Source organism: Lolium perenne, chromosome 1 (assembly GCF_019359855.2).
Source record: "Lolium perenne isolate Kyuss_39 chromosome 1, Kyuss_2.0, whole genome shotgun sequence".
NCBI classification, from domain to species: domain Eukaryota; kingdom Viridiplantae; phylum Streptophyta; class Magnoliopsida; order Poales; family Poaceae; genus Lolium; species Lolium perenne.
This window is the reverse complement of record NC_067244.2, coordinates 5707164-5778367: the sequence shown is the minus strand read 5'-3', so window position 1 is coordinate 5778367 and position 71204 is coordinate 5707164. Positions and strand designations below refer to the sequence as shown.

Below are 71204 nucleotides of genomic sequence, written 5' to 3'. Positions count from 1 at the left end.
CCACCGTAGTGTGTCGAGGACTATTTTGCCTTGGAGCACTTTCGGGTTGTGGTGTGCTTGAACCTGCTATCGCTGCCCCCATAACGCTGACTCCTGCCATAGCCATGTTATACAATGCTTCCCTGGGGTCTCCCGCAGGTGGTTTGGATGCCATGATGAAAGCATGTGTCGCCATATATCCTGCTTCCAAAGTTTTTGGGATGATGTGCCCTCTCGTGTCTATCGACATGAAAGACATGTCGAGGTTTTGGATCAGATTCTCTCTTTCGTCCTCCGGCACGTTGGCTAATCGAGATCTTGCTCTTGCGCGGGCGTCCCTGTGACTATCTCCCGAAGTTCCTGATTGTCGACTCAGGTTGGCCCTGCACGCACTTGACGCAGAAGCTGCAGCACTTCTCCCGTCGAGTATCTTTTGTTGTTTTTGTAGTTCTCGCGCAGCACGAGCGAGTTTATATTGATATGCTTGCAACGCTTCTGGTGAAGCCGTGGTGGTCATCGGCTCTGCACCGCTCATGGCTCTCTGAGCCCTATCCCAGGCTTCTTGCGGCAGTCACACTTTTTCTCGTGGCGTGGTCCCAGCGTACTTGTTTCCTAATCCGCGCGTGAGATCTGCGGGATCGATGTATGGATTGCCCACATCATCGAAAGCCTCTGACGCTTCGTCTTCTGCACGGCTTGACTCGCCGATTGCACAGACTTGATGATATATTGTAGCTCTGTTTTCTTCATCCTCAGGATCGGTGATACCGTCATATAGATCGGCGAAGACCTCCCTGATAGAAGTAGATTTGTCGATGAAGTCGAAGTTGTCGATGCTGTCGGAGTCGCTGCCCAGATCGGAGTCCGTGAATGACCCGAAAGTCATGTCACCGAGTAGATCGGCGAGTTCCACGCCGATGGTGGGCTTGATGAAGCTTGGCGGCGAAATCTCCTCGTCGCCTGAGTCGATTGATGTTGATGATCCCGAGAAATTAGAACCAGCCGCTAACGGTCCCGAAAAAATCGGTGCCGCGAGACGGTGCGATCCTTCTCTCCCCACGAGGAAGTGGAAGCTCCCGAATGTCATCCTCGTCGACTCCTCCAGATCGGCATATGCATGCAAATGGGCGGGAGGGTGAGGAACAAAAGCGTCGAGATCGGAGCGGATCCGTTTACCTCCGTCCATCGCGTTGCTCGCTGTCGATGATGTTGACGATGATGTTGACGATGCCATCGAGATCACCTCCTTGCAGCCTCTAATTCCCACAGACGGCGCCAATTGACAAGGGATTAACTTGTCAATGCCTACAAATTGTAGACTTAGGGTTTCGTAGAAAGTAGAGGGCAAGTAGATCTCGAAGGTTCAGCCGAAAAGGTGCTCGACTATGAAAAACTTGGGTTTGTGTTGACAATGATCCGATCCTTTCTTTCTCCCTCGACTCCCCCTTATATAGGAGTTGGAGCCGAGGCTTTCGTATCGTACAAGTTACAAAGTCCGGGAGACTGTTTAAGTCCGTCCCGTATTATTACAAGACTATTCCTAATCTATCTCTATCTTCCATACCGACATTTATTGGGCTTCTGGATTTCATACACTTCGGGTTGTGGGCCTTCAATTATTCCCGGGTACCTTATTCGGCAGGCCCAACTACTGGCCGACTGCAGGTGGCAGCGCAGGCCGAGCAGCCGACAGCCCCCTGTCGGCCACCACCAGCATGGCATGACCTGCCGACCCGCAGACGCTCCCCCGGCCGCTGGCCTTTCTTCTTCCTCCTTCCTTCATCTCTTCCCTGTTCGACGGAGCAGCAAGAACAACTCGCAAAAACTTCACCATTTTCTCAGATTCCCACTGATTTATCCAGCAGAACTTCACCATTTTGCTGCTATTAGTTGAGGGAAGTCTGATCTACAGATGGGTTAGGATTTGGAGGCGATTGGTGGTGCTGTTTAGCAGCAATGGTGATGAAGTGGTGGAGGTTGGTGGTGGTGTAAGGGGCTGAGCTGCAGCTGCGGGTTGGTGCTGGTGCTGAGCTGCTGCGTGCTGTTGGCGCTGCTGCTGTTGGAGAGGGTGCTCACGCTACAAGGGTAAACCCTAATCTTTGCATATTAGTGTTAACTGTGTAGGTTTATGCTAGTTGTTGTACGTGTTAGTGTATTTCTGTGCTGTGTTGTAGTTACATTTGTTGACGCGAACGAAAAAAAATTTAGGTCAGCAAAGATGACGGATATAGTGAAGATAGTATTTTACTATGGTTTGGGTAGTATCCGATCAAATGAGACGGGAGTTGATCTGAGTGAGTTCAAATCGGTAGAGATGGATTTGACTGCCCCTAGAACATAGACAATTGAGCAGGTGAAGGACTGGTTGACAGAATGTTTCAGGCTTAATCCTGAAGTGCACACAGTGGGTGTGCATGCATTGTGGACTAAGTCATTATCAAATATTTTCTGGTATCTGAGGCATGTAGATGATACCTCAAAGTGGGTGAGCTGGTTAAAAGGGTCTGAGAGGAGAGGAACTAACCCTGTCGCCTTAGTTCTTCCGGTGGCGAAGGAGGTAGCGCCTCCTGAAGGAGGTTACAGTGCAGGAGGTGGTTACGAATCAGGCTAGAGCAGTCAATTACATGGCGGTGGCGGTGGTTACGAGCCTAGACAGAGTAGCCATGAGGAAGATAATTATAGTGGTCAGGCTGATGGCTACATAGGAGAAGGCGGTGATGTTGATGGTGACGAAGAAAATGGATACATGCAGAACCAGATGGAAGAGAAAGATACAGAAGGTGAAAGTGATGCTGATGATTCCGATGAGTCTGATGGTGAGGAGGAGGTGCCTAATCCTGGCAGATGGAATCAAGACTTTACGTCTGCAATGACAGTCAACGATGGCCATGATTCTAACTAGGAATATCACCAGAACAATATTGCCGTTGGGGCCATGTTTCCGTCGAAGCGACATATGCAGGATGCAATAATTAAGTGGGCAATGGCGACTCAAAGGTAGCTCAAAACAAGTGTATCATCTGGAAAATACCTGACGATGGAATGCCTGGACATCAGGGGCGAACCTTATCCCAAGGGATTCAAGGCTCCATGAGACGTCCAGAAGTACGACCCCTCCCTCGATTCGGGGGTGTGCAACAGAGCATCACCTGGAGTCGACGATGGCTCCCTTCGCGGGACTCTCAAGCAGTGCCCGACGCCCGAATCCTATGACGACTCCATGACGCACTCAAGGACTACTGATGGAGATATAGCCCACATGGTCTATGACCAGAAGGACTCGCTTGGGCGACAGGGCCAGGGCCAGGGGCCTGACTTAACTCGCCTGGGCCGGCTGGATCTGGAGGTAGCCTAGGAGAATAGCTAGATGGCCCATTAGGCTTGTGAGTCGCTAACAGGCTCGTACACTTTAAACCCTAACCGAGGGTGCTCATATAAACACGCGGCATGGAACCCTAGACCGACGATTCCACCTTCATACTACCTTGCGAGTCACCATAGCCGACTTGCAGGACCCCATTGTAACTCTCCAATCAATACAGATAGCAGGAAGTAGGCCTTCTGTTCTCTTGAAGGGCTGAACATGGGTAAACCCTGGTCTTCGTGCAATCTCGATCCGTAAATGGCTGCATTTCCCTAGCTCCGCAACTCTCAAATGCTACCCTTGTAGCACACGCCGTGGACATATCCATCACAGTGTATACCAGGAAAACCCAGTGTGTACACTGGATCCCAATGGATTGTAAACTATGGGACAAAAAACCTGATAATATCGAGCACTCGAGCTTTATTTATTTATTATAACATGAGAAACGTTGTTGTAATAAAATAAAACGTACAGAAACGACTCTACAGAGACAACAACATAGCAGTAAAACAAACATGCATGACAAGAGCATGCAACTCACAGGAGAGTGATTACTCGTATCTCACAATAACCTTAAACTGATTGGCCTTGGGGCGTCTGTTACTCTCGGACCTGAGCTTCTCCTGTGCAAGGATCAGTGAATCGTTGTTTCTCTTACCAGTAAGCTGCACCTGTTTAAGGTTTTTCAAGTGCTCGATGCCAACAATTCTCCTCCCTCTACCCTCATGAAATGTCACCGAAAGCTCCTCGAGTCTATCCATGCATCCTCTCTCGAACTGGATCACTTCAGGGTAGAAGCAATAGGTTGAACACAAAGAAAGGGCCCTCAACACTGGCAACCGGTGGGTACTACGTAGAACAAGTGTACTATCACGGATGCAAGCCCGCCACAGCTTGATGTTCTGTAGACTGGGCAGCTTACAGAGGATGCCGAATATGTGGTCACCGCTTAAGTTTATCCAAACACCTCCAAAGAAGGTAAGATGTGATAGTGTGCTCACCCAGTGTGGCAATTTTGTGATTTCTCCATCGATGAAAAGGTACCGAAGGAGCCGTGGCGGCGAGGGCAGTCTATCGAGAAAATCCAGTTTGCCTTCGCAGGTCCCTAAGCGTCCAATGCCAAGAAACCGAAGGGAGTATAACTTGCTCAGGGAGAGGGCAACCTCTCGGAGAATCTTCGGATCGCCTTTTTTGTCAACATGCATGTGGTCGTTAACAAACAAGAATATGTGACGCAGTTGTCCTAGTTCACCAAACTCTCGAGCAACATCAACATTATCTATCTCTGCACGCGCCACCTCGCGCAACGCCTTCATTTTAGAGAGCCCCTTGGGAAGCGTCCACCAAATCATCCATTTTTTCCTGTGGGACAAATCCATGCGCTCAACTTTCTCTAGCGTTCTCACTGTTTCTGGCAGCTCGTGAAGGTTTGTGTCACGCACATCAAGAACTTGCAAGTGCTCTAGCTCACCGACTTTATTAGGCATCACACTGATATCGGTACCCTTTAAGCTTAGGAACTTTAGGAGGTACATCTGGCAAATAACCAACACATGCTTGTTTTCAAGGCCTTGGCAGCCTTCAAGATCAAGTACCCTCAGCAGGGTGAACTCCCTCAAGCGATCAAATAAATTCTTCCCATTGAGCTCAAACATGCTCAGCGATCGGACATGTTGCATGTCCATCCGCTCCATGCTATGCCTCCTCTCATGTTCTATCCCTTGGATGGAAAGGCGACGAACCCTGTCATAAAACATCCCGTCATAGTGCCCACCTACTAGGCTAACGAAGTTAGCCTCCAGGGATTTCGACACCATGACCTCAAGCATCATGTCATGCACCCGACACACCTCAATCCTTCCAGCGTACCCCCAAGAGGATGCTGGAATAATCATGCTCCTACTCACCAGCTCATCAAAGTAGGATTTTGCAACCTCCAACAAAGTCAATCCCCGCTTATCCTCAACCAATCCTTCAGCGACCCATCTGTACAAGAGCCTATTTTTGTTGATTTCATAGTCCTCTGGGAAAAGGCTAAGATACATCATGCAAGCCTTGAGGTGATAAGGCAGGTGGTTGTAACTGAGTGTGAGTATTTGCCCCATCCCCTCGAGGGTAGGGTTGCTCTCCATCTGCGAACCAATTGATTTGCAAATGGTTTCCCACATATCTTTCCTCTCTGGATATTTATAGCTAGCCAAGAGGCTGGCTATGCTAACAATGGCCAAAGGTAGCCCAGCACACTTCTTCAGAATGTTGTCCATTGTAACTTCAAGTTGTTCATGAGGAGGAGCAGCCATGGTGCCAAATGCTCTACAGAGGAACAACTTCCGAGAGTATTCTGGATTGAGTGGCTGCATGCGGTAGATGTAATACTCGTCAGCACTTGGATCACTGCATTCTTTGGCCACAGTCTCTATCCGAGTAGTTACAATGATTCTGCTGCCGCATTTGTTGTTTGGAAACTTGGAATGGATTGCATCCCACGCTGCTACTGTCCATACATCATCAATCATAATGAGGAACCTATTTGCATCATTCATATTCGAGCATTAGCGAGATCAAATTTCATGTCCAACAACCGTATACTAAAAATAAGTATGTCGACTTGAAAAATAGTAAGCCGCGTGTTTCCCAGACTTCGATGTTATGTTGTACAATACTGTTTTGATCAGTAATGTGAAATAGCACAAAAAGATTTGTCACCGTTTTCTATATATTGTAAATTTAACGCAACAACATCTACTGGTCGCTACGGGAAAACAGGGCTTTGTCGTGTTGGAAATATACACGGCAAAGTTGTTTCAGAACACGGTGATGCCTTTGCCGTGTGGCGGAGCACGGCAAAGGCCACACGGAGAAAAACGGCACGACAAAGCACCTTTGCCGTGTGCCTTTCTTCCCGGAACACGGCGTTGCCTTTGCCGTGTGCCTTCCACCCCGGAACACGGCAAAATAATTTGACGGAATCCCGCACTAACGGACGGTGCCACGTCAGAAACATTCCATGTGATTTAAGTCACCCATTTGGGTTCGGGGATAAGAACAATCCAAAACAATCATAAGGCATAAAGATAGGAATTATCTAATAATCTAAATTTAATTTGGGAGGAAAACACAAGGATCTCACGACGATCATCAAATTATGGTGCTAACTTATAATAGTGTAAAATTATAAAATGATGCCATCTTTGCCCGAGAGTGAACAAATGGAGGTTGAGCTACATGTAGCTTTTTATTTTCAAACAAATAAAATTCGAATCTCAAAGTTTCAAAAATCAGAAACAAAAATCTAGGGGTATCCAATGATGTATACTGATCCCGTAAATCTCAATACAAAATACTTTATATTCTACACACAAAAATGAAAATAACTGACAAATTAGATAGTGTTTGAAATATGCACTAATCACTGTTTGTCAAATTTTGTCTTTGTCCAATTTTGTCATTTTGTGTAGCCTAGAATATAAAATAGCTCGTACGAAGATTTTACATGTTTGTAATATACATCATTATCTATACCCCTAGAATTTTGTTTAAGATTTTTTTGATATTCTGAAATACAAATTTTGTGTATTTAAAAATAAATGTCTAGATGTAGCTCGGCCTCTGTTTTTAGTTTTCCTGCCATCTTATAGTATTCTCTATTTGTATACATAAAAACGGTGGTCAATATTTATAGAAAACTACAACATAGTAAATGAAGGGAAACATATAGAAGTATTACACTTTTTCTTTTGACAAGGATGAATTTACTTTGAGTAAAATCAAATCAATCATAAAATAAAAAGAGAAAGAGAAAATATAATAAGTCAAGCCAAACTACAATGATCAGTCGTTCCTATTTCCATGGTTTAAAAAAATTGTACACTTTTTTATTTTGATGAATTTGGACTTAACGGTGTAGGTTCCATCATATATAAATAATATGATTTATTCATGTTATTTAAAATTAGAAGGAACATATATCTATCCATCCGGTTGAGGCGATAATTCAATATGCCATTATAAGGCCAAAGTTACATGTTTTGGATCTTGGCTTTTATAATGGATAATACAATAATAGAGTAAATTACAACTGAGGCTCATAGAAATCTTAGCTATCAATATATTGTACTAACATTCATTAATGATAGTCTATCTAATAATGCCACCTATCCACATCTATCCTATTGTCAACGTCAACCCACTAATATTCATTAATATTTGTTTATCTTTACATACAAGCTATCCACATCATCTATTCTTTTAGCCATCCAAATGTCCACATCGTTATTTTTTAGCCGTCTGATTAATGAGATCACACCATCCTAGACTACACAAGTAAATTGTGTGCAACTAGAACATCAGAATTAGTTTCTTCCTTAATTGTCTCAGCCAACCAAGCAAATTGTCTGGCAATTATGTTCAATGATGAAAATCATGTAGCTAATATTTGAAGCATCCATAAGTTTTCGGTGGATCGGCACATCATAAATGTGAGCGATGGATCCATCTCTTGCAGCGTTTAATTTTAATTAATCTTACCAAGGATCAAGAGAGTTTCAGTGGGGTTTAACAAGTTCAAGCTCCTGGTGAAGTTCATGTATCTTGATCTCCTAAATGGACATACACCTTTTTTATTTAAACAAATTAGGAAGATGAAGATACCACTTAAAATTAAGATTTTCATCTTGTTTTTACTTAGGAAAGTTCTTTTTACAAAGGATAATTTGGCTAAAAGAATTTGGAATGGGAATAAGAAGTGTTTTTCCTATGACCAAGATGAATCAATTCAACATGTTTTTATTTGTTGTCCTCTTCCAAAGATTATTTGGCGCATCGTGTATATTTCTTTTAATATTTCATCACCTACGAGCACCACTAATATTTTCGGGAATTAGTTGACGGGTGTCTCTAAAAATGATAAAGCTAACATCCTAGTTGGAAGGTGCACTTTACTATGGGCTATATGAAAAATGCGCAATAACGTCATATCTAACAATGCAAGGCCTACCTCTTTTATGCAGGTTACCGTGCTGGGTACTCAGTTGATCCGTATGTGGTCTTACCTACAACTCTTTTTTGTGGTCTTACCTGCAACTAATAGAGAAGTGGTACGATATGGATATTGGGTGCAACAGGTTGAAAAGGGTTGTGCGGGGTTTAGACAACTAGTAGTTCAACTCGCGTTTTGATCACATGTTGATATGTTGATGCATAGGAGCCACATGTTTTCTTTTCTGTTTAGATGGTTGATAAATGTCTCAACCTTATGTGACATGTGAGTTGTAATGAAATTTTGTGCTTTAATAAGGTTAATAAAAGGCCATATGCATCAGTGAGGCTAGGGGTTTCCCCTATTTCCAAAAAAAAAACATATTAAAAAATGTAATCTGGATGGAGTTCAAGAAGCATGAAATTTTGTCAAACCCAAAGGTTGTCATCAGCTCACGTCATTAGACAAGTATAATTGGTTAAATAAAAATATTAATTAATAATAACATGTACTTTATTTTTATATGTACCTCTTGTTGTTGAGAAGGGCTTTGAGCTTGGAGCCGAGTTGGTCCGCATCCATCATGTCGATGCCGGCCAATGGATCATTTTCCTTGTTACCTTCCTCATTACCTGCTTCCCTCTTGAACATCTGCTGCAGGACACGCTTCAACAGTTCCTTTAGATCCTCCCCCATGTTGAACATCTGAGACACCGACACTTGCGCTTGTCGGTAGAACACTACCTCCAACTGTCGGCACACTTCCATGGCCAGTGTTGTTTTTCCAAGCCCCCCAAACCCCACAATGGAGAACACCTTGAGCTTCATGTCACGCTCTGCTCCATTTTCATACACCCCTGCCTTCACCTTCTCTGCAAGGGCATTTGCCTGGTCCTCCATGCCCACAATCTGACCAGTGTGGTCGGTAGAGCGTATGCCTCGCGCGGCCGACGATGCTGCCATTGTCAGGGCTGTCGACGGAGACCTTCGCAGCGCCTCCCGGCCGACACCATAGCGAGCATGGCGGTCGCTAATGGAGACAGCACGCTCATGGAGAGCCTTGATGTTACCAGCAAGGCGATGTCGAGGGAAAAGTGTCGCAACCAGGCGTTTGGACCATAGGAGAAAGCGGTCGCGGGGACGTGACCTAATGCGGAATATGTAGAGGTCGACGCAGTCCTCGGCGTCGTAGGTGAGCTCGCGCACCTGCCGCATCCACTCCCGAATGAAGTGGTCCACGGCACCGTCTTCCGCTTCAGTCTGCATGCGCAGTAGGGCGTGCATGGTGGAGAGTTCATCCCTGAGCTCCTCAATCTCGCCGCCGATGGCCCGAAGCTTTTGAAACTCTTTGCCCACCAGCTGACCTACATTGCTCAGGATGGTCTGCGCTGTGCTATCCATTGAGCCTCTGAAAAAGTGGAATATAAGGGTGGGTGAAGAGATCTGTCACAATTCTATTCAAAATAAAGGATGAGACCTCCCGTCTCTACATTGAAAAGATGCATACATTAATTATGTGATATTTACTGATTATGATCAAGTGTTCGTACACTCTTCGACCACCATAGCTGAAAGTTTCCTACCTGCGCTAGCTAAAATATGCGCACCTTACTGCTCAGCTAGATTGATCTTGCTTAACTGGACGATGATCATGAATTCATGATCACAGGATGATCTCGGCATGGTCACAAATGATAACTCCCAACGACACCACCTTTGGCCAGTAGAACATGGGCACGCATGAAATGATGCCCAAAACCATCGAAAACTCTCTATTTTGGCACGGAGTTCTAATATGGGTGTAAAGAGAAAAGACCAATACACAACTTTGGAGTGGTATATTCTTCAGAAGAATGACTATCTCGCAATAAGTTTCCGAGCTTATAGAGCAAAACACTGACATTGAAGCAACCGAACCCACTATTTTTAAGAACTTGGCTTCTTGTCTAGTCGATGTTGTTCGAGTGACTTAGTGTAACGCCAACAAAGAGAAATGTCACATTAAATCACCAGTTTTGATGAAAATCTAGCGTGTTCACGTTCTGCAGGGCGTAGAACAGGGGAGGGGGACATATGAAATCACGCAAGAAACGGTCGAAACCCTTTAGTTTGGCATGGCATCCTAATATGGGTATATAAAGGAGATGTAAAAAAGCAACATCCAATACACAACTTTGAAGTGGCACCTCCTTCACAAACTGGGATTCTAGACCAAAGTGGAAAACTTCCATTAGAAGCACATGAGCAAACTTTTGTACGGTCTTGGCTTCTATTTTAGTCTATCTTGTTCCTATAACTTAGTTTAACACATAAAAAATAGCAATGTCAGATGAAATCATCAATTTTTATGAAAAGCTAACATGTTCCCGCTCCGGTCCCGTAAAATAGGGGGACGCACAAAGTCACGCTAGAAACCGTTGGAAACCCTTTGGCATTAAGTCCTAATATGACTATATATGTTTTTTTTGTAAAGAGTAAAAGCCAATACAGAACTTTTCAGTGGTAGATGCTTCGCAAATAGGACTATCTCACATGCTTTTTACTTACTTATATTGGAAAACTCCCACTTCAAAGCATCTAAACCAACTTTAGTAATTGACTTAATTTTTAGTTGGTTTTGTTCCTATGACTTAGTTTGACACTAATAAATACAAAAGTCACATGAAATGATAACTTTTGATGAAACGATGGCATGTTCGCGTTCCGAGGGACGCAGAACAGGGGATGCATGAAACCACGCCAATAATCATTGGAACCCCTTTCTATTTTGCACGAGTCCGGATACTGGTATAGAAGGGTGAAGCTAAAGATTAAAATCTAATACCAAGTTTGAAGTGACACCTTCTTCACAAACTGAACTATCTCGCAAGAAGAGTTTGGACAATATTCATGATTAAAAAAAGGATAAAAGCAAACCTATTAAAAAGGTAATAATTAATAATACGCCCTCCAGTCCATAATAAATGTTGGGGGTTCAGTTCAAATTTGGATAAATTTGAACTAAAGTCCAACACTTAATATGGGATGGGAGGGAGTACCTAAAACTAGATGTTTCAGAAAAAATTAAAAAAACCTCCAAAAATGGAAAATATGTTTGCCGAGTGTATTTAGGAAAGCACTCAGCAAACCATCTCTTTTGCAAGTGCCCTCCTTTTGGCGCTCAAGAAACTTCCTTTAGGTGGGAGGAAAACCCTACTCGGACGCATTTTTTCCTTGCCTTAACCATTCTCGCGCCTCCTTCTGTCGGGCCTCTCTCTTCCACCACGCATTCACCACCCTACCCTAGCACCATTAAAAAAGCTATCAATCCACCTCTTTCTCCACTCATGGCTCACCCCACAGCCCTCCACTTCATGCCGCCACTTCTTCTCTCGCATATGCTTCCTCCTATACGCTTGATGCATGCGCTAGCTCTCATCCACTTCTGGCCACCGCCCCACACAACCCTCCTCCTCCACCATCGCAGCCACCTTCTGTACCTCTTTGGCTTCCACCCCACTCGACGCTCTCTCCTGAACCACAAGGTCAACTCACTGGTGGTGGCCCTTGTTGGCCACCCTTGCCTCGCTACTGCCACATCCACTTCGCTCGATCACAAGGCCTCCGGTATCGGGAACGGTAACGAGACACGCTCGCACCATGACGGGGGCTCTAGTTCCGGTTACCACACGACCTGTTGGTCACCACCTGACCTACTGTTGGTGGTCACCATGCCAGGCCTCTGTCGACCTGTTGTTGTTCTGCACCGACCAAGAAAACGACGCGCTAGTAGTACACCCACATACCCAAGATCGAATGTATCAGTATGTAGATGTAGATGCTTGTAGTACACACACATGTGGTGGTCCAGAATGAAAATATGATATCTGGGAAGTTTTCGTGCTAAGGACAGCTAGTTTTGTTTTGGTATTTTGACAACTGAGCGTTGATGTGTTAATACATATGCAGTGTCATGTTCACCAAATTAGTAATATATAAAATGTCAACACATTTTCTCTGATATGCCTATAAATGGTGCACCATGGTGCTAGGGCACCATACTCAATACTCGCAAAATACGTGTTGAATCTTACATACCCGAGATATGTATGGCTTGTATGTACCTAATAGCCAGGAATGAGGTACATATACGCAGGTATGATATTTTTCTAGCACGTATACCTAGGTATGTAGAAAATATATACATACATATATATGTATATTAGGTACGTGTAACTTTGCTATGTATAACTTTGTAAGTAACATAAGTATGTATTCTCCTTGGGTGTGCATAATTCATAGCAAAACATACGTATTTTGTGTCTCATTGGAGATTATATATATGTATACATTAGTTTTTCTAATGTGCAATTTGATGATCTTTTATGCATGTAATGAATATTTTTGCCCATTTTATTTTTATTTTTTTGGTCCAGTAGCTCCCCACCACCTCAGATACCACAGATGGTCCCGATACGCGAACATTTGACTAATTCTTTTTTGGTCTACGGCGGTGAGCTCAAATTTTATCTCCTCCTATATCTCCCTTGTTCTTTTCTTGCCATCGAGCCGATAACACTAGATTTTAATGTTATGGCACTAGATATTTTTCATACCTAGTCGTGTAACCTAGGCGTCTCCCATTCGAAATGGTTATGTTTAGAAATGTGGAAGTATTTTCATATTTATAATCGTAAATCTTTCAAATTGTCCATATTGTTTGTATAGCTCGATGATGTGTAGATTGGGTTCGTTTCAATGCTCTATTCCGATCTGAGACAACACCTCGGCAACAACTCCTCGTTGTTTTCCGGATCACATTCTCTTGTCCTTTTGCTGAGACGTTTATTTCGAGAACAATGGGTGGGTTCTGCCAAAATTCTGTGTTGGGTAGTAGAGCATAGAAATGAACCAATCTAAACATCCTCTTCATCTTGTCCAGTGAATAAATTCAATGCTAACTGATGGATTCTATTTCCCTTTTAAGCACTGGATCTGATCTTTTCCTTTGCCTATCCTGTGGACCTATGATGTGGGTCATGGGTTTATGCCCAACTATACCCGGTGAACCTACCATGTGAGTCCGAACGCAGAGAGAAGGTCGTGATCGCTAGCATAAGCATGGAAATGGAATTTCTATATAACGTGAGTTAAATGGATAGTACTATAGCAAAAAAAAAATCACACGTGTTAAACAAATAATGTTATATTGTGATTCAAATTCATAAGAAGGCTAACTTCTGATGAGCGGAGCGAGGCCCGTCACCGGTAGTCTCACAACATGGGGAGCCGCTTGTCGGTACTGATCGTTATCACCGCCTATTTATACGTCTTGTAAGCCGCCGGCTAGGGTTAATCGCTTCATAAGATAACACACGACGCTTGTAAACACTCTCTTTGGAGAGGGTTTTCCACATTAAAATCATGTTGTTAATTATTTCCTTTTCGTTCTTCGTTATTGCCTATCGCGTTTGTAACAAATAAACTTGTGAAGATATGAAAATATAGTTCGCGTCTAAGACATACTACGCTAAGCAAAGGTTGAAACGAAAATACTACTGAAAACCGCACACTAATTCTTGAGCGATGAGTTACTGCACACTAGTTCCATGGTGGTCGCTGCAATTTTGGGAGGCTAAAGGAGAACAAGGAGGACCTCTTGATATTTCTGGGCGAGTGCTTCCTTTGCTTGGGAGCGAGCGGTGGAGAGGAGGATGGGAAACCAGTTCAGTTTGGAGCACGAGTGTCCGTCGCTGCTGCAAATTTTGTTGGTAATTAAATGTTTTTATGGACATATATCCTATTTTGTTATCTATATTTCTTTAGATAAAAAAATTAGGGTATTTCTTCGGATACATTTGCCCTATATAATAGTGTCAGCTGGTGGCATCATCGGCATATTCACTTTTGGCTACACCACATGCTAGATCTGGGACAAACAGTTGAGATAAGGGCAGGTATGAGCCATTTCCTCTCACACAATGATAGCCAATTTAAACTAAATGTTATTGTATTTCTGTTGAGCAACACGCAGATCTTTTCTAGTATTAGGATTTTTTATACTTTTAGATAAACAAAGACCTAATTTTTTTTAAGCCATGTTGAAGACATCGAGACTGTTGCTCGATCAATCAAGTGGAAATTATATAAACCACACACTGTTGTGCATCAACGTATATGATATACGGTACATCATTACCTCTCAGATGATCAGCTCTGCCCTTCTGAGATGCTTTGACCAAAAGGAACACGGAGTAACTTGGCACGTGCAGGATCTTAGAAGATCACAAGAACAATATTCAGCAACCCTTAAACTGAAGGCTGCCAAATAAATATTAATTCACTTTCATTTCCCTTGATAGAAGTAGTTGATGTTACTTGTTATATGGCCAAGAAGTAAATAAATGAGAAATAACGGAAAAAGTACCTGGTGGAAGAATATTGCACTGTATGTGGGTAATATGAATGTCAACAGATGATCGATCTGAACAACTAGATTTACTAATCTCAATAGTCGGAGCAGTGAATGACCTTTTTTTGTGTATTTGGTGGAACTGACAACTAGAAAAACAAGAAAATTAAAAACTTGAGGAAACAACAAACGGGAGAAGCAAATATGTTTTGTTATTTTTGAGTATTTATCAGTGGAAAAGGAAATTAGGTCTATATGTAGCTACAATACAACTGAAGGCATAATGAAAAACAAAAGTGGTCGCAGGAGAAATAAATGGCTGGGAAGAAGATTGGTGGAGGGCGAGGGGTTTCAACGGTTGCCCTTTGCGACTTGTATATAACTATATATATATAAGAAAAAGGAAACTTCAATCAGACCAAAGATGGGATGCTTGTTTACAGAAGCAAGTAAAGAATGAACTTTGCTCTTTCATAAAGGTTAAAGGAAGGAAACGAGTCATGAATGAATAAAGAAGAAAGGGATAACTTGCCATGTGGTTCCATGCCAAATAGACATTGTCTGAACTGTAATTTTGCCTACTTTTTTTCCTACGGTATAAATTCAGCTCTGTGATTCCATGGTTGTGGGATTACTTTTTCAACTCTGCACTCTTGTACCGCTAGGTAATCGCTGTGATTGATGATACAAATCAGTCTATGGCTACCTAGTGGTCCTATAATTGGATGTTTGTGCATTTCTAAACATGCACACGAGGCTAACATAATTTGGTGCGACATTAGCCTTTGTGGAAGTTTTGAAGTAAATGGGGGAAGGGAAGAGGATTGCAAGATAAGAAATGATGTCTCAAGTCTTGTGTGCTGAATATATAGTCCATCTTTTACATAGCACAATTTATTGTCACAGACAAGGAAACGCAAAAGCAATATTTTCGCAAAACGGAAAAGAAAAAGAATCAAGTAATTTCTCCTTCAGATCACTAGAGCACATGCACTTGGAGTACTGCCCAAGATTGGAGGCTATGATGCCAGATAGAGTAACACTGCCAAGTCTCAAGACACTTGACATTCTGTTCTGCTACAACCTCAAGAAAATTTCCTATCAGGGTATGTCTCCAGGAGCTTCCACTGCTCCAGCAATTCAACGACAAGGACACCAACATAACAGCACCCGTGTGGAAGGAGCTCCACATCCAGGGAGTGCTGGAGCCTCTGATGCCTCCCGCACCTACACGATCAGCTGAAGACGGTGAAGGTGAATGTGGAGAGGAGCTGGTGGAGCAAGCTCCGGTGGGGCTCGCTCTCGCACCGCGATAGCTCCGACCCCAAGCTTCCCCCGGAGTTTGCCTCCTTCGACAAGCGCGCTGGGGTGACCAGCTATCTCAGATGAATCAACCCAGGCTCATCCACACATATATTCATCCATCAATTGGTATGCTAATTCTACTCGGTGTATACCGTTCAGCACGAGTTCGTTTCATGTCCAACCCCCCGTGGACAACAGGGCGTGTGTTTCTGTGTTGAAATTCGCCCACGGATCAAAATTTATCGCCAAGAGTGCGTGTCACACCCTCTAAATTTTCTTCTCTTTATTCACAACTCACGATACAATCTAGTAGAACCTCACGTGTATATATACACGGACGTACAACCGACTCAAGACGTGACCTAAACCTATACGTACTGATAAACCTATTCTCTACCTCCACCGACTCAAGACTCCTCCGAAGACGACCTTGACGAAACTCCCGGACGATGATCTTGACGAGACTCCCGGTACCGCACCTCGGCACCACCTCTCCCATCAATGATCTTCCACCTCCACCGCTTCGTCGACGACATCAGCGCACCGTCTCCTCCGTGTCGCTCCGCTGAGCGACGATCGCCTGCCGCCTCGCTAACAACGGCGCGACGCCTGCTCCACCCGGTCGCTCCGCCGAGCGACCGTCGCCCGCCCCGAGGCGCTAGTAGGGCCGCCTCCCCGGGGCAAGCACAACTTCAGATCTTTGACCTCGCTCTGATACCAATTGTTGGAATTCGCCCACGGATCAATCACATGAAACTAAACGAACACACGCAGAGACAAAATTTATCGCCAAGAGTGCGTGTCACACCCTCTAAATTTTCTTCTCTTTATTGATTTTCTATTTTTCCCACAACTCACGATACAATCTAGTAGAACCTCACGTGTATATATACACGGACGTACAGCCGACTCAAGACCGAACCTAAACCTATACGTACTGATAAACCTATCCTCTAAACCGACATGGACAAAAGTCCTACACGAACTAGTACTGCCTACTCAAACTAGGACTCCTATTTCCAATCCTATACTATACTCACGTACAAACTCTACTACCACGTCTAAACTTTTCTTGCTTAGCTAAGCTCCACACTTACCTAATCAAGATTAAGCTAACATTCTGGCATTCCGTATGTACAATTCCCAAATAAAAGGGCTAGTATCCCTGGTTTCTGTCGACCGACTGACCGACCACTTTGTTTCCTGTGAAAACGGGTTGATTTTTTCTTGTTTCCAAACATACATCTTAATGAAGTGTGTGTTATTCTGTTTGCTGATGTGTGTGTCAGCGTGTCACTTGAGTCCTTTATTATTTGGATATGTTTAATTATCAATTGTGGTTTTGACACGCTAGGTGACCTGAGTATTTGATTCAGACTATTTGTTTGACCTGTAGTGTTGTACTATTCAGACTATTTTTTTTCATCTACAATAAACTAGATTCTTCAAAAGGAAGTTCATAACAAAAAATCAGCTGGACCATATCTTGCATATTGGCTTGTTATATTTAGGAGTGCTCAAGCGCCTATATATCCAAATAATAAAGGATTTTGGCTTCCAGCGTGGGAAACCTCACATACATGCAAAAGTAATCTTGAACATATAACACCGATGTAAGGTAAGGCACCAAATAATCTTGAACATATCACATTTCAGAATGAGAGTTTATAAGTTACAAGATGAGAGGTGATCACGCCAGACCAGCGCATGGACCTTTTGGCTAGGTAGTTCAAACCTATTGGACCATAGAGTTAGGTCAGCCATGGTCAAGGCCATGTTTAAAGTAAACACAGCCCTTAGCTCATTACATCACAACTAAGCTTATTAAGTTAGTGGACTACGGCCGTTTATGTCCATCATGGACCAGACTACCTTCACTAGAAGCTTACTAGCACCACAACTTACTTTCGTCTCCTCTTTACCACGGCGTTGTGGTGCGAATTCAACTCTTTGTTCGCTAGTAGAATTAGAATCACCAACACCACCACCACAATGACGACAACCCTTACTAACAAACTCAAACATAAGCATTCTCCCTAGGCAGATAGTAAGGACACGGCGCTGCAGAGTGATAACTGTCGAGTCACCAGAAAAAGTCTCCACACCGTACCATCTTCCTTGCTATTATGAATCACAATCTTTTCTTCAACGCCCTCCATGCCAACTCTGATCTCTCCACAGAAATGCCTTCGAGCATCTCGATTTCAAAGGTACCCTCGACTGCATTTAGAATAGTTGCGTAGCTCACCTTCACCGTACTAAACCAGCTCTCAAGAGTTCGACTTCCAAAATTAACCTTCTCGTCTCTAGGCTAAACTTGTCCATCGATGCTAAGTAAGCCCTTGCTGATTTGCTGGCCTAAAGGCTCTCCGTCAACACTGATTTTGAGATTTATCTCTAGGTATATGAAATCAAGTAACACCAGACCTCGACCTGGGCCAGTTAAAATCAAACTTTTATCCTGTGAAAAGATTTAGAAAAGATTAGAGTGTGTCCATGTAAATACCACTGAAGTATGCAACAAAATATGCAATTGAGTTATACAGTAAACAAGTCAAGATAGACATCTCATGACAACAACCAACTAGTATTTAAGTAATGGTCGTGAAACAAAGACATACAACTGAGTTGATAGTCTGGTAATCCTCTCTATGGCGGTTAAAAATGTATATGCACTTTTGGTCAACGCTGTCTCTCGCGATGATGGTGCCATACACGTTGATTGGAAAGCCTCTGTCCGAGGAGGCAATCTTGACTGAAAGTATGTTTGCAGAGTCTTCTAGGTTCAAGCCGCGTGTGTACCCGCTGTTGGGAAACCGCATTGGAGCGATATGCGCTGCGTGGAAAAACCAAAAGTAACAATCATTGTGATAGACTAAAAAAAATCCGTGTGTATAACAAAAGCATATCGGAGCATCGCCAGATGGCTAGTAAACCATGCAGAGGTGATCACGCCAGACCAGCGCATGCACCTTTTGGCTAGGTAGTTCAAACCTATTGGACCATAGAGTTAGGTCAGCCATGGTCAAGGCCACGTTTAAAGTAAACACAACCCTTAGCTCATTACATCACAACTAAGCTTATTAAGTTAGTGGACTACGGCCGTATATGTCCATCATGGACCAGACTACCTTCACTAGAAGCTTACTACACTGGTAGAAAAATGCCCTTTAGTCGCGGTTCGCAACTGCCATTAGTCGCGGTTGCGCAACCGCGACTAAATAAGCGCGACTAAAGCCCCCCCCCCCCCCCCCTTTAGTCGCGGTTGCTTACGAACCGCGACTAAAGGTCCGTCCACGTGGGCGCCAGGCGTCCGTCGGGGCGGAGGACCTTTAGTCGCGGTTCGCCTGGCCAACCGCGACTAAAGGCCTCCGCGGGTTAATTTTTTTTAATCTATTTGGTTTTCTAATTATTTTTCACTCCTTTTTTTTTCTTTTTTTTCCACAATTTCTAGTATTTCAGTTATTGGCCAAGTTTAGTCACTAACTACACTTAATCTCTAGTCAAATTCCTTACCTGTGGTCAAACTTCCCGCTCGGTCACCCATCCTTCCACTACTCCAGCACTAGCACGCTTAACTTCCAAGTTCCTTTCCCATCCTCCTTCCAAGTGCTTCGCGCGCATGTTGTTGATACTAGTATCATATCAATCCTATTAACATGTTGGGTCGATGTCACACTTCTTTATTGTTTGAATTTCAAATAATTATTTTAATAAACAAAAGTAATGATGTAATAATAATCTTGAATAAATAAATAAATATTAACTTTTTAAATTTATATTATAATTAATTTTTTAATTTTATAATTTTTTAAATATTTTTTTTTGCCAAACCTAAAACCTGAAAATTTGAAAATCTAAAAATTGGCTAACTTTATGGTTAAGTAATAGTAATCTTTATGCAAGATGCAATTATTAATTTAAAATTTTAAAAAAATAAAATCTTTGAATTTCGGCAAAAACTAAAATCTTCCTGCTTTCATATTTTCATTTGGAATTTTGAGAATCTAAAAATTGGCTAACCGGGTAAACCCGGGGTAATTCCGATGTAAATTTTTTCCAGGATTTTTTTGATATATTATACGTTTTTTTCCGACGTCGTATGCAAAAGTTATTGCGGTTTTACCATTTTTTAAACTTTTTTTGCAAAAAAAGTGAAAATTCGAATTTCTTAATTTCTCCGAATAGTAGGTTGCATAACATACAAGAATCTGAAAACAATTTTTTTTTTGAATTTTCTATCATTTTCTTTTGTATTTTACAAACCAAAAAAGGCGATCCACGGGGGGGGGGGGGGGTGCAGGGTGCGTGGGAGTAAAAAAACACGGGAAAACCTTTAGTCCCGGTTGGGGACACCAACCGCGACTAAAGGGGTACCCTTTTGGCGCGGGTGGCCTGGCCAACCGCGAATAAAGGCCTTCGGCCAGGCCTGAGGACCTTTAGTCGCGGTTGGCCTGGCCAACCGCGACTAAAGCCCCTTCCGTCCGCCAGCTGTCGACCGAGCCCGCTGGGCCCAGACCTTCGGTCGCGGGTCGCTTCCCGAACCGCGACTAAAGACCCCTTTAGTCGCGGTTCGAATATTTCCGCGACTAAAGGGGGCGTCTGGAAGCCTCTTTTTCTACTAGTGCTAGCACCACAACTTACTTTCATCTCCTCTTGACCACGGCGTTGTGGTGCGAATTCAACTCTTTGTTCGGTAGTAGAATTAGAATCACCAACACCACCACCACTAAAATGACGACAACCCTTACTAACAAACTCAAATGTGAGCATTCTGCCTAGGCAGATGGTAAGGACACGACGGTGCAGCGTGATAACTGTCAAGTGACCAGAAAAAGTCACCACACCATCTTCCTTGCTATTATGAATCATGATCTTTTCTTCAACGCCCTCCATGCCAACTCTGATGTCTCCACAGAAATGTCCCTCGAGCATCTCGATTTCAAAGGTACCCTCGACAGCATTTAGAATAGTTGCGTAGCTCACCATCACCGTACTAAACCAGCTCTCAAGAGTTCGACTTCCAAAATTAACCTTCTCGTCTCTAGGCTGAACTTGTCCATCGATGCTAAGTAAGCTCTTGCTGATTTGCTGGCCTAAAGGCTCTCCGTCAACTCTGATTTTGAGATTTATCTCTAGGTATATGAAATCAAGTAACACCAGACCTCGACCTGGGCCAGTTAAAATCAAACTTTCATCCTGTGGAAAGATTTGGAAAAGATTAGAGTGTGTCCATCTAAATACCACTAAAGCGTGCAACAAAATATGCAGTAGAGTTATACAGTAAACATAATCGAGATGGACATCTCTGAGAACAGCCAATTAGTACTGAAGTAATGGTCGTGTAACAAAGACATATATACCTCTGAGTTGATAGTCTGGTAATCTTCTCTATGGCGGTTAAAAATGTATATGCACTTATGGTCAACGCTGTCTCTCGCGATGATGGTGCCATACACGTTGATGGGAAAGCCTCTGTCCAAGGAGGCAATCTTGACCGAAAGTATGTTTGCAGAGTCTTGTAGGTTCAAGCCGCGTGTGTATCCACCGTTGGTAAACCGCATTGGAGCGACAAGCGCTGCAAGGAAAAAACAAAAGTAACAATCATTGTGATAGACCAAAAAAAAAATCCGTGTGTAGATCAAAAACATATCGGAGCATCGCCAGATGGTTAGTAAACTGCGGAATCAGCATACAATGTAGTGGATGGGTGCAGGAGAGATTCTACCTACGCAAGGACCCAATCCGTTATTCGTCACTAGGCCATTAGGGCAAAGACCTTTAATTAGTACCAGCAGCCTGTCTGCGTTTACATTCACAGTAGACATTAGAGTTTTTTCTTCTTCTAACACCGTTCTTCAAGTTGAGCCTGAGACTACCCACAATGAGAGTATCATTGGTAGTATCATACATCACATGAATGCAAAAAGCTGATGTGACAGTGCAATTAAAGATGAGAGAGATGATAGTAGTATCATAGATAAATACCGTATCATAGCACGTAGTACTAGAAAATTTAATGCCAAACAAATCTTGTGTACATATATTTTGCATTGCGATTCTACAAATCAATTAATATAAGAAGATTATGATACTAGCATATGATACCATACATTGTGGACATAATAACATATAGTAGTATCATACATATGATACTTCTATATGATACTATGTATTGTGACTAGTCTGAGCCCGCCAGGATTTAATGCCTGCAATCGCCAATGACTGAAATGACCTCCAAGATACGTACATAACTGAAGAGAGCCTCCTGACCTAAGGTGCTCTAACGTTTTCACCCATGCATGCTTTTGAAACGGAAACAGGAATTCAGGGCCAATGACTTACACTCCTCGTCGATGTCGAAGATGGAGAAGTCGGTGAAGGAGTAGCGGGTGAAGACCTCGCGCCTCGTCTTGGGATCGCGCTCCAGGATGGAGTTGAGGACGGCACGGTGCGCCGCGCCTCTCCGCCGTCTCTCGTCGTCCTTCCTCGCCTGCTCCTCCTCCGCACGCAGATGCGCCTCCCTCTCCGCATCCATCTCGGCAAATAGCTGCGCCTCGTCGTAAGGCAAAGGCTCCACGAAGAAGTCGTCGTCCTCCTCCTCTACACCCGCCATGATCGACCCCAGCAAGTCGCCGCGCGCTGCTGAAGCTGTTCCCGGCCGACTCGTGTGCTTTCCTGTTTGCTGACGCTAATCGCTCCTGGTATTAGGCTGGGCCGAGGCCCAATATATACGAGTTCATTGTTTCTTTTTTTCCTTTTAGAACATTGTTAGCGGTGCTGCTTGGACTTGTTTTCTAAGGATATCCTATATACAGTACACACGGCGCAATATGGAGAGAGATGGGATTGCAGGAATACATTGATACAGCTCTGATTGGCCAACATTCTGGTTCCTCAGCTCTTGAAGATCTAATGAATATGCACATAAAACACAAACCTGTGTTGGATGAATCGATTGCAGTGACATGTTGTTATATTTGGTGGCAGCGAAGGGAAATTTTTAAAGAGGGAAAAGTCGCAGATCCTACTTGAACAACGTTTGCAATCAAGGCATTGACAGCAAACTTTATCCCTGCATGGCTGCATCCTCCCCGAAAGGCTGTGGAGTATGAGGTTCGATGGGAGAAACCTGCTAGAGGCAGGGTTAAAACTGAATATTGACGCATCGTTCCACCAACATGGAACGGGGGCAGCTGGTATGATATTGAGAAATGATCATGGGGAAGCACTTGCTGGCTATGCATGCTTAACTATAGATGCTTCTTTTACACATGCGCCTATGTAACATGGTAAGAATTTCTCGAGCGCGATGTTGTAGACAAGTTCTTCGTGGGCACATGTGGAGATGGACCGTGTCGGACGCTCTCGCGGCTCGCCTGCCGACTCGCCTGCCGACGCGGGCGCTCCCTCCGTCGCCCCTCCGGCGGGAGGCTCTAGCCTCCACACCCAACCTCGGCCCCTCTCCGACGCCATAGCCTCCCACCAGCCTCCGTTGTTGCTCACCCAGAGCACCAGCGCCACCCCTTCTGCGCGCCGGCCAGCCCCAGCCGCGCTCGTTCTCACTCACACCGCTGCTGATCCTTTCCTTGACGGCTCGCTCCCGGCAGGTCCCTCCGCTGAGGGTGGCGGCGCCGATGCCACCCGCCGCACCCGTCTCGCTGCTTGGTCACCAGGTAAGGTTTTCCAGGACTATGTGCTTTCCAAGTTCTCGTCGCTCCCCTCCCACAATCCCCGCAGTCCTGTCCCTCCGGCGAAATCTGGGTCTCCCCGCCCTTTCTCTCCCCGTGCTTCTCTGCCGCTTCTTTGAGCTCCATCCTCTCCTTCTTCTTCAGCAGCCCAGAGCTTGGCTTGGTCGCCACTGCTGTAGAGGATGGTGTCTTCCACGTTTTGGTGGCGTCGCCGGCGGTGGCTCGTTTCATCGTCGACGTTGGCCCCCGCCACTGTGTTCACTTCCGCTTAGGGTTTCATCGCGACCTACCCCACGCCCGGGCCTCCGCCGCTGTGCTATCTGACCAGGCCCCACCTGTCATGCCCTCTAAGCGTCGCCGTGGACGTCGCCCTTTGCCTGCTTGGTTGCGCATTCCCGCGTCTTCCTCTGGGTTCGGTGGGAGAGGTTTAATTCCTCTTCCTCGCGGTCGAAATGGGGAGGATGGAGCGCCGCAGTTACCTATCGCTTCTGCCGTCGCCTCCTCCATCAAAGATAACGCGTTTGCGCCCCTATCGCCTACCTCCGGAGCTCCGCGCAGCGCCCATGCTGTCCCCGGGCCCCGCGTCTGCGCCAACGGTGCTCCAGGTTCCCCGGCCGTCCACCCTCCCGCGTTCAATGTTGTTGGCTCGCCGCTCCCTCGCTCTTATCTGGACGCCGCGCGCTGCCCTCCCCTTCCCTCTCCCAAAACTCCTGCTGCGCCCTTCAAAACCCTAAGCCTCGACGGGTGCTTCCGCTGCCTATCCGTCCTCCATCAGGTGCGCTCTTGTAGGGATCCGATTCGCTGCCGCGGTTGTGGTCGCTCCGGCCATCGCTTGAGGGAGTGCACCATGCCTTTTCCCCAGCCTACCTTTGTCCCCGTGCGCTCGTCCCCTCGCCCGGCCAACCCCTCTGCCAACCCGCACCGCCCTGCCACTCCTTACCCCGCTTCGCTGCTCACTCCCTTGTCGCCGCTCTACGGCGCGCACCGTGCCCGTTCCTCCTCCCCACCCCGTCGCATGGGCTCGCTCTTCGAGGTTGGCGAGTCCTCGCAGGCCCCTGCCCCTCCTGCCGTTGAGCGGATCATCGGCATGGTCGAGCCCACGCCTCCCCAACGTGTTCTGTCGCAAGCCTCTTTGGCTGAGGACGAGGAAGAAGTCTGGGGACGCTGCTCCTCCTCTGGAGGTTTTCATGCCGCCAGGGGACATGGAGGCAGCGCGTCGCTTTCAGCTGCTTCGGCGAGACCCTGGAGGTGGTCTACATCGACTCGCTCCATCCCTTCTCCTCACCTGCTGGGGCGTGCGCCGAAGCTATGTTTGCTGAGCTGCCAGGCCTACACGTCACCATGGTGGGCTCCTCCATGGGTGATATCTACGCCCGGTTCCTCTCTGAGGAGGACAGGGAGCTGGCCCTCCTCCATCAGCCCTTCCACAATGATGGGGCCACTTTCCGCCTCGTCCCCGAGGAAGCTGCGGACCGCATCCCCGGCAACCTCAAGTGGGTCGCCCTCGTGCTCGCTCGCCGTGTCCCTATTGAGCACCTGAGCCACCTCAACGTCGCGGCCGCTTTCAGCTACTTCGGCGAGACCCTGGAGGTCGACGTGGCTTCCCTCACTGGCACGGACTATGCTGCCATCCGCGCCGTGGTGCGTCTGCGTCACGCTCAGTTCGTCCCTACGGAAATCTTGCTCACGCGCGAGCCTTTTGGCTCTCGTCTGATCACGCTCCGCAAGATCCGTGCGTGGCGCGTCGAGGACTCCTACAACAGTGAGGGAGAATACGTGATGTTCTTCAGCCCTCCCCAGCCGCCGCTGTTCAACCGTAGGCTGGGTCGGCTGCCGCTTGTGCCTGGCCGCCTCCCGCCCGCCCCTGCTGTGGACAACGGCTCGCGCGGCGACCGTGAGATCGACAACATCGACGGAGCTCTCCTTCCCCATGACGCTCTGCTCGCCTTCCTGGACAGCGTGGCGAGTTCTCCCCAGCGCTCGGCTCCCTCCTTCGGCTCCTCCCGCTCCCCCCGCTCGTCGCTCACGCTAACTGCGGTGACCCAGCATACCACTGCATGTTGTAGTATACAAGTCGTTGATATGATCTTCGTGAAGGGGCTTCTTCACAATTATCACATCCCTCAGAGTGGTACAACAGAAACATTGCAGGTCATAACACTCCAGATTATATTACAAACATGATCCTAACAAGTTGGTATTCTCACAGGTCCGATGAGAACACCTTAAGATACTATTATGATATGATTACAACTCAACATAAAGTTTAAACTGAGCTCAGCAACTTATTTAAGTATGCCACTACGCTGCTCGGCTCTAAGTCGACTAAGGTAGAACCCTAGCCCTCCACCTCATTGTCGTCAACTCCGTAGACTATCCCATAGTCCATGCCTTCTAATCCTCCGGTCAGATCAGGTTCTTCGTAGACCAGTTCGTAGTCCCCTTCAAGTCCTCCAGTATTGGCTTCCTCTTCATGGTCACAGTCTAGCAAGGGTGTCGAAAGAAAGTGAGTACAGAGGTACTCAACAAGTTCAAAAGGGAAAAAGGTGTTTGATGCTCTATCTACGACCTTTGACCAGAAAGTCTCAGAGCAATGCATGTTTCGCAAACATTTCTTCAAAAGGTTAATTTTATATTGAAAACTATGTCCGTCAGCCTTCACAGGTTGACCAGAACTTCATGGAGTTCCTTTCCTGCCGCGTTCGTAGTTGCCTTCCCGGAACTGGGAGTGACAAGCCACAATTTAGTACACTCTGCAGATGTGCGTTACTTTTCCCATAAGAGAACTTATCCTTGTTGCCAACCGGGCGTACTTTCCCGTCCACACTTCCTTGGTGTGAGGCCCGGCATAAGAACCAAGCCAATCACTGCCTTCTCCACGACCCCGCAGACCCACCCTTTTGTAAGTCTGTCCTGCCCTTTATCTATGGAGAGACCGACCTAGGCATTTGTTCTCCCCTATACCATTACGGTAGACCGTTCCGAACAATTAGTATGCCATGTCCTATACACCATAGATAGACCGACCCGGATAATCCTTACAATCCTTCATAGACTTTTAATAAGTTTGCCCTCTCCTATATCTAATGGTAGACCGTTACAGACCACCGTCATCACCTTTACCAAAAGATAGACCGATCTAGGCAACCCTTATTAATAGTCCGTTGATATGCGAGAGGGAAAAGATACAGCTGACTTCCCTAGAGCCATTATAGATCTTATGGTTAACGCGCAATGTACGGCGCTCGAATCACTGGACGGCATTTGTTATTAGTCCTAGATGAGTAGAACCCTTGCAATGGAACCTCCACCATCAACACATACCATGATTCCATTGCCAGCCACATAGTCATATTCATAATTGGAAAAGTAACATTTCATTTTCAATGCAGGAGTGATAACAATATAGCTTTGCGAGTAAATTGATAGAACATAATCAATATGGCATGAGCAAGAGTGAACTTGCCTGGTGACTGCAAGATAGTGCAGTTCGATGCGTTCGATGGAACCTGGACCTCGGGTTCTGTAAAGAAGCATCATTGTCTAGTAAAGACAATGTTATAAGATCCAAATCATGCATGAATGGTCGTGTTATTTCATGTTGAATCCCTTACCCTGTCATGATTATTACCATTTAAGGTTGAGTTAAGTATTTGTGCCTTCGGCGGTAATTTATAACTGTTTCAAATACCTTGACATTACTTTTCTTAAGTAAGAAAAGAATTGAAAAATAGTTGATATTTTCCTTTGGAAAATATTTATTTCAAATAAGGAATTTGAAAATAAGGGTTTTCCTAATTTTGAAAGAATTAATGAATTTTGGATTAATAAGAATTTTCCCTTTTTGGAAAAATCTTAAGTTCAAAGAAATTACTTGCAATAATTTAATTTCTTTTTTTTAATTATTTGAATAATAATTATTTGAATTCATTTTTGAATTTTCCTTGATTTTTAAATCCAAGGAAAATTATAATTTGAAATTTAAAGTTTAAATTTGAATTCAAAAATTTCAAATTTTGAATTGTATGGTAAATTCCATTTCTTATTTTATTCTTGTTAAGAATAATTTATTGTTCATGAATCTTATTTTTCTTGGATTTTTAGAGGTTTAAATAATTTGTTTGGAATTTTGGAAAATTCAGAGTTATTTAAAATGGTGAAATTACCAAAACAACCCTGGCCTAACTAAATTAAACTACTGGGCATGTTTGGGTCGGCCCATTTGGCCGAACCAAACCCCCCCCCCCCCCCCTCGGTGGGTACCGACCCAGTCGGCCCACCCACTTACCTCTCTCGCTCTCTCTCGTGACCTAACCCTAGCCGCAGGGGATTGCGAGGCGATGGCGTCGCCGCCATGGCCGCCGCCCCACTCCGGCCATCTCCGGCCACCCCTGATGCCGCCATCGGCACCGTCTGACCGCCGTGCGGAGATCTATTGATCTAACCGCACGGTTTCACCGATCTCTTCCTCCTCTGTCAGATCGCCACCCTACTGGATCTCGCGGAGAATCGCCTCCGACGACTGGCGATCTCCGGCAAGCCGTGAACCTCGCCGTCGACGCTAGCGCTGCCCTGGGACCGACCTGGCGTGGGTGCTGCCTCGGTAGCACCTGTGCCGTCGTCCCCGTGTTGATGTGCTGTCCGCGGAGCTCGTCGGCATAACGCCGGCGTCCTCCCTGGATTTGCAGCTGCTACGGACGCGCGGGCACTGCCTCGCCATGCCGTAGCTTCTGCTTCCAGGCGCTGGTAAGATCTGCTGGTCCTGCTCCTTCTCCTCACCATGTATGTGCGCCTTCATGCTACTGTACTTCTTCCTCCTCTTGCTCCCAGGCTTCCTGATGATCCAAGGATCACACAGGGCCTGCTGCTGTTGTTGTCTATGCATTCTATGCCCCCTCTCTGCAAGCCCTGGCCATTAAACCATCTCTGGTTACTGGCCAGATGTATGCTGCTTGCTGTACATGGCCATTGTTGCCCTTCTCCTTGGCTTCTGCCATGCCATGCCTTGCTGTGCCATGCTCAACATGCTACCTAGGCTTACTGGTGTCATTTGCTTGCTTGTCTAGGTATATTGCTATGCATTTGTTTGCTGGTGATGCTTGTTGTCATGCTATGCTATTACTGTGGCACTTGTGATGCTTGTGAGGTGCTTCTGTGCCTCCTATATGATCCAATGATCCATTGGATCAGTAGATCCTGATGGCTAGACTCTTTGTTTTGCTTGGCTTGATCTAATTGATCCATTTGCTCAATTAAATGCTGGTGACTGGTTACTGGTGAATCTCCTTTGCTAAATTGATGTATGGCTTGATGTTGCTATCACTCATGCAGGCTTATTTTCTGTGTGTGTGTTGCCGCTGCACAGTGATGCTTCTGTATAATTAATGCATGGATTAGTTATGTATTCATGCCTGGATGGATTAATAAATGATGAACTGCTTATGCAGTGTTGATTAATTGACTTGCTAAGCATGATTTGGTATTTCCATGATTCATTTGGAAATAAATAAAGTCTGAATCCATTACTGGATAGTGATGACTTGTTGCTTTGGTTCAATTGGATGGATTTGTGTTTGTTGTGACCTCAGTAGCCCTGCTACTGACTGGTTGCTCACACAATTGGCTAGATCTTGTTGGCTACTCATCTTTGCTTGCATAATAGGGAATCATAATTAATATGAAAGCCATTATGCTTGCCTGTGAAGAAATTCTAGGGTTTTCTGATGGTTAATTGCCTAGGGTTTCACTGAGTGGTTCTTGGTAACTGCTATTCCTGGTAAATCATCTACTGGTGCTATCTGTGCATGTGTGCTTGCTTCTGTGCATAGAAATTGTATCTGGATGGTTCTAGCTCTAGTAGTTTCCTCTTCTGTCAGTGATCCTTGGTAAATACCAAGTGATGATCACCCCTTGAGCATCTGCTCAATCCCATGACCTGTGTCATGCATAAATGATGGATTGGATCCACTGGATCCTCTCCAGGAACTTGGTATACCTTGTTCCAGCTCCTAGAAAGAAATATTTTGGTGATGCAGTGCTTCTGAATGGTTGCTATGATCACAGCCCTTCACCTCCTAGCTTCTGGTTGATCTCCTCCTTAGGTCACCATGCTTTCTGGATGATTGGTTGTTGGTTTTGGATGGATGGTTTGTTTCTGTGGTTGTTATTGCTGTTCTTGAGCAAGAACAGGATGAACACTTGCTGTTCTTGGCTATGGCTTGCTGAAGGGTTATCTGGTCGATTGTGCTTGATTTCTAGGGTTTCTATCCTATTTATCCCTGTTGTGCTTCTCTTCTGGCTGTGACACACAGCCCTGGCATGCTTGGTGACTAAGCTGCTCTTGCTATGCTGTTGCTTGCACAACAGCTACATGAGCTGAATGTCACTTTGGTGGAACTTGGGCCACTGTGCCTTGCACAGGTTTGGTCTGCTGTTGATCCTATCTTGTGTTGTCCTTGTTTTGGACAAGCACAAGTGTCATTGACACTTGGTTCACCCCTGGCTAGTGACTGACTGTTTTACTAACCCCCTGTACAGCTATTCTCTTTATCCTTGCAGGTTTGGATGATCTAGGACAAGTTCTTCCAAGACAGTAGCTTAGGGTTTTAGTTTAGATTCAAATATATGTAATCTTCTTTTATTTCTGTTTATAATTCTTCCAATTCTTGTACAAAGAATATTGTAAAGACAATGTAATATGTGTGTGTGATTAATAAAGCTCAAATTTTACTTATGAGCTCATTTATATTTGTATGATTGATATATGATATTTCCATTTGAAATTCAAAATGATTTGAATTTACGAAGTGTATTTGAATTATGAATTCATATTTCATTTTCAATATTGTTTATTATTTTGAGTTTTAGATTCAATATGACTTGGCAAATCAAATTAATTCCCAAAATCAATAAGATACAAAAGAGTTCATGTCAAAATTCATAACTCACATTGCCTAACCCTAATTGCAATTGAGAGAGAACCTCGATCCCTCTAAGGTTTTATGCAATAAGGCGCGAAAATTTCCCTCGTTCTGCGATGAAATGCACATCCCATTTCTAAATCTACCCTTCGTTGTTCCTATGTTCTGGGTTATTACACTGACGTGGGATGCGGGCGTTGGATCGCCAGCCTCTCCAGGGAGCTGAGCTTTGGCCCTCCCCTGGCTCTTTTCGTGCGCCATGGCGTGGTGATCACGGAAATCGTCGACGCTGCTCCTGATGTTGTGCCCCCTGTCGCCGTGCCCACGGCGACTGCCCGCACGTCTCGCGACAGGTCCGTGGCGGCCCCCGTCAAACGTAGCTCCCGTCTGGCCTCCAAGGAGCCCCAGCTCTACGAGCCGATCGAGGTGCGCGCCGTCAAGCTGCGTGGCCTCAAGGACGCGCTGGGCGGGTGCACTGACGCCCTGCAGCGACAGGTGAAAAAGCATGGTGCTCTTGGCGCTGTCACCAGGCCCCTCCGCAAACGCGCGGTTGACGCTTTCGCCGCGGCCATCTGCTCCTCGACGGTGCCCTCTGGTGTCAATGTTTAGACGTCTCTTCAGCTCTCTGGCGCGGCGGCGTCACTGCCGTCCTTGGATGGCAAGTGCTGCTGATCACCGTCGTCTCCGCTTCCTAGTGTCTCTCCCTAGTTTCAGTCTTTGGTGCGTGCGTGTGTGGTCTCCCCTCTGTATCCCCTGTATCTCTCTCGGTGTTTACCGTTCCGATGATTAAACACCTCCGTGATGTTAAGATTGAATCATGGAACACGCAAGGTTTAGGCTGTCTGAAAAAACGCCCTATCGTGCGTGACACGATCTCTTCCGTCGCCCCCTCGATTGTCTGTATCCAGGAAACCAAGCTCGCCTCCATGGATAGCTTTGTTGCTGCGTCTATCCTTCCTCCTGGTTTCACCTCTTTTGAAGCCCTCGACGCCGTCGGCAGCTCTGGAGGGATCCTCACGGCATTGGATCCCCGCCAGTTCTCTCTAACCGCTGTCCGTCGTGACCGTTTCTCCCTCTCCACCTCCCTCCAATCCTCCCTATCTGACCTGACCATGGTTATCACCAACGTCTACGCCCCCGCGGATCACTCCCTGACGCTGGCGTTTCTCTCGGAGCTAGAGTCTCTTGGCCCTCTCTTCCCCGTCCCCTGGCTCGTCATTGGTGACTTTAACCTTGTGCGTGATCCGCGTGATAAAAACAACGATAACTTTAACCCCGCGCTCGCTTCAGCCTTCAACGACTCCATCAGGAACATGGCCCTCTTCGAGCTCCCCTTGCTAGATCGCCGATACACGTGGTCTAACAAACGGGGCTCCCCCATCCTTGCTCGTCTCGATCGAGCTCTTTTTAACCAGGCTTGGAACCTAGCCCTCCCCAACTCCTCCCTCTCCCCCCTCCCTCGCCCCACCTCGGATCACGTCCCTCTTCTTGTCACCGCCTCCACCACTGTCCCTCGAGCGTCTGGTTTCCGGTTCGAGAATGCCTGGCTCGTGGATCCTCTCTTCCTCCCCACAACCCTTCCTTCCTGGTCTCGACCTGCAGCTCAGATAGATGCGGCGGGGAACATTGCTGCTCGCCTCAAATCCTTCCGCTCGGCCGCCAAGGTTTGGAGACGCTTGCACCGTTTCAACCCCAAATTTGAGAATAACTGCTCCTTTCTTATCGATTTGCTTGAACTGTTTGAGGAGACTCGCTCACTCTCTGTGGACGAGATCCAGCTGCGCAGTTTGTGCAGGACAACGCTCGAACGCCTCGTGCTCCAACGTGCCGCTCGGTGGAAGCAACGCGGGAAATTCCGCGCGATCAAAGAGGGAGACGAAAACTCCCGTTTCTTCCACGCCCGTGCATCCCAACGCCTACGTCGCAACTCCATCCGCGTCCTCGACGTGGACGGCGTGGTTGTGGCCACACACGACGCCAAGGCCGCCACCCTCTTCTCCTTCTACAACGACCTGCATGGGCGGCGGAGAGAAGACTCCTGGAACTTCGACATCGACGCCCTCTACCACGGCTGCCCGCGTATCGACGGTGAGGGCCTTGTTGGGCCGTTTTTGGCCCAAGAGGTTGCGGCGGCCGTTAAATCCCTCGATTGCGGGAGCGCTCCTGGTCCTGATGGGCTTGGGCCCAGCTTCTACCGTGCCGCTTGGAGCTGTGTCGGGCCGGCCCTCCTACGCTTGTTGGAACAATTCCACTCCCGCGCCGCTGACCTCCTCCGCATCAACATGGCGCACATCGCCCTCATCCCCAAGCTCTCCGGCACCCTGGCCCCTGCTTCGTTTCGGTCGATTTCCTTGCAGAACTGCTCCATCAAAAGCATCTGCAAGGCTCTCACCTCCCGGCTGCAACGGCGGATCGGGGCCATCATCGACATGGCCAGACGGGCTTCCTCTCCGGCCGAAGTATATCGGAGAATTTTGTCTACGCCACCGAGCTCGTTCAAACCTGCTACCGCCGCCGTGCTCCGTGCATCGTCCTCAAGCTAGATTTCGCCAAGGCCTTTAATTCAGTCAGCTGGGCCAGTCTGCGGCGGATCATGCTAGCGCGCAGCTTCCCCGTTCTTTGGTGTGATTGGATGGACGATATCTTCTCTTCCTCGCGATCCGCCGTCCTCCTCAACGACGTTCCTGGCAAGTGGGTCCGCTGCATGCGTGGGCTCAGGCAGGGGGACCCCTCTCCCCCTACCTCTTCCTCATCACGGCGGATGTGCTCCAGCGCCTGATCCGCAGAGACGACGCGCTCCAGCACCCTGTCGTGGACGGTGTTCCGTGCCCCGTGCTCTAGTACGCAGACGACACGCTGATTATCCTCCGGGCGGAGGTTGGAGCTGCATGGCGGCTTCGTTAGCTTCTTCACCAGTTCGAGCGCGCCACCGGCCTGTGCATCAACTACTCAAAAAGCACTATCGTCCCCATGCATGTGGCTCCTGAGATCCTCGACGGCATCATGGAGGAGCTCCAGTGCCGTGTCGAAGGATTTCCCCAGACTTATTTGGGGTTGCCCCTCTCAGCAGAAAAGCTCCGCCTCGCCGCGTTCGCGCCGCTCATCTCGAAAGTTGACAAGTACCTCTCCGGCTGGAGGGCCCTCCTCCTCTCTTCTAGTGGCCGGCTGGTCCTTCTGAACGCCGTTCTCGATGCTCTCCCCACCTTCGCCATGGGCGCCATGGAGCTGCCCCTCGGCGTGGTCACCGCTCTGGATCGTCTTCGCCGTGCCTTCCTTTGGGCGGGCTCAGATCGCGTGTCTGGGGCCCAATGCCTTGTGGCCTGGGACATGGTGTGCAGGACTAAGGAGGAAGGAGGCCTGGGCGTGCGCTCTCTGCCTGAGCAGAACGCCTGCCTGCAGATCAAGCTCCTTCATCGGCTCCACGCCGCGCCGTGCGCGTCCTGGCCACGGTGGGTTTGGACCGCCATCGGCGACGCGTCGCTTGACTCGTTGGGGCGCACCGCCCTCGTCAGCGGCACCCACTGGTCCTCCCTCCTCCGGCTTCTCCCGCTCTACCGCAGCATCTCGCGGGTGGAGCTCGGTGATGGGGCCCGCACTGCCTTCTGGTGGGACGCTTGGTCGCCGGCCGGCCCTCTCGCCGCGGCAATGCCGGAGCTGTTCTCGCATTGCACCGCTCCGTGCGCCACGGTCCGCCAGATGATCGCCAGCGGGCTCGACAACAACCTGGTGCCCCGCCTCTCCGCCACCGCTGCTGCCCAAAAAGGCGCGCTCCTCCACTTGCTCCACGACATCCAGCTTTGCGACTCGCCGGACCGTCGCTCCCTCCCTCTCTGTGCCAAAGGTGACGATGGGCTGCGCACCTCTGACCTCTGCAAACTCTGCGTCTTTGGAGGCGTGCGGGACGCCAACTACGAGTTCGTCTGGCGGAATCGGGCGCCGTCCAGGGTGCGATTCTTCACCTGGCTCCTGGTCCGCGGGCGCATCCAATGCCGGGCCAACCTCCATCGGAAGAAGATCCTTGATCTACCAGCGAGTGGCTGCCCCCTCTGCCCCGCTCCTTTGGAGACCGTCGCGCACATCATGTTCGGCTGTCCCTTTGCCCAGCGCTTTTGGGCCACCATGGGCGCTCGTCCAGACCCTGGGCTGCCAGTGGCCGACGCTGCTCAGTGCGCGCTCCCTCCCTTGGCCCCGCCGGACACCGCTGCTACTCTCCGCCTCCTCTGCCTCTGGCACCTATGGAAGCACAGAAATGGGGTCATCTTCGAGCGGCTCCCTCCCTCCCTCTCGATGCTCCGCAAACGGTGCAGAGACGATGCCACTCTCTAGCGTGCTAGGCTCTCTTTGGAGCAGCGGCCCGACGTCGAGCTCTGGCTCACTTACTTCCTCACGGAGCGGCCGTAGTCCTAGCCGTGCTTTGTGGTTTGTTATCGAGCTCGCCCCCTTGCTGCGTCGGGCGATGTCTCCCCCTCTCTTGTAATTTGCTGTCAGTACAAACACGGGGCTCCACCCCGATCTATCGATGAAATGGAAATATTCAGGCGAGCGCTTTTCGCTCTCCCCCGTGAAACGTCAAAAAAAAAAGAATTTCTCGAGCCTACAGAAAGTTCAGTAACAACAAAGCTGGGACTAAGGTCAGTAGTCCAAAATTATCGACCAATTCTGCTCAAAATACTACTGTTTTACAAAAAAATACCGACCAAAACAGGCTGAGTCTCTGGTCAGCACGGCAGCTCCAGCCATGGAACTGCTGTACGTGATCTAGCGTCAAGAAAATAAGCTTTTTAGCGCCCACATGAGGTCACTCGGGGGCGACTCGATCCGCTTGCAGACGTATTCATGAGTAGGCACCTTGTCGACTGCATGCAAAAAGTGGTAGCAGAAAATTAAGATAGTGCCACTGAACAACCAGATTATGTTTCGACAGAGAAAATTAAGTGCTAACCATCTCCCCAGCTCGCCATGGTAGGGCATGAGGACAGCATCTTCTGCGCGACTGACGTAATATCGTCCAGAGTCACTTCATCGATGTGCTCTAGGAAGTGCTGGCTCGCCTTCCTGTTGTAACATAGACGGAACAACAAGCATACAAGGTTTTCATTAGTTCTCCACAAAAGAAGCAGGTTTCGTTAGAAAATAGGGGTCATGATAGTTTTACCCTGAAGTATCGATCAGGATTTGCCTCCCGATGTCTTCTGTATGACTTTTCTGTAAAATTAAGAAATAAGACTGAATAGGGAGCAAGATTGCTCGAAATGATAACAGATAAAGAATGATTGAGGTGCTCTCTGCTTTACCTTGGATTCGAGGTTCCGTAGACCGGATGAAACTGTCGATTTTTTCGCTCGTTTGAGCTCAGCTTCAGTAACTGTATAATAGAGACAATTTGACAGATTTCAGACCGAAGGATGTGGTAAATATGTAAGCAAGGCATGGCCAGCTTGTACCTTCACCAGGTCTTGCAATTGCTGTCAATTCTTTTATAGCAATATCAACAGCCTCAGCGACACGATCAGATGGCTGGATCAGTTCAGAATGAGAAATGATTGAAACAAAAACAACACCAAGGTCAAGTGAACATAATATTATTAGCTCAAAAGATGAAGGATAATATTTATCTCACCGCAGCCAAATGAATACCAAATAGACCAGTGTCATCATACACACTACTAAATGCTGAAATTGCTTGCATCCAATCATACTCCATCATAACCAAGAGATCTGAAAATAAACAATAATTTCCTTAGCCTCTGCAGAAGCTATCCATTTTTTTTATAAAAGGTGCGATGTAATAAGAAATGCAGCTATGAGTTTTAAAATACAAGCAAAAGACATGAATCACCAGGCATTCAATTGCACTGTTATGAAATCAGTATCATAATTGATAGTTATAGTGAATTCACAACTTACAAAGCCTGGACTGCATTCCTTTCCCTGGACCACCACTGGAGTATGAAACTCCGCCACCCATCAATGTCTGTAGATAGTTTTACAGATAAGCTCATAAGTTCCCCATTTACAATCACAGTACAGTAGCTAATAAGTTAATCAACAATAATTCGTTCCAAGACATCAGTATACCTGCATGACTTTCATGATTACAGCTGATTGTGCCTGATGCCAGCCTCCTGGAACTTCAAAAGCCATCGCCACGTGTGTCACCTGCACAGGGGGGCATGATACTAATCCAAAAGAGGAGAGAATGGAAACAAGCTAAAGACTAGAACATGATAGAGCGGAAGAAGCTAAAGAGAGAAGAGCTTATCAATCACCTCAGAGTCAGTTTTGTGCCTGAAATCTCCACCAGTATACGCCGACTTTGGTTTGTGCACAGGAGACCCCTTGGGAAGATCAGACAACAAGGGTGATGCGATGTCTACCAAATGCTGGTGGTTCACGCCTGATGCAGCTAAAACCAAGCGGTCAGCAGTATAGTTTTCCTGTTAAAGTAATAATTACTATTGCTCTTCTACATTTAACTTGAAAAATTAGCTTTAACTGTTAGGATGTACAAGAAAGCACGCCAATCTTCTTCCTATAGGGAATCAACATATTAATCATTGAAATGCACAGTTCTTCCTACTATTAGAAAAGAATTTTGCTATTGTTGTCATAAAGATCTAGAATGGAAGATCTCACAGAACTTATACCATAACAGAAATGCACATACGTAACCAATTTTCAGGTCTTTAACTGAAATGCACAAACGGAACCGCTTTTGCAGGTCTAGATACTATTAGAATCTTGCCATTGTTGTTGTAAAGATCGAACTTGTACCATACGAATAATGTTTACTATTGCACCAAGCCATAATCTGCCAGTTTCAGATACTCAACAAAGCAACTCGTAACAAGAGAATGATTGCGGTTGTTGATATCTCTTTTATATTCGCACAGAGCTCTTGCAGAATAACAAACAGTATATGATCGATGTGAAAACACACCTTTCATACTGAATCAAGATAAAAAATAGAAAAACAGAAACTTACAAAGTAGAAATTGCAAATGGCACCACGGTTGATCCTCGCAAGAGCTTCCTTGGTAGGGAACAGCGGGTTTCCAAGAGCGCCCGAATAACCAACCCGGTGCAGCGATTCCCGGAGAAACAGTTCAGGATTACCCTCCAGAAACGACAGCTCCTCCCGAGCTTCAGCCACCTAATTATGAACAGCAAACCATCCAACTCAGTGGGCAAAGAACCACCTTGATTCTTAACCTGCAGATCATCATCTCATCTGCTAGTTGATCTTAATCTGCAGACATTGGTCACCTTACACCGAACTTGGTTCCGGAGGAAGGCAGGGTTGCGAACGCAGTCGAGGAGCACCTCGACGGCCAGGGGCAGGCCGGCTCGGAGCGCGCCGCACCGGTAGAACATCCTCTCCCGCCCGGCCGCCGCGCCGAGCGTGGCCCCGGCGGCCTCCACGCCGCGCGCGATCTCCCCCAGGCCGCGGCTCCGGGTCTCGTGGAAGGCCAGCCTCTCCAGCACGTGGGCGGCGCCGGCCGACGAGGGCGTCTCGTGGACGGAGCCCGCGGCGACCGTCACGCCGACGCAGCACATCGGGCCCTGCACGTCAGCGATGGCGGTGAGGAAGAGGAAGGAGGAGAGGGCGCGCGTGGCGGTGAGGCAGGTACCGGGATGTCCTGGGAGGCGATCCTGACGCCGTTGGGGAGCGTGGTGACCTCCGTGTGCGGCGGCGGGTCCTCGTCGTGGAGGGCGGGTGGAGAGCGGAGGCCCGGCAGCGGGTCGAGCAGCGAAGGGAAGCGCTCCGCGTAGGTCCTGCTCCTCCCGCCGGCGATACTGCAGAGCCGCCTCATTGAGCCCGTTCGCCGCCGCCGGCGAGACTGCAGCCGCCGCCGCTGCGGAGACGGAAGGATTTGTGGGCCTTCCTAACAGCGTCAAGCAAGGCCCAGTAGCAAGCTCACCACTTATTAGGCTCTTTTGATTGATTCATAAGTTTAAGTTTTTCTTTTTCTTTTCAAGAGCAACCACTTATTTAATTTATAGAAAATCAAGCTACATGAGTAACCACACAGACCATGAGAAAATAGTTGTCCTGAAAACTTTACAGAAAGAAAACTTAAAAGACAGAAATATACAGAACTATTCCTAGAGTTTCCTACACTCGATGAAGCCAACGACCGCTGCCAAACTCCAACGCCGCCTAGACGCACGTTGGAAGAGACGCCGATCCTCCACCACTGCCAGATCCAAAATAGCACCATCGCCAATAAAACTTTGTGAGTCGATGAACAGGTCCGCTAGCACATGTCGTTCTGGCACGTCGACTGGGGGACGTCCCCGTGCTATCTTGGGCAAAGATCCACCATTCTCAGACCAGCATCCTTGCTCCAGAGAATCCACCTCGCCCCGGCCCCAGCGTCGCCGTGGACAACGACAGACGTCAACGACACATCGAGACACAGATCTCGCCACATCTGGAGAATGGCGAGAAGACCAAGCTGCCGACCTAAAAGATCGACAAGCACACATTGCCAACAACTCCAAGACGCTTCCGTAAAGGTCGCCACCGGTGTGGGATTGGAGTTGAGGCAGATTTATTTGCCCGGGTGCCGCTCCCACCATCCCAACAACGCACCATGATAGACAAGCCCTAACTACAAAGCGGAGGAACGAGGTCCCCTCCCCCTCCTGCAGCCGGAGCGGCAAGTGGAGGGAGAGGAGCCCAAGGCTGCTGCCCGTGAAGATGGGATCTGGCCGCCTGCCACCCGCCGCCTGGGGTAGAGAGACAAAATGGTTAAACCAATAACTTCTGTTGTGCGGAGATCGATCATAACTTTAAATTTTGTGCTTCCTTCGTTTCTAAAAAAATTTGTCAACTGATGTATTTAGATATATTTTAGTTATAAATATATTCATTCTAGAAAAGTTAAGTAATTTTTTGGGGATGGAGAGAGTATGGGAATTGTGCCGATTTAAATCCTATGAATGTACGAGCTGTTTGATTCATAGGAATATATCTCATAGAAAATTTCCTATAGAAATCTTACATCCTATAAAAAAATCATTAGATCATAGCTCATATATAATTCTTTTAGCACAAGCAAAGACACTATCTTCTCAAGGATTCATGTAGCTATAACGTCCATTCATATGCATTTCATATTGCTACGTTTTTCCTATCCCATAAATCAAAAGAAATTTTATTTTTCTTCTTCTGAGGAAGGCAATTAAATTTTGTAATCGAACCAAATCAAAGCTTAGTTATATTGGTATTGTCAACTTGATCATATTCCAGGGAAAGCAAATAAGGTGGCGAATGATGTAGAAGGATAGAGAGGGAAAGAGATTGGCAGAATATATTGGGTGTAGTATTAAGCCTTTCGGGGCGAGTCTATATAGAGTACAAGATTTAGAGGTTAAGATAGCACTCCTAAAGATATGGTAGGTAGAGATTACAAATTCTAGGCTACCTAATATACATATACCAAATATATCGCTAACACTCCCCCGCAGTCATAGCGGTAGTGACGTGAATAACAGTAACATCGCAGATGGTCAGACTGAAGAGAAACCGAAGGTAGGAACCAACAGGCTGACACTCTCCCGCATCGTAGCGGGAGCGTCGTGGATGATATCGTGTCACGGATGCTTGGACTCTAGAAGAAGCCGAATGCTCATGTGAGGTGATAGTCCTTTGTGCCGATGTCGCGGTAGCCGAGAGCATGGGTGATGCAACCTTGGTCCGGGTAGCCGCGCGAGGGGATGTCGTGGTCGGGTGCCGGTGTCGAGGTAGCCGCACATGAAACCACAATCGCATAGTACGCGAGGAGAATGACGGAGAAGCGTCGAGTTAGTCGTCAAAGAACTCCCGGAAGCGACAGCGTGCTGCCACATGATCTGTGCTACTACTCTTTACACACACATCATCTATTAGCTTCATTAATTTTTAAGATATCTGCATGGTTAGATGAAGTCACGACTATCATTTACTTCATTGATGGATGCACCAGACATGAAAGCATGTCAAATCCTATGTAGAGAAACTGTTTGGTGGTCATGTATGAGTAGAGCGGGACCATACAAAAATAAAGAGCAATCAGTTCTCTAAATACAAAACCCAAAAACAATTTTTTCGATAAAGGATGCTTTATTACTTCAAGAAGCAATTACATCCAGCCTCTGCATAACCAGGATGCACACCTGAGTTCAACTGGTTGGGGGAGTGGATGTACAGACCCAACACCTGAGTTCAAATCCTCACGGAGGCGAATTTAGGTTCCTATTTATACTTAAGGCCCGGACTAGTTCTGGTACTCATGCAATTTATCTTGAGGACTATGCTTTAATCTTAACAAAGATTAAAAATCTTAGTACTCATGCCAAATGGCTGTGTGCATCCCTGGTTGGTGCAGAGGCCGGGAAGTGAAATTCTCCCCATTTAAGGAATAGCAGAGGTCTTGGAGACTTGGCTAAGCATTCTCACATTGCCGATGGTTGTAGAGATTATGATTTAGATTTTATTGCTATATCGGAGACGGGTAGACGAAATTTCTCACAAAGTTTCCTCGACCGATTGTCAGGCGGGATTAACTTTCAGTGGTTTTCTCGTCCGCCTCGTGGTAGGTTTGGGGGCATTTTACTTGGCGTCCGTATAGACACAATGACTGTTCGTGCTAGTTCAGATGGAGAGTACCACATCAAACTCGATATCCAGAACAAAGAAGACGGTTTCATTTGGAGTCTGGTTGCTGTGTATGGTGCTGCCCAAGACGCTTTTAAGGCCGACTTTCTACGTGAGTTGGTAAATCTCGCAAAGGATAATCCGTATCCGATTTTAATCGGCGGGGATTTTAATTTGATGAGATTTCCTCATGAGAAGAGTAAAGGCCCTTTTGATGGACATTGGCCTTTCTTGTTTAATGCTGTCATTGATAGCTTAGACTTAAGAGAGGTTTTTATGTCTGGTCGACAGTTTACTTGGGCCAACAGCTTGCCCGAGCCTACATACGAGAAACTAGATCGTGTGTTGATGGATACCGAATGGGAGAATCAATACCCCATGGTGTCTGTCCGCGCCCTAGAGCGTATTGAAAAACTGTCTGACCATGCTCCCATTCTTTTAACCACTGGGAATCCACGTCAGGTTTGTAAGCGACCGTTCAAATTTGAACTAGGTTGGCTACAACGAGATGGATTTCACGAGATGGTTAAGAGGGTGTGGGAAAGACCAGTCAAGGGCAACAATCCGATATCGAGATGGAATAATAAAATACGCGCTACGCGTAAACATCTCACGGGTTGGGCTGCCCATACGGCCGGTATTCTTAAGAAAGAAAAGATTCGCCTTTCACATGTGATCGATGACCTAGAGGCCCTAGCGGAATTGAGACCGTTATCCACGCAAGAGATTGACATCAAGAATCAATCCAATGCGTAGATAGCGAGCCTTCTTCGCGAAGAGGAACTCAAATGGTATCAACGATCAAAGGCCAAATTCATTTTGGAAGGGGATTCGAATACACGATATTTTCATGGCTTAGCCAATGGAAGGCATCGGAAAAAACGTATTCATTCTCTCATCCAAGATGAAGGGGTTATTGAAGGGCACGATCAACTCAAATCTTACATTACTAATTACTATAAGGATCTGTTTGGGCCTTCGGAGGAAAGTTCTTTCTCCCTTAATGAGGACCGCACGGACGATATACCCCAAGTTTCTCCAGAGGAAAATGGCCTCTTAACTGCGCCCTATTCTGAGGATGAGGTTAAGAAGGCAATTTTCCAAATGGAGTGCAATAAAGCACCGGGTCCAGATGGTTTCCCAGTGGAGTTTTATCAAACTTTCTGGGATACTATCAAATTGGATCTTCTAGATTTGTTCAGTGATCTTCACGCAGGACAACTAGAACTATTTCGTCTAAATTTTGGTGAAGTAATTTTGTTACCGAAGGTTAATGAGGCAGAAAGGATTCAACAATATAGACCTATTTGCCTCTTAAACGTCAGTTTCAAAATTTTCACGAAAGTGGCCACCATTAGACTGAATACGGTCGCGGATCATGTGGTCCAACCTTCTCAGACTGCTTTCATGCAAGGAAGGAATATCCTTGATGGAGTGGCAGTTCTGCATGAGACGGTACATGAGATGCATTCCAAGAAACTTAATGGGGTCATTTTAAAATTAGATTTCGAAAAGGCATATGATAAGGTCAAATGGTCTTTCCTACAACAGACACTCAGGATGAAAGGTTTTTCTCCTGAGTGGCAGGCTCTAATTTACGATTTTGTGTATGGAGGTAGCGTGGCAATTAGGGTCAATGACGACACCGGCCACTATTTTCAGACACGAAAGGGGTTACGCCAAGGCGATCCGCTATCACCAATGTTATTCAACATTGTAGCAGATATGCTGGCAATACTCATAGAGCGTGCCAAGTCTGATGGTCAAATTGAAGGTGTGATCCCACATTTGGTTGATGGGGGTTTATCTATCCTTCAATATGCCGATGACACAATTATTTTTATGGATCATAATCTCGAAAAAGCTCGTAATCTCAAATTAATTTTAGCAGCCTTCGAGCAATTGTTGGGATTGAAAATTAATTTCCATAAGAGTGAATTGTTCTGTTTCGGTGAAGCCCAAAACGATATGGCTCAGTACACTGAGTTGTTTGGTTGTGGGCAGGGCCATTTCCCTATTCGGTATTTGGGTATCCCGATTCACTATCGGAGACTTACCCTTGCTGAATGGAAGATTGTGGAAGAAAGATTACAGAAACGCCTTAGTAGTTGGAAAGGCAAATTGCTGTCCATAGGAGGAAGATTGGTACTCATTAACTCGGTACTAACAAATATGGTACTGTATATGTTATCATTCTTCCTCCTGCCGAAAGGAATTCTGCATAAACTCGATTATTATCGATCCAGATTCTTTTGGCAAGGGGACAGCGAGAAAAAGAAATATCGATTGGTTAAATGGAGTATAGTGTGTAGTCCCAAAGATCAGGGCGGACTTGGAATTCATGACCTGGAGGTTAAGAATTCTGCTCTGCTAGGTAAATGGCTTTTTAAGCTTCTTACCGAGAACGGGACTTGGCAAACTATTCTCCGGAGAAAGTATATTGGCTCGAAGACGCTCTCCCAAGTGGTTTGGAAACCCGGGGACTCTCACTTCTGGGCTGGTCTCATGGCAACGAAAAATATTTTCTTTCGTCATGGTACTTTTTCTATTAAGAATGGAGCACAGATACGTTTCTGGGAAGATGTTTGGTTGGACAATGCTTCCCTGAGTGAACAATATCCTGCTTTGTATAGTATTGTTCGTCGCAAAGGTGATACCATTGCTACCGTCATGGCTACCTCACCTCCGAATGTGACGTTCAGACGGGTTTTACTTGGACAAAGGCTAACAGCATGGAATGCTCTAGTTCAACGGTTGGGTGATATTCAATTATCACCTGAACCGGATGAATTTAGATGGAATCTCCATGTAGATGGCTCTTTTTCAGTTAAATCTTTATACAATGCAATCCTCCATTCTGATTTACCAGTTGATAACAATAAGAAAATTTGGAAGATGAAGATACCATTAAAAATCAAGATTTTTGGATGGTACCTTCGTCGAGGATTTATTCTTACTAAAGATAATCTTGTTAAGCGGAATTGGCACGGAAATTCACGGTGTGCTTTCTGTCATCATGACGAAACCATCAAACACCTTTTCTTCCAGTGCAGTTTTGCGAAATCTATATGGTCAGTCATCCAAGTAGCGTCTACCCTGTATCCCCCGACTAGTGTGGCAAATGTCTTTGGCAATTGGCTTCATGGTGTTGATTCAAGGTTTAAGTTGCTTCTTAGGGTGGGGGCGCTTGCAGTTATCTGGGCGCTATGGCTATGTAGAAATGACAAGATTTTTAACGATAAAAACTGTTCTTTGTTGCAGGTCATCTACAGATGTACAGGTATTCTCCGTTCATGGTTACCTCTTCAGCGGGCGGAGAACCGAGACCTATTTACGGAGGTCTGTACACGGTTGGAGGCTACGGCGAGGGATACTTTTTCCCGACATGGGTGGCAGCATAGTCTACGGATTGAAGCTCCACACTCGTCTTAGGCGTTATATAGTTTATCGTCTCGATATGTATTTCGCCTTTTTCCTTTTATTACTCGTTCTGGACTATTGAAACAGCTGTGTGCATCCTGGTTATGCAGAGGCTGGATGTAATTGCTTATCTAAGTAATAAAACATCCTTTATCGAAAAAACCAGGATGCACACAGCCGTTTGATGTCTCAAGTGAACCAAATTACATAAATAAAACTAGACGAGATACATATCGGAACAATGAATCATATGACGCCTAAGGTGTCGGTGGAGCTACTATCCGTAGACTATGCTGCCACCCATGTAGGGAAAAAGTATCCCTCGCCGTATCCTCCAACCGTGTACAGACCTCCGTAAATAGGTCTCGGTTCTCCACACGCTGAAGAGGTAACCACGAACGGAGAATACCTGTGCATCTGTAGATGACCTGCAACAAAGAGTAATTTTTGTCATTAAAGATCTTGTCATTTCTACATAGCCACAGCGTCCCTGGAACAGAAACTATGGAGAAAAAAATACAACACATCCGCAAGGAGCGCGTGGGCGGCGGCGGCGTGAGGAGCTGGCTAGTGCCAGCGGGGTGGGGGTCTGGGGGGAGGGGGCACTGCTACAGTGTTATGCGGGATTTGCTCATCCCGGATGAGTAGCGAAGCTCAGTTTGGGCTTCACTCCTCATCCCAGCTCTGGGCTCTTTTTCGTATTCCCTTAGCAGTGTGGAGATGGCACGAGCCGAGCTAACAAACACTGGATTTTTTTAAAATCTCGGTTGAGAGGAGAATTTCTGAGTAGCCCCGTGCTACCAAACACACCCTAAGCATCGCGAGTCCCCATCTCCGTCGGAGGATGCAGCCGGTAAAGCTTGTGCTGCCAATGACGGAGGCGGGGCCTCTCGCGGGAGCTATCGGCAGGGGCAGCGGCGGTGGATCTCAGTAGCACGGTGGACTTGCGTTAGCGGTGCAGATGCGGTGTGGTGGGCATGTCGTGGTGGTGCTGCAGCGCCTGCTGGTCGGTTTCGGTGGAGGTGATCGCGTTCCGCCGTTCGGGCCCAATTTGCAAGCAGCTTCGGTAAGAAAACATTGCCTCATTCACAGCTTGTCTTTCTTCATCTCACAAATTACACACAGGACCTAGTCCCTTGTTCTATATAAATAGGGCGCAAAGTAAGAGTAAAATTCCCTGACGACTTCCATCACATGGTATAAGGGATATTGACAAATATATAAATGCTGGTACAACACTACAAGTCAAACAAATAGTCTGAATCAAATACTCAGGTCACTTAGCGTTTCAAACCACAATTGATAATTAAACATATCTCACGGTGACATCAACACTGCGTAGCTTATTACAACTCAAGTGACACACTGACACACATACATCAGCAAGCAGAATAACGCACACTTCAATAAGATGTACGTTTGGGAACAAGGAAAAATAAACCGGATTTCACTGGACAAGAAGTGGTCAGTTGGTTGACAGAAACCAGGGATACTAGCCCCTTTTATTTGGGAACACGTGTCACATTGTCGAGGAGGGGGTTAGATACTCTGGATGGACACAAGGGGTACGCAAGTAGTTGACATGTACCTTGTGAATGTATGCCACAAGGGTGGAGGCAATGGATGTATATTTTTGTAACTGAATATGGGTATATGTATGGTGAACATTGTTAACAAGGCAGGTGTCTACGAACTCGTGCTGAACGGTATACACGAGTAGAATATGGGTATTTGTATGGTGAACACTGTTAACAAGGTAGGTGTTTAGGAACTCGTGCTGAACGGTATACACCTAGTAGAATCAACATACCAATTGATGGATGAATATATGTGTGGATGATTCTGGGTTGATTCATCTGAGGTAGCTGGTCACCCCAGCGCGCTCGTCGAAGGAGGCAAACTCCGGGGGAAGCTTGGGCTCGTAGCTGTTGCGGTGCGAGAGCGAGCCCCATCGGAGCTTGCTCCACCAGCTCCTCTCCCCATTCACCTTCACGGTCTTCAGCTGACCGTGTAGGTGCGGGAGGCATCGGAAGCTCCAGCACCCCCGGACGTGGAGCTCCTTCCACATGGGTGATGTTATGGTGGTGTCCTTGTCGTTGAATTGTTGAAGCAGTGGAAGCTCCTGGAGACGTACCCTTTGAAGGTTTGGGAGGAGCTGATATTTGTCACCTGGATAAGTATCCCGATAGAAAATTTTCTTGAGGTTGTAGCAGAACAGAATGTCAAGTGTCTTGAGACTTGGTAGTGTTACTCCATCTGGCATCATAGCCTCCAATCTTGGGCAGTACTCCAAGTGCAGGTGCTCTAGCGAACTGAAGGAGAACTTACTGTATTGTTGACAGAACCAAAGTAGACTTCTGAGATTACAAACATGCACATTTCGTAGATTTTCCATGTCTGAAATGCCATTGAAAACTCCCTCCATTTTATGGCACCAGCGTAGCTCACATTTTTCCAAATCGTCAAAATTGCTGCACCGATCAAATCTATCAATAGAAGTATCAAATGTCACTGATATTGATTTGGTGACATTTAGAAGACCAAATAAACCACCAGCTCGTTGTTGCATCCCTGTGATCTCTACATGGCGCTCAGTTCGGCGAAGGGGAACTGTAATCACCAATGCAACCGCAATTTCCTCTGCGTAGCAACTGTTATGTACATCCACATATGTTGACTGATTCTGAACCAACTCCCGCAACTTGTCATCAACCATGCCTTCATCATGCTGCAGTCGCCTGTTATTTGCACTACATGGTGCAACTCGGACATAGAAAGATTGGAAAAATTTCCCATCCCTGACGAAATCCACACAAGATTTTCCGAAACTATAGAAGAACCTGGGATCACTAACACACAACTGTAAACCTTGATCAAAGTGATTACCGTTTCCTTCTGTGCACTGATCCAAGTAAAACACCTCTGGAAGCCGCTCTAACATATGCCAAGGAAATCGCAACAGAGAAGGAACCCCCAGTAGTAGCAATTTCCTAAGATGGGTACCACTAGGGATATCCGCAGGGATCTCATCGATAGATGTACCAGACAAATCAAGCTCCTCCAAAGCACCAAGATTCTTGAACTCGACAGACTTGAGTTCTCTGCATCCGCGCAAAGATAGGAGCTGAATGTGAGGTGAGCCAATCAGTGAGAAGGATTTAAGGTTAGGATGCCCTTCCAATTTGAATTCATGGACCCTGGAGATTGGCCTTGTGAGTGAAATCAAGTTATTGTTGTCAATGAGCTTAAGCAACTGAAGCTTCTGCATTTCTTCAAATATCTTCTGTGGGAAGTATTTTATTTGTGTGCCAGTGATCTCAAGGGTTGTTAGGCTGGATAGCGCAGCCATGGAAGGAGGTATCTCCACAAGGTTTGAGCAGTTTACAAGAATAAGGTCTTCAAGATTTGACATGTCCTGGAAAAATTTGGAAGGAAAAGTAGTTATTTCTGAATGGGACATGTCAAGGTGTATCAAATTTGTTTTTTGGTTGGCCACATCTTGCGTCAGATGAGATAAAGGAACTCCATTCAAATCAAGGATTTCAATCTGGTATAGAGTGGACAATGGTGAACTGGTACTTTTTGTTGAGTCTGTGACACTAGTTCTAGAGGAACTAGAAAGAATTTTTAGATCATGGCAGCCTCTCACTGAGAGCAACCGAAGGTTCTTGAGATAATGGATGGATGAAGGGAGTGATTTTATTGGAGTGTAGGAGAGATCAAGGACACGAAGAAAGCAGAGTTTGGGCAAGAAATGGTTCAGTTTGGAAAGTATGAGTGATTGTTGTGAGCATCCTCTTAGAATAAGTGCAATGGTTCCAATATTTTCGTCCTCCTTGCTCAACAACCATTCCCTGCTTACATGACATCCATCGTCACCAGAAAAGGAGATCCATTTCTTCTTGTTATCAGATACTTCATCTATTGTGATGCCTTCTGCAATGAGGCCATGGTATGCTAAGAATTGTGCAGCGGTATTGGTGGCTTCACGAGCTTCATAAGCAGGAGAAAAAGGTAGCTCCAACAAAGAGTATTTCTGAAATGCTTCAAGGATGACCCTTCCAACTTGATGCATATAGGAACACTTGCTGCTGATGCTGTTGCTGTCTGTCATACATGGCAGGAGGGTGGCCCACTGGTGGGTGAGCTCATCCGAGGTAACAGCCGCCACTTGTGAATGTTTGGCAAAGATCGCCATGGCATAGTGGAAGCAATCGAGGGCTATTACATGCCAGTACTCTATGCTTTCTTGACTAATCATGTTGAGTCGTATGTGCTCAGCTGACTGGCGCAGTGCAATGATGGTAAGAAACACAACTTGTACATCTCTGTACATGGATTCGGAGGCTCCATCGTCCTCCGACTTGCTCGCATTGTAGGCATCCAGGGAAGTGGGTGAGATGAGCCATCGAGATTTTGTCCACACGGGTGGAGGAAGCCCACAATCACTTGTTAAACTTTCACGTGTAATAGGCCACTGGAGGTTATCAACCACTAACAAGTACCTCTTGTTTGACAACTTCCTGATGACTAAAGGAGGTATAACGTACCGCATGTGATACTCTAAGTCTTCTGCGGCACGCTCATCGCACCCGTAGGTGCAGTACTGTAGTTGGTCGTGCTTTTCCTTGAGCGAGTTGTATTCTTGGTCGAGCAGACCGAGCTCCTTTGCCGCAGCAAGGGTCACCTGGTACTTGATGCTCGTGATGCCTCTTCCTTGGGCTTCCTCTGCCGTTGGCGTAGGCTTCAGATCCACTTTTATCACGTGTTCATAAAAACCGGGCCCCCTCTTGATTATATCCGCAATTATGCTTGATCTGGCTCGTGTGAATGAAGCCATGGGCCCCGTCTCAACATTCCAAGTAACCTGAGAAATCCCAGAGTAGCCAGAACTAATATATTCTCCTGCTCTGCTGTGTCCATTTAACCTGCAAATGAACTAGTATTTTTAGCTATGCAACTGAAATGATCAACAAACGGCTAGCTGGCCAACATTTGTCAACCCCGATGTGGGCAACACACCCATATACGTCAATCCGTTGTGTTCTATTTAGTATGTCTCCCAAAAAAAAAAACTAAGGAAAGCACACAACGCGCACGCACCGCCGGATTACTTCCTTGCCATATGCGGAGTTTTTTTATCTGGGATTTTATTTTTGCAACAAGCATGAGTGCTCGAGATACTATTATATTACTTTTTTTTTTCTTAAAGAAATGCAAAGGGCGTTTGCTTTTCATTTCATTGAAAAGACAGAGAGTTTGTTACAAGCTTCCTAGGAAGCGGGTGTTACAACAGATTTCACTTAATGCATGTCCCAGGTCAACGGCAGAACTACCCTAAGGCCTGTGGCACCGGCTCTAGCCCAAACCTCTGCTTCATCTTTAATCCCGGAGACCAGGGCATCGATTGATGGCTAGGCACCTTCGAAGACATAGCCATTCCTTTGCTTCCATACCATCTAGGGTGTGAGAAGCATCATTGAAGCCAGGCCTTTTTCTAAAGGCTTAGGAGTGGCCTGCTTTGCCTTCTCCACCATTCCATCAGTGATCCTTCTTGGTCTGGAGGTGTGCAGGTGAACCTAAACCAGGACAGTACTCCGTGCAACACTTGTCTGGAGAAGGGGCATGCGAGGATCAGGTGTTGCATTGTCTCTGGTGCCTATGCATAGAGGAGGCAAACAAAGTGGTGTTGCAATCCTCGATGGGCCAGGAGGTATGCGGTGTACCAACGGTCGGCCAACCAGTGAAAAAATTTCACATATGGTGGGGCCCAATTCCTCCATATAAATTTTCAGGTCTAACACGAAGTGGATCGCTGGAAGGACATGTGGTAGCAGGAGCTCGCCGTGTAGACATCGTTAGCTGTCAATTTCCAATACAGACAGTCAGGTTCATCGGCGAGGATCATGTTCTGGATAGCTTGCCCGAGAAGAAGGTACTGTCCTATCTCTTGTATGCCTATCACCCCATGTATGTCTGGCGCCAAACTGTTCTCATGCAATCCTTCAGCAACTGATCTGACCTTGCGACTGGTTTGAGTATGCAGGCATATAGCTAAGGCACAATCTCGCTGATGGAGCGGCCTCCAAGCCAGCTGTCCTCCCAAAAGCGTGCCGTCAGCCCATTGCCAATGGTCATCATGGTAGAGCCGAAGAAGATTGCACGATCTTCTGTGGAGAAATGGACCTCAAGTTTGCTCCAGGCATAGCTGGTGTGGCTCAACCATTGCCAGCGTAGGCGCAATGTCAGTTCGGCACGGTTCAGGTCACGCACACCAATGCCACCCAGAGCAATTGGCCTGCAGACGCGCTTCCAATTGACATGACAGTTTCCTCCCTTCACTTACGCCCTGTCCTCCCACATGAAACCTCATTCGATCTTCTCGAATTGTTTGATGGTCTTCTTTGGCGGTGCAAAGTCTAGCAGCTAATGCATAGAGGTGGAATTAAGCATGGACTTGACAAGTGCGACGCGGCCATGCTTATTCATCAAGCGAGCCTTCCAGGTTGGTAATTTTCCTCGCGTCTTCTCGACCAATGGTTGTAGTTGGACAGCGGTCAGCTTCATAATTAAGCGGGTGGGGGATGCCCTGATAAATGATGGAGAACTCGATGATTCGACAGCCAAGGTCCACCCAGACCGTCGTGGCGTCCATGTCGCTGCATTTGATGAGCGTGACTGAGCTTTTTGTGAAATCTACATGCAACCCTGATGCATGGCCAAACAATTGCAGGATATTCTTCACCGCCATGATATCGTCTGTCAAGGGGTGATAGAACATCACCACGTCGTTGGCATAGAGTGACACGGGTGGCACCGTGCGTCTGGGACGAAGCTGTTGCAGTATGCCCAGTTTGGCGGAGCGTCTAATAAGGCGAGAGCGGGTCGCCCAGCCTGAGCCCTTGCCAGATCAGAGGTCCAGACTCACCATTGATCAGGACCTGTATGCTAGCCAATGATAGCGGGGTTGCAATACACTCCAGGAACCAATTGCCCGACCAACACGAAGTTATCATGTAGACTGCGACCCATGATGAATGCATGCATTATGTATTGGGCTGGCCAGCTTGTCCAGCTTAGGGGCAAGCGTCTTGGCGAATATCTTGGCGACTAGATGAATAATACTTATAGGTCTGTAGACACCAAGGCAGGATGTGTCGGCGCACTTAGGGGGGAGGGTGAGCAGTGCCTAGTTGAGATGGCAGAAGCCCCATCCATGCAACTCATAGAGGGAGTGGAAGCTGGCAGCGATGTCATGCTTAATCGTAGGCCAGCAAGCGCAGAAAAATTCAGCGGTGAAGCCATCTCCTGCATTTGTTTCATGACACTCTAGATTACCTCGATGTCAACGGTGCATCAAGGTCAGGCAGCTCGACAGATGGCTCAATAAGTTGCGTGAAATCCAACGAGTGGACATGACTAACATCAGTGCCGAGCAGAACGTGGAATTGGGAGTACGCCACCTAGGCCATGTCCGAGGGGTTGGCAATCACCCTGTTCACAGTGGCGATGTCGTAGATAAGGCTTTTATGCCGGTGTATGTGCACTACTGGTGAAAGAACATCGTGTTGGCATCACCATCTTTCTGACGTGCGATTCTTGCTCGTTGCCTTGCAATGGTGAGGCCGAGGGAGGTGAGGTCTAGGTATGAAACCTTTAGTTGTTTGTCCTATGGTCCTCTTGAGCTTTGTCAAATCTGGAAATCAGCTCACGAGACAAGGCCATCTTGTGCCGGACGTTGCCCACAGTCTTGGCGCTCCAGCTTATCAAAGCACGGGCAGTGGCCTGCAGGTATCACACAAGGCGCCGAAAGGGGTTGGCGTCATCCACTGAAAAGCAGGCTGTTGTCACGGTATTCTGGAACCCATCTAGGCGCAGCCAGTAGTCTTCAAAATGGAAATATCGATGCGTTGGTGACATGGGCAGCAGTGGGTTGTAGTATGAAACCATTTATGCAAAGCACCGGAGGTGGCATTCTCCAAACATGCATGTCTTCCTAGTCCGAGGTACATAGGACACGGTTGGCGTGCACTAATGTCCGTGGTGTTTGCTTGTTAGACCATGCATGTGTAGCGACGTCCATTCAGGTAAAACCTCTTTGAGTGCATGGTCATTGATGACATGGCACAATCTACCCATGATACGCCGATTTAGGTTCTCGTTTTTCTTGTTCTCGCCATGGTAAATGAGATTAAAATCTCCGCAAAGCATCCACGGCCCAGAGCATTGTGCACGAACCTCTCGTAGCTCTATAATGAAAGCAATTTTTTCAACGTCATCTTGCATTCCGTAGACCACAGGGAGCCACCAGTGCGTGCCACCCTTCTTTGAAGATGGATAGATTTTGTTTTCTTTTCATCTTTGGTTGGCTGGTTACTGTTACAGCTTTAGATGTCTCTGGGTTGTAATAAGGATATTTGTTTGAACCTTTGTCTTAACAAAAACATGGCTGTTTGCATCTATTGATGCGGAGGCCGGAGCAATGCTCCCATATCGAAAAAACAGGGAGCCACCAGTGCGTGCCACCCTTCTTGCGCACTTTGGCTGTCAGCACGTTCGTCGAGAATTCAGGGTCGGTAATAGTCATGACATGGCTTTTCCAAGTGAGGAGGATTCTTCCGCGTGTGCCAATCGCGGTTAAGTAGACGTATTCATCAAACTCCGACCCTAAAGCTTCGAGGACAATTGACGAACAGATTAACTCCATCTTTGTTTCTTAAATACATACAATTGATGATTTCGTGGTGGCCATCTGCGATTTGATGGTAGTCCGTCAAATCGGCGTGTTGAGCCCACGGATATTCCAGATTCCAATCTAAAGTCATAATAATCCATATAAACGATATCGACATGGGGGCGGAAACAGTGTGGCTAGACCACAATTGGGTCGCATGCGTTCATCATCAGGATCGATGCGGAGTCCGGACACTCCGATAGCTCGTGGCCGATGAGAGGAGAAATGGCCGCCAGAACTGCCTTCGGAATTAGAGTCACAAAGACATCGTCGTACATCTTCATCTTAGTGGAGGTTAGCTTCTAATTTGTGCCTAGCTATGACCCCGAGGGTTCGGAGAACGTGCACTTGAGCCCTGCGCTCGATAGTTGGAGGGATTGGCAAGCGAGTCGTGGAAGCTGATAGTCCTCGGCGCGGCGAGAAGTTGAGCGTTTGCTGGCGAGCGTGTTTCCCAGGCATGGGCACAGCCGCATTCAGATGCTTGGTGGCTGCCGTGAGGAAAATCCAGTTGTGAGTCCTGATCCTGACACACACGGTAGTTGGGTGTGCCAGAGAAAGGAGGATTACCGGTCTCCTCCTTGTGTGCACAAGTCGACACTAGATTTGAATTGGTGGCTGCCAGCACGTTCCTCTATACTGGCTTCTGATCTTATCGGTGTGGGGATCGGTGTCTCAGGCTCTTCGTCAGGTACACCTTTTTCAGGGGCACTCTGCTTTGGCACCTAACTAATGGAGGTTACTTGTTTTTGGTAGACGAGGGTGGCGGGCCCCACCTTGACCAGGCCATGACCCCATGACCATTGACACGTCGTGCACGCCGCTATTACTTGGTGGGGGCATGCTGTTGTCCAACCGGCATCATTGGCAACCCCGTCGGCCCGTTGGGAATGGCGAGCACCAGGCCAGCCAGCTGCGTCCATGGCCATGCCATCTGCACATCCTGGAAGGTGCAGTGCCATTTATACGACATGTAGGTGTGGTGCCAGATCGACATCGCTTGCGCCCATCCGGCGTTGGCATTGCAGCTTGGGTTACCGCGGTCACCGTCTTGATCATCACGAGGAGGAGCTAGCAGTGGCTGGCACAACCGTGTCGATCTCGTCCGTGGTAAGCTAGATTGAGATTAGGTAAACAAGTGTGGTGACTATCGGTGGCACGTTGTTGTTGGAGGGCATGATCTCGACGATTTCCAGGGAAGCACGGCGGCGGATTGCAGCGGGGTCATGCACCCCAGCGGATAGCCGCAAGATGACAAGGTCAGAAAGGGAACGGGTGGCTAGGTGTAACCTCTCAATCCAGCAGCTCCCACCAAGGATGTGCTCGGCCATCGACAAGTGCCCGGCCTGGGTGGGAATTCCATGGAGTTCAAGCTTGACACAGTACATAAACCTACCAGCTTCAACATGGGCCAGCTTACACCACGGGCGGAGCGAGAGAGTGAAGTGAGGTTGGTTGATGAAGTGGTCGCCGCAGAAGTGGCCCTTGGTCGCACGTGATGTGAAGATGATGAGGAAATCTTCAAGGTGGTGGAGGTGGATGGTGAAGTCACCGGGCTGCAGGTCAAAATATTGGACCAGAATGTCAGAGACCTTGTCGGCGTGCTTGTGATAGATTCCACCATGGCACAACGCAAAACCTCCTCAGCCTCCAAGATCTCAACCAAGCACACGATGATGATGCGGAACTTATCGGAGAGGTCAATTGCGGCCATTGTGGGTTGTTGTCGTGGCAAGAGGCGGGAGCGGTGTGTCATGATGTGGGGGCTCTATCTTGGTGCTGCACACTGGGGTGTGTCTTGGCATGGGTCTTTCCTAGTCTCCACCGTTGGCGTGGCGGTGGCAGAGCGATGCTGCTCGTCACGATGGGGAGCCATCCTGGGCTCATCTCTCATCACGTGCGCAAGGTCTTGGCCGCCGTTACCATAGCATCCAACGCACTCACCGGAGACATGGACAGAGACCAAGCACTTCGTACAAGGCACCCTGTTTGTACAGCCACAGACAGAGTGGCCTAGGTCAAGGCACCAGAAGCAGAGCATGTCGTCCTCCTTAGGGGTGGGGCTGGGCGTCGTGGCGGATAGCTCAGGGTGGTTCCCGATGAGCATGTCTGCTGCAGTACCAGCGCCTCGGGTCACTGAACTCGTCCTGTTCCACGCCATCGGCGCCGTCCACCCGGTGCACCTCGGAGTCGGGTCCCAGGCGCCGCACGAGGGGGTGCAGCGGTCGGGCGGAATGGCACGGTGGTGCGGGAGGGGGCGAGGTGCAGGCAACGTCACTGGAGGAGCGTGTGCCGGAGGACTTGCCTTCTGATTCTATACAATCGTTGTGGCTGCCGAAACTGGCGTCGGAGGAAGACATGGTGGGGGAAGAAGGGGAGATTTGGTGGGCTATCGGCGAGGAGTTCGCCGGCAGCGGGCTTGGGGAGGGCTAGGCTAGGAGCGGAGCGGAGGATATTATTACTTTGGAGAATGCACATGATAGCAAAAGAAATGGTCATACCAACATCAGGAAAAACTCCGCAACTAAGCTACATCTCAACATGGTCATTAAGAACTACTTCTAGAATACCACGATGTGCCTTTTGAAAGTACATCTTATGCCTACGTGGTTTTTGGTGTAAATGACATACGATTAAGGTCCTAACCATGCTATAAAATTTTATGAACATGTGTTAGTCCATATGGTTGAAAATATATGTCGACGGCGATCCCCATTCAAAAAGAGAGAAAAATGACGACACATTTAAATTCTATCCATCTTATGATTTAGTTCATAGGAAAGGCCACCACTATTAAGATGGGTTTCAAGATGAACTTGAGCACGGTCTCACATCAAATATCTTTTGCCACGTCCTAAATTTGAGAAATCCAAGAGAAAATAGTCAGAAGCCTCCTTCATACATCTTATTCTTGTTTTCTATGCTCCGGGGAGGTAGGATCCGGATATTCGGGGCACGAGGACTCCAGATACTATTCCGGGAATCCTCCAGGCAGACCAGTGGAAACTGGTACGGCCCAGAGACTTACATGGAATGAAATCCAGAATTCGGATGGCCTAGATACCCAACCCGGAGACTCCGGGTTGGACCTCCGGGCGTGCGGGGAAGCTGTAATGGGCAGATTTTGAGGGACCCCTATTTATAGGACCCTTCTTCTTCCCCAAGATTAATCCGTTCAAGCTGAAAAAAGAAAATATCTCTCGCCTGTATTGTTGACCTCTCCCAAGCTTTGAGATCTCCCATTTCCCCCAACCAAACACAAATCCCTTTTGGGAAAAGAGAAGGAGATCCCAATATACAATGTCATCAAAACAAAAAAAGTGAATCCCCTTTAAGTTCATGGAGTTACTTGTTACTCTTGGATTCATGGGAAACCCTGCATGCTATGGTAACCTAGAAGCTTCTAGGTTGTGGGTTAGTGCTTCGGAAAAGTTTGTGCAGGTTTGGAGCTCACATTAAGGCCTACCACTAGTGATTGAGTTCCTACTTCATGGAGGAGGCTATTGAATCTAATTGACTTTTTAGACATTCAAGCTGAAACTGGTCCTCTAACTGAGAGGGAGAGGCTTGATTTTAAAAAGGCGAACGATCATTTGAATAAACTAAGACGAGAAGAAGAGATCAAATGGGCATAAAGGGCTAAAGTGAAACATATACAGGAGGGAGGGAACAATACAAAATATTTCCATCTGACTTCAAATGGCAAACATAGGAAGAAAAAATATTCCAATTAGAACAAGAAGAAGGCACGATTGTGGGTGATGATAATTTGATAGTATACATCACTGAATACTATAAGAAACTTTTTGGAACTCTTGAAGATAATTCTTTCGAAATGATGGAAACTCATATTAATGATATTCCCCAAATTTCTGAAGAGGAAAATGCCATCCTAACCGCTGATTTTTCTGAGGAAGAGGTTTTTGAAGCCATATCGCAAATGGAACATAACAAATCGCCGGGGCCGGATGGGTTTCTTGCGGAGTTTTATCAAAGATTTTGGGAGGTTATTAAAAAGGACCTAATGGCTATGTTTGGCCACTTCCAGGCTGGGGGTTTCCCTTTGTTCAAGCTAAATTTTGGGATTATTACTCTACTACCTCAAAAAGAGAATGCGGTGCAGATTCAGCAATACAGGCCTATATGCTTACTAAATGTCATTTCAAAATCTTCACCAAAGTTTCCACTAATCGAGTTTCGGTAGTGGCACACAAAATAGTAAAACCTACTCAGACGGCATTTATGCCTAGTAGACGTATTTTGGAAGGGGTTGTTGTTTTGCATGAGACAATCCATGAATTACATCGTAAAAAGATGGATGGGGTTCTTTTTAAAATTGACTTCGAGAAGGCATATGACAAGGTGAAGTGGCCTTTCCTTCAACAAGTTCTGCGGATGAAGGGTTTTAACCCAGTTTGGTGTGATCGCATTAAAAAAATTGTACAGGGGGGAGTGTTGCGATAAAGGTTAATGATGACATTAGTCATAATTTTCAAACAAAAAAGGGTCTGAGGCAGGGAGATCTGTTATCCCCTATTTTATTTAATATCATAGCTGATATGTTAGCCATTTTGATTATCCGGGCTAAGGAAGCTGGTCATGTGGGTAGTCTTATACCCCATTTGGTTGAGGGGGGGGGGGGGGGTGTCGGTCTTGCAATATGCAGATGACACCATCATTTTTATGGAGCATGATATAGAAAAAGAGGTTAATATGAAACTTATTTTGTGCATTTTTGAGCAGTTATCGGGGCTAAAGATAAATTTCCATAAGAGCGAATTATTATGTTTTGGTAAAGCATCGGAGATGGAACACCAATATAAAGAAATATTTGGGTGTGCTTCTGGGTCTTTGCCTATTAGATATCTTGGTATTCCAATTCATCACCGTATGCTTCGTAATTCTGAATGGAATCCGGTGGAAAATAGATTTGCTGCAAAATTAGGCTGTTGGAAGGGTAAGATGCTATCGTATGGGGATCTTCTTACCCTTATTAACTCAGTTCTTACTAGCCTACCTATGTTTATGCTATCTTTTTTGGAGATTCCGATAGGAGTGAGAAAGAGACTTGATTTTTATCAATCTCGCTTCTTTTGGCAATCTGATGAACATAAGAAGAAATATAGATTGACTCGTTGGAATATAATATGTAGACCGAAGGATCAAGGGGGTTTAGGCATTGAAGTTCTTGAATTGAAAAATAAATGTTTGCTAAGCAAATGGCTTTTCAAGTTACTAATGGAGGAGGGAATGTGGCAACAGTTGTTACATAATAAATATCTCATACATAAGACTTTAGCCCAAGTTGAGGAGAAACCCACTGATTCTCCATTTTGGAAGGGTTTAATGCGGGTAAATCTGATTTCTTTAACCGGGGAAAATGCAAGATAGGGGATGGGTCGAGGACTAGGTTCTGGGAAGATGTATGGCTGGGTGAGGTGTCGTTAGCGCGGCAATATCCGTCCCTGTACAATATTTTCCAACGGAAAAACGTTTTGGTTTCCACGGTATTGGGTCAAGTGCCTATTAACATTGGTTTTAGGAGATCCCTAAATGAACATAAGTGGTCTTCGTGGGTGCATCTATGTGAGCGTTTAATGTCGGTACAGCTAACTAATGAAGCTGATAAGTTTGTATGGAAGTTAACAGAGTCGGGTTTGTTTAGAGTTAAATCTATGTACTTGGATCTTATGAATGGTCATACTAGATTTCTGCGTAAGTATCTTTGGAAGATCAAAATTCCCCTAAAGACTAAAATATTTATGTGGTTCCTTAGCAATAAGGTTTTGTTGACAAAGGATAATTTGACAAAGAGAAAGTGGATAGGTTGTCAAAAGTGTTGTTTCTGTGATGAGAATGTAGATACAATCTAAGCAATACATATAGAGCTTAAATCTAAGATCATGCCACTCGTGCACTAGTGACAAGCATTAAACACAACAAGATTGCAGCAACAATAACTTCACAAACTTATATAGATAGACTGATCATAATGTAACAATTCATCGGATCCCAACAAACACAACACCGATTACATCAGATGGATCTCAATCATGTAAGGTAGCTCATGAGATCATTGTATTGAAGTACATGAGAGAGAGAGTACCAACTAGCTACTGCTAGAACCCGTAATACATGGGGGAACTATTGATCACTTGTTTATTTCTTGTCCGTTTGCAAAACTAATTTGGAGGATGGTTTTCTTTTCATATAACATTCCTCCTCCATCTAATATTACAAATATGTTTGGTAATTGGTTGAATGGAGTGAATAAGAAAGATAAAGAACGTATTCGCATTGGTGTTTCTGCATTTTGTTGGTCGATATGGACTACTAGAAATGACATTGTGTTTAATAAACAGAAGGAAATCAATATTTTGCAGGTTATTCTTCGTGCGGCGCATTGGATACAGTTATGGGCATACCTTCTCCCGGAGGAGCAGCGGGATATTATGGTTACTGGATGCAACCATCTATTGACGGTCACTTGGGACTGTTATTTCCAGGCTACTGGATGGCGGCATATTAGAAGAATCGAAGATGGATAGTCTTTGTTTACTTTTCATATTTGTTTGGTTGGTCCTTGTTGTGACCTTAGATACTACATGATTGTAATAAGTATACTCTTTGAACTCTTTTTTATAAAAAGCAGGGCTGTGTGCATCTATTGATGCAGAGGCCGGGGCTATGCTCACATATCGAAAAAAAAACTTCATGGAGGAGGCTCAAGGAGAAGAAAATGTGCCTTCAGCGGCATCTTGAGGTACTTTGTGGTAACCCACACCTCTACAATGGTGAGTATCTTTGTCTTTGATTGCCTCGATTATTTTTATCCGTGGTCTTTTTATTGTTCATCTTGTGATAGCCTTTGAGGTTGAAGTTTATATATCACCATATACGTTGTTTCACATAGTTGCATTAGGCTTCATTTTAGTTATCCGTAAAGTCTAAAACTTATGAACAAACCTATAGAATTTGTAGAAACATATTGACCCCACCCGACCAATAGGTTTACCAAGTCGATCCTTTACCTTTCTTGTTTCCCCTTTTGGGGTGGACCTTTCAGGCTGCTCTTTGGTACCATTGAGGTTAGTCTAGTTTGTACATGTCTAGTCTTCTATAGTTTTATCACATGTGACTTGGAGTAATCGTTAAGCGAAGGAAAAGGTAACGACCACATTTTTTATTTATCAAGATACTATGTTGCTACTTGCTCGTGTTCATCTTAGAGTCTTCGGTTCATGATACTATATTTGTTAAATCATTTACTCTCTTCGTAACTAAAGTTGTAGCTTTGTTATAAGTCATACAGATTTAAGTATGACCAAACCTATAGCAAAATGTATTAACATCTACAACACCAAACTAGTTTTATTAGATTCATCATAAAATATATTTGTGTACTATATATATTTGATGTAATAGATATCAATATATTTTTCTATACTATTAGTCAAATTTGATGAGTTTGAATTAGAACAATGTTAGAACTTTAATTAATTTGGACTGAAGAAAGTAGGCGAGTTTGTTGCTAATAAAAAAACTTAAAAGAATTGATTTACTAAACGACAATCAACAATTATCTGATCACGAATTCTTGGGAGCTTTTAACCACTAATTTAACAAAAAAAAATCAAATACAAGAATTATGAAACTACTGAGGCGCCGAAAAATAAAAAATACATTTTATTGCATAGAGCTTTAGTGTAAAAAGTGTGCAACCGTAATTACCTTTTTTTAAGAAACAAACAAGAGCTACTAAATAGCAGGAGCTGGAGATATATATGTTTCAAGAAAAAATGCTCCCAAGGTAGAAAGTAATGTAAATTAGGAAGTTACAAATCATACCAAAAATTTATATCTCTGAGTTTATCACGCCAATTTTGCCGCTCGTAATCTTGCCAATGTTCCCATGAATATTGTGACATGCCTTAAGTTTAGAACTATTCCAGACTTTCTAGATGGCACACAATTAACCTGCTAGAATTAAAATGTTCATGTAAGGTTGTTATCGATAATGAATGACATGATCGTTAGCATAAGCATGAAAAGAGTCTATATAAGGTGCGTAAATTGCATAGTAAAAATTCACAACTTGTTAAACAAAGGGCCCCAGGAAGAAATACTCCCTCCTTTATTAATTACCATGCATTCTCCGTTTAGTCAAAGTGAAACTTTGTAATGTTTGACGAAACATATAGGAAAATGTCAACATCTACAATATAAAATCAATATTATTATAATGATCATAAAATATATTTTCATTATTATATGAATTTGGTATTATAGATGGTGAGATTTTTTTCAATCTACTAGGCTAAAATTTACAATGTATGATTTTGACTAAACCCGGAACAAGGGGTAATTAAAAACAGAGGTAGTACAAATTGGTCTCAGACATTCCTTAATAGTAAATTTTAGTGTAAAATGTGCAATGGTCTTCGAGAAATAGATAGAAGCTACTAAATTATAGGAACTGGATATATAGATTATTAAACAAAATATGGACAATGTTGAAAAGATGTGCATCTGAAAATACACTTTAAATGAAACCTCACTCACGTTTGTTCACCAGACAAGCTAGATATAAGCTACTTCAAACTATTTCCTTCGATCTTTGTTGCTAGTAACATCAAAATCTATTGAAGGTATGGGCCAAGAAACCCCGAGATAGGATCCATGTGAATCAACCCCCTAGGTTGTGGTAAAGGTGTTTGGGATTAATTAGAGAATCGTATTAGATTCAAAGTGGGTTAATCATTACAAGATTGTTTTGTTTTCAAAGTGGTTTAATCGTATTAGATTCAAAGTGGGTTAATCGTATTAGATTCAAAGTGAAAAATATGGTTAAAAAATAAGACAATAATGTAAGTTTTGTTTTCTCTCGAGTTTCAGTGAGCTCCATATTTTAAATAAACAATAAATAAAATACACTTACACATTTCAACAATTGTAGTGTTTAGATGTGAGAATAAACTTTGGATGGGGAAATTTTAATAAAAAACAATTTTATTTGCTAGCTGCACTAATAAAATTCAGGATCTATAATTGTAAATAGTGTTTCCATTAGTTGATATATTACATCATCATATTTGTCTTTTTTTTGTATAGGACACATCTGAACTATTTTTCCATGAAATCTAGTAGACTTAAAGCGTATTCTAACATGGACATTATATAATTGTTTTCAAAAAGAATTGGAACATTTAGATGTAATTTATTATTATTATTCTTAATAAAGGGCCCGTTAGATCTTGGAAGACAAAGATACAAACTTGAAAATACCGTTCATGAAGTAAGAAAGAAATGCAAAATTAGGAAGTTATAAAGCATACAAAAAATATATATCTCTGAGTGCATCAGGCCACCTTTTCCAGCTCATAATCTTGCTATTTTTTTCGTAAATATTATGCCATGACTTAAGTTTGGCACTGTACCACGCTTTCTAGTGGGCACAAAATTAACCTCCTAGAAATGTCATGTAAATATATTATCAACAATGACTCACATGATCATTAGCATAAGCATGCAGAAAATATTTATAAGGTGCGTAAACTTGGTAGTAAAAATCTAACTGTGGTTAAAGAAAGGACCTGGGGAAGATAAGAGAATATAGTTAGGCTCAGACATACTCCCTCCGTTCCAAAATAAGTGTCATGGATGTGTCTAGATTTGCATGTATGTAGATGTGTTTGGTAGATACATACGATTTTAGATAAATTTGTGACACTTATTTTGAAATGGAGGGAGTACTTCCCCCACCCCTCCTTATATGGTGCTAATTTATTCAGAATGATAGACTACGTATTTGTATACGTATGTAGATAGGACTATACGGCTGATGTTGTAAACCGTGTAAACTCTGTGTCATGTACACTATATAAATCAATGACAGGCCACCCGATTGTGGTGTGCGTTCCCCTCCAAACTAAACCCTAGTCATTGTTCTTTCATGGTATCAGAGCCCACGGGCGATCTAATCTAAAGCTTCCGCCTTCGTCTACTCCATGTCGACGGTTCCCTCGACCAGCACCGCCATCATCGACGCGCTGTCCAAAGCGCTCACTACTCCGTCGGGCATGTCTCTCCCCGCCGGGAGCTCCTCCAGCGGCGGCCAGTCCGGGCCGTTCAACTTCGCAAACCTGATCCCCATCAAGCTCTCCACTGAGTCGTATTTGTTCTGGAAGGCTCAGGTGGTGTCGGTTCTCCGCAGCCATCTCCTCTTCGGCTATGTTGACGGCAGCTTTCCAGCGCCCTCTCAGACGGTGCCCAACCCCCAAGCTGCTGATGCTGGGGCTCCTCCGGTCATCGTCAATCCCGCCTACGTAGCGTGGCTGCAGCAAGATCAGGCGATACTGTCTTCGATCCTCGCCACTTCAACTGAATCGGTGGTCGGCATGATCCATCTTGCCGCCACATCTCATGAAGCATGGACTACTCTTGCCGGCAGCTTTTCTGCTCAATCCACGGCTCGTTCCATGCAAATCAAGCGTCAGCTGAACAAAACGAAGAAGGTTGATTTTCCGTCAGTTTCAGCTTACTTCAACAAAATCAAGTCATGTGCTGATACCCTCGCCTCGATCGGGAAGCCACTTGGAGATGAGGAGTTTATCACATACGTTTTGGATGGACTTGATGAGGACTATGACCCGCTTGTTGCTGTTATCAACAATCGCACCACACTGATTCCAATACGTGATCTATATGCTCAGTTATTGAGTATTGAGCAGCGGATGGAGGACCGTAAGGCTGAACTTCAGGATGGGCTGCACTCTGCGAATGCTGCGTCGTTTGGGAGAAACAGTGCTAAACCATATCGCTCGGATGGACGTGATCAAGGGAAGTCCTATGGTGGCAACGGCAGCTACGGTGGAAATTATGGTGGCAATCATGGTGGCTTCAGCGGTACTGGAGGACCGCGTCCTATACTTCCCTCGCCACCATCTTTCGCGCCATCGTTTGCTAACAACAACTCCGGTCACTTCAACTCGGGTGCCAACACTAGCGGAGGAGGAAACAGGCCAACCTGTCAATTATGTGGCAAGCTTGGCCACGTCGCCTCCAACTGCTTCAAGCGCTTCAAGCGTGAGTTTCGGGGTGTCGGCTACAACGACAAGTTCGCTGAACGTCAAGCAGCTTCCGCTACTCAGGGCCATACTCCATCTTACCCTGTTGACCCAAGCTGGTATGCAGACACCGGCGCCACAGATCATCTCACCAATGAGTTGGCAAAGCTGCACATGAAGGAGCCCTACCAAGGCAAGGACCGCGTCCACACTGCAAATGGTTCAGGTATGCGCATACTCCATATTGGTCAATCTTCACTTCCCACACAATCTTCATCACCACTTCGTCTCACCAATGTCCTCCATGTTCCTGATGTTACACGTAATCTTCTCTCGGTCAAGAAACTTACTCGAGATAATAACGTTTTTGTTGAATTTCACCCTTTTGATTTGATTGTTAAGGATCGGGGCACGAGGGAAACAATTCTTAGAGGACGTTGTCGTGGTGAGCTCTACAAGTTTGATCCTCCTTTTGGGCGCCAAGCTTTCAGCAGTGTCTTCAGTGGTGTTCGGGTGTCGCGAGAAAAGTGGCATTGTCGTCTAGGTCATCCAGCGTCTCCAATTATTCAGCATGTCTTAAGTCGCCATGAACTTCCATCTTTGTTAGATAAAAGTAATTCAGTTTGTGATGCCTGTATGCAAGGCAAGAGTCATCAGTTACCGTTTTCGCTTTCGGAACGTGTAATTTCTACTCCTTTGGAGTTTATATTTTCTGATGTGTGGGGTCCCGCTGAAACTTCGGTTAGTGGACATCAATATTATGTCAGTTTTGTTGATGGTTTTAGTCGCTTCACTTGGCTTTATTTGCTCAAACGCAAGTCCGATGTGTTTCATATCTTTCTACACTTTCAGAAGCATGTTGAGCGTCTCCTTGGTCATAAAATTATTCATGTTCAGACAGACTGGGGTGGGGAATATATTAAACTTAATTCTTTCTTTCAGAACATTGGAATTAGTCATCGCGTATCTTGTCCTCATACACATCAACAAAACGGTGTTGCTGAAAGAAAACATAGACATGTTGTTGAAACCGGTCTCACACTTCTTGCACATGCATCTCTTCCGTTTCGGTTTTGGAGTGATGCGGTTACTACAGCTTGTTTTCTCATCAATAGACTTCCTACTCGTGTTCTTGACATGAAAACACCACTTGAGTGTTTGCTTGGTGAGGTCCCTGATTACACCTTTCTTAAAGTCTTCGGGTGTGCATGTTGGCCACATCTCCGTCCATATAACAAACACAAACTTGAGTATCGTTCCAAAAAATGTGTCTTCCTTGGATATAGCTCACTTCATAAAGGATATAAGTGTCTCCATGTTCCCACAAATCGCGTCTATATTTCTAGGGATGTCGTCTTCGATGAAAATGTCTTCCCGTTTTCTGCCATATCCAACACTATTCCTACACCAGAGTCTTCTTCTCCTGTCACTTCTGACCAATTTCGAGATGTTGCATATCCTGCTGTTTTGTTGCCTCATCATGGTGCAGGTGTTGGCAGGGGAGCTCGGCTAGAATTACTATCGGATGCAGAGAATCCAATGCTCACAGGAGCTCACGTTGATCACAACGATCTTGTGGATGGCCATGCAAATGGGAGCGCTCCCGAGGCGCACGACGTGCCTGCGTCACCCACGTCATCTTCCACAGCCTCTTCGGATGGAGGCCTCAGTCCACCTCCCTCGCCTGGGCCGGATCTTGGCTCGGCCCACTCGGACGCCTCTCCGCCTGGGACTTCCCCGTTGTCTACTATGCCACAGGTTCCGACTGGGCCGGTCACTCGGCTCCGAAACAATGTTCGCCAGCCCAAGATTCGGACCGATGGCACTGTCTCCTGGGTTGCAACGCGTATGTCCCAGGTGCTCGCTGATGCTGAACCTCGTGATTTGCAAACTGCACTCCGGTCTGCTGATTGGAAAACTGCAATGGATGTGGAATTTGCGGCCCTTCTGCGGAACAATACATGGAAACTGGTTCCTCCTACTCGTGGCGTCAACGTTATTGACTCCAAATGGGTATTCAAAATTAAGCGGCATGCGGATGGATCGATTGAGCGCTATAAGGCTCGTTTGGTTGCAAAAGGGTTCAAGCAACGCTATGGTCTAGATTATGAGGAGACATTCAGTCCAGTTGTCAAACCCACTACTATCCGTCTATTGTTGTCTCTTGCAGTTACTCGTGGCTGGCATCTCAGACAACTTGATATTCAGAATGCTTTTCTCAATGGAGTTCTTGAAGAGGAGGTGTATATGCGCCAACCTCCTGGTTTCCAGGATCCGGACCGTCCTCATCATCTTTGTCGTCTGGTTAAGGCGATCTATGGTTTGAAGCAGGCTCCCCGTGCGTGGCATACTCGACTCAGTGGTGTCCTTGCTACTCTTGGTTTTGTGCCCTCTACAGCAGATACATCCTTGTTCATTTTTCAGCGATCTGATGTGACAGTTTATCTGCTGGTCTATGTTGATGACATCATTGTGATTAGTTCATCTGTTGCGGCTGCGGATCGTCTTGTTGCAGGTCTTAGTACTGATTTTTCGGTCAAGGACCTGGGGACCCTCCACTATTTCTTGGGATTGGAGGTTCGCCGTGTTGGTTCATCGCTCACGCTATCTCAGCCCAAGTATGCACTCGAGCTTCTTCGCCGTGCTGGCATGCTCAAGTGTAACCCTGCCCCGACACCCATGATACCTACTGATAAGCTCTCTGCTGCTGATGGTACGCTTCTGGCAGCTGATGAAGCCACTCGATATCGCAGCATTGTTGGTGGTCTTCAGTATCTTCTCATCACCCGGCCAGATCTTTCGTTTGCTGTTAATCGTGTGTGTCAGTTCTTACATGCCCCACGATGCTCTCATTGGACAGCAGTGAAGCGGATTCTGCGATTCGTTCGGTTGACTATTGGTCATGGTCTCTCTATTCGACCATCCACGACTAATTTGTTGTCTGCTTTTTCTGATGCGGACTGGGCTGGTGATCCTGATGATCGGCGATCAACCGGGGGATATGCCATATTCTATGGGCGTAATTTAATCGCCTGGAGTGCTCGAAAGCAACCCACAGTTTCTCGCTCTAGCACGGAGTCCGAGTATAAAGCATTGGCCAATGCCACTGCTGAGATTATATGGGTACAGGCGTTGCTTCAGGAGCTTGGTATCCGACAAGGCAATCCTCCTATCTTATGGTGTGACAACATTGGAGCCACTTATCTATCCTCCAATCCGGTGTTTCATGCGCGTACCAAACATATTGAGGTTGACTTTCATTTTGTACGTGAAAGAGTAGCTCAGAAGTTACTTTCTATCAAGTTCATCTCGTCGAAGGATCAACTAGCAGATATATTTACTAAGGCGTTACCTCTGCCCTTGTTTCAGGCATGTAGACGCAATCTCAACCTTGTAGACCAGGTTGAGATTGAGGGAGGGTGATAGACTACGTATTTGTATACGTATGTAGATAGGACTATACGGCTGATGTTGTAAACCGTGTAAACTCTGTGTCATGTACACTATATAAATCAATGACAGGCCACCCGATTGTGGTGTGCGTTCCCCTCCAAACTAAACCCTAGTCATTATTCTTTCACAGAATTATCCCAATTTTTCGTTAATCTCTTCCAAGTTCCAAGTATGTCTCTCCAAATCGTTTCGTGGACACTTTGGGTGCATTCTCTTTTATTTGTCGGACGATCCAGCTTTATTTATCACTTATCAGGGCCACCTAATCAAAGAATTAGAAGAATCGTGGGTGCGATAATTTTCATGAAAAGGGGTTACACCCTGTCAAAAGAGATGAAGATTGTACCAATCAAAACAAGGAAGAAAACGAAAATACTAGTGAGAAATTAATCACTAGCTAGTTCTTGAGCATTGAGCACCGTCGCTGAAGATTAAAATCTGAGTTGGAAAGACAGAGGAGGAGAGATACAGATCTTGGTTTTTCTGGGTGAGGACTATTTCAAGTGTTTAAATGGTTGAAGGAGAGAGGGGGATGGGGAAATAATTCTGTGTGAGCATGTATGTTCACCACCGATCCAATTGTTTTGTTAAATCCGATTTAAGATACACACATCTCTTATTTCATCGTTTATATTTCTTAGGATACCCATTTCCGTTGATTTTTTGCATACGCCCTGTAAAAATGCCCACTGCTGAAAGCAGCTTGTTCTCTTTTGACAATACCACATGCTACATCAGACACAAATAATTGAGATATGTAAGTGCATGTATGAACTGTTTGCTCCGACCCAACTGATAGAAAAAAGTTGGTTACATATTATTGTGTTCTTATTTTGCAACACATCGATATTTTCTTGTACTAGGAGTTGTTTCTATTTTTTAGATATACAAACACCTAATTTTTTTTTCAAGTAATGCTAAAGACAGCGAGATCGTTCCATGGTCAAACTTAGTATAAATAATATTAACAATGTACTATTGTGCATCAACGTACATATTTACCTCTCAGCTCTAGCTTTCTGAGAAGCTTCGACCAAATGAACATGGAATAACTTGCCACATGCAGGATCTTAGATCACCAAGAAACACTTAATTTGGAGGCTGCCAAATAAATATTAATTCTCTTTGATTTGTCATGACAGCTGCATACTAACTTCCATGTACGGTCCTGAGATAACAGGATTAGTTGATGTTAGGTTGTTATATAGCCAAGACGTAAATAAATAAGAAATAATAGAAAAAAGTACTGGCCTGGTGGTAGAATGTTGCGCTGTCTGTTTGCAATATGAATGTCACGAGATGATCGATATGATCAACTTGATTGACTTGAAAAAACTCAATAGCGGGAGCATTGAATGATCTTCTTTTGGTGTTTTTGGTGGAACTGATAGAAAACCAAGGAAATTTTTAAAAGCGAGAAACCAACAAACGGTGGAGGACAATTTTGTTTAGTATGGATCAGTGGAAATGGAAATTAAGTCTAGGTATGATAAGAACACAATCACAAATACTCAAAGCCAAGGATTTATTTTTCACATATGTTTCAAAACTGAGAGCTAGAGTAGTTGTAAATCTGAAAGAAAAACAACAAACAGAAATAAAAATGAATTTTTAAAATTAAATAGTGGCTAGAAAAGGGATTGTCCTATTTATGTGGAAGAGCAATGGCGAAGTGGAACTGGAACATGCACTAAATATTTTGGTTTCTCTGTATTGATCACTAAAAACAAAGACTAATGTGGATGTGTGAAAGGACAAAACAACAGTGATAAAGATTATTTGTAATATTTGAAGGAAAAAAAGAATCAAGAGCAAAAAAATACCAGTATTTTTTGTTTTTTTCTCGGTGATTACTAAAAAAGGATTGATCGTAGACTAGATATGAAAGCACGGATGTGAGTTAAAATAACAATGGGACTTGAAATTGAAGTGACTCTTCTAGCTCCAACATAACCGAAGGAATTTTGAAGAACAAAACCAGTTGCAGGATATATGAATGGCTTGGAAGGATTGGGAGAGAGTGGGGGGTTTCAACCGTTGGACTTTGTGACTTATATATACAACAACAAAAAAGGAAACTTCAATCAGACCAAAGATGGGATGCTTGCTTACAGCAACAAGCAAAGAATACACTTTGGTTAAAGATAAAGGTTAAAGGAACGAAACAAATCATGAATGACCAAAGAATGCAGGGGATAACTTGACATGTGCATCTATGCCAAAAAGACATTATATAAGCTTGAATTTGCCTAGTGTTTAAGGTTAGCCTTTAGGATAATTTCAGCTCCGTGATTCCATGGTTGTAGGAAGTCCGCGAGGTCCTACCACTAGGTAATCGCGGGGTTGTTGAATTTTTATCCGGAATTCTTAGAGCATCCCCACTCATCTTCCCGAACAGACCCCCGAGCGACGTTTTTCTCATCCGGACGGCGAAATTCGGCCCAGTCGCGCCCCCAATTCCTCGTTTTTCTCCGGATTTGGGCCTAAATCCATCCGGCGAGCCCACGCCATCCCTGGTCCCCCGAGGCGCGCTCAGGGACTCCGGACGAAGTGAAAGCGCGCGAAACGCCGAGAAATGTCTCCCGTGCTTTCGCTTCGGCTTCGCCGCAGAGGTAGGCCCGGCCGGTCAGCGGCAGACGCATCGTCTTCGGCTGCCGCCGGTCAGCTCGCCGCGGACGCGTAGCATCCACGCGGCATTAAATCGCCGGCTCCAGCCCCCGCCTAAATATCCACGATGGCGGCGACGGCGACGGCGACGACGACTACACGGTGTTCTACCGCCATTTCGGCATTTAGAGCGCCGTGTTTTATTTAGTTTATTTGTATCCCCTAGCCGAATTCGAAATATAGTCGAATTCGGCCTCTATGTACGAACTTCGCCCTCTATATAGTAAATATCATTAAATTTAGTCTAAATTCAATCGTTTTAAGCCGTATTTTGTCAAGTTTCCGTTTTTCAAATTTAGGTTGGCGTCTACGCCTGAGATCACGGCTGGAAACTAGTCCTCCCCACGCCAAATTTACGTCCAATCCAGACGTAAATTTTCCCAAATTTTAGCGTGAGGAAGGCAAACGAGTGGAGATGCTCTTACGGACGCAGCTGCGCCGGATGGACGTCCTGGCCTCCTGGGCGCACGTGCTACAAGACAAAGCGAGCGAAGTATTGAATACGGCCTCCTCCCCTTCGCCCAGAATAATATCACATTCTTTGGATGGATGACTCCATCGGAGCTCGGGATGCTGCTCTGCTCATCCTAGCCG

General features: G+C 45.8%; 4 protein-coding genes and 1 non-coding gene across 5 annotated transcripts; 2 read left to right on the top strand and 3 right to left on the bottom strand.

Annotated features, from left to right (window-relative positions):
- Positions 1 to 3827: 3827 nt before the first annotated feature.
- Positions 3828 to 14627, bottom strand: LOC127341941 (disease resistance protein Pik-2-like). The gene is made up of 3 exons (XM_051367883.2): positions 14503 to 14627; positions 8854 to 9732; positions 3828 to 5872 (listed from the first exon to the last, which is right to left on the bottom strand). The coding sequence occupies exons 2-3, from the start codon at positions 9723 to 9725 to the stop codon at positions 3898 to 3900; spliced, it is 2847 nt and encodes a 948-aa protein (XP_051223843.1). The 5' UTR covers positions 9726 to 9732; positions 14503 to 14627; the 3' UTR covers positions 3828 to 3897.
- Positions 14628 to 35215: 20588 nt separating this feature from the next.
- On the bottom strand, positions 35216 to 38541 carry LOC127341934 (mitochondrial-processing peptidase subunit alpha). The gene is made up of 12 exons (XM_051367875.2): positions 38263 to 38541; positions 37898 to 38194; positions 37617 to 37784; positions 36901 to 37068; positions 36710 to 36790; positions 36539 to 36605; positions 36252 to 36349; positions 36076 to 36148; positions 35926 to 35996; positions 35787 to 35836; positions 35574 to 35686; positions 35216 to 35487 (listed from the first exon to the last, which is right to left on the bottom strand). The coding sequence occupies exons 1-12, from the start codon at positions 38443 to 38445 to the stop codon at positions 35396 to 35398; spliced, it is 1461 nt and encodes a 486-aa protein (XP_051223835.1). The 5' UTR covers positions 38446 to 38541; the 3' UTR covers positions 35216 to 35395.
- Positions 38542 to 45912: 7371 nt separating this feature from the next.
- Positions 45913 to 69952, bottom strand: LOC127341921 (uncharacterized). The gene is made up of 4 exons (XM_051367860.2): positions 69195 to 69952; positions 68946 to 69111; positions 61273 to 61401; positions 45913 to 49621 (listed from the first exon to the last, which is right to left on the bottom strand). Exons 3-4 carry the CDS (start codon positions 61350 to 61352, stop codon positions 46546 to 46548), a joined length of 3156 nt encoding a protein of 1051 aa, XP_051223820.1. The 5' UTR covers positions 61353 to 61401; positions 68946 to 69111; positions 69195 to 69952; the 3' UTR covers positions 45913 to 46545.
- LOC139831185 (uncharacterized) lies at positions 63432 to 67913 on the top strand. The gene is made up of 3 exons (XM_071820544.1): positions 63432 to 64716; positions 65980 to 67613; positions 67860 to 67913. The coding sequence occupies exons 1-3, from the start codon at positions 63432 to 63434 to the stop codon at positions 67911 to 67913; spliced, it is 2973 nt and encodes a 990-aa protein (XP_071676645.1).
- Positions 64014 to 64152, top strand: LOC127327965 (small nucleolar RNA Z247). Its single transcript, XR_007868881.1, has one exon. It is a non-coding gene; the product is annotated as a small nucleolar RNA Z247 (small nucleolar RNA).
- Positions 69953 to 71204: the final 1252 nt, after the last annotated feature.

What these genes read in the sequence shown, in the direction of transcription:
- LOC127341941 (XM_051367883.2), bottom strand. Translation starts at nt 9,725, where the DNA reads ATGGATAGCACAGCGCAGACCATCCTGAGCAATGTAGGTCAGCTGGTG. An exon ending in GCCCTTCTCAACAACAAGAG is followed by an intron (nt 5,873 to 8,853) that starts GTACATATAAAA and finishes TGATGCAAATAG; the next exon opens with GTTCCTCATTATGATTGATG.
- LOC127341934 (XM_051367875.2), bottom strand. Translation starts at nt 38,445, where the DNA reads ATGAGGCGGCTCTGCAGTATCGCCGGCGGGAGGAGCAGGACCTACGCG. An exon ending in TAATCATGAAAGTCATGCAG is followed by an intron (nt 36,606 to 36,709) that starts GTATACTGATGT and finishes AACTATCTACAG; the next exon opens with ACATTGATGGGTGGCGGAGT. An exon ending in TTGGTATTCATTTGGCTGCG is followed by an intron (nt 36,149 to 36,251) that starts GTGAGATAAATA and finishes GAACTGATCCAG; the next exon opens with CCATCTGATCGTGTCGCTGA.
- LOC127341921 (XM_051367860.2), bottom strand. Translation starts at nt 61,352, where the DNA reads ATGTCACAATATTCATGGGAACATTGGCAAGATTACGAGCGGCAAAAT. An exon ending in CTCAGAGATATAAATTTTTG is followed by an intron (nt 49,622 to 61,272) that starts GTATGATTTGTA and finishes GTTCATTTGCAG; the next exon opens with GTTAAATGGACACAGCAGAG.
- LOC139831185 (XM_071820544.1), top strand. Translation starts at nt 63,432, where the DNA reads ATGTCGACGGTTCCCTCGACCAGCACCGCCATCATCGACGCGCTGTCC. An exon ending in CCACACTGCAAATGGTTCAG is followed by an intron (nt 64,717 to 65,979) that starts GTATGCGCATAC and finishes ATCATGGTGCAG; the next exon opens with GTGTTGGCAGGGGAGCTCGG. An exon ending in CCACTGCTGAGATTATATGG is followed by an intron (nt 67,614 to 67,859) that starts GTACAGGCGTTG and finishes CCCTTGTTTCAG; the next exon opens with GCATGTAGACGCAATCTCAA.